Source organism: Ammodytes marinus (genome assembly GCF_949987685.1).
Source record: "Ammodytes marinus genome assembly, chromosome: 17".
In the NCBI taxonomy this organism is placed as follows: domain Eukaryota; kingdom Metazoa; phylum Chordata; class Actinopteri; order Uranoscopiformes; family Ammodytidae; genus Ammodytes; species Ammodytes marinus.
Genome location: NC_137221.1, coordinates 18,722,874 through 18,794,962, shown reverse-complemented (window position 1 = coordinate 18,794,962; position 72,089 = coordinate 18,722,874). Strand labels below are relative to the sequence as shown.

The window sequence follows — 72,089 nt, the reverse complement described above, 5'->3', positions numbered from 1 at the left end:
GTGGTGACACATCATATTTTCAACTAATCTGTCTGTGTTCGCCAGAATACACGCACATAGCGCGGGCCTAGTCATTTTCCCCTTTCTACTGTTTGTGAGCAAGCAGTCGGACAAGACAAAGAACTACTAAAATACTACTTTAAGAAAAGCAGCATAACAGTGGGATGGTCTTCCAGTGGATGAAAACTGGGGAAAACCATTAACATCATTTCTCAAGGCTTATAATGCATCCTGTTTGGTATGTAAATAGGCTTTTCATTTAAAAGAAAAATCGAACTTTGTAATAGAAAAACCAGCGTTCAGGATCCAGCTCCCTATTCAACACAGCTCTGGGAAAATAATGAGTCTGATGTGCTGCGTCAAGTTCTGCAAATGTAAACTCCATTTTTTCACGTTTTTGCCAATTTAGGCATTTCATGACTTTGTGATTTATGCATTCTCTGCTACTGCATCGGGTGCTGCTGGGCTGATTGCTAATGCGTTTCAGTCTGCACTCAGTCAGGCCTCGATACCAAGTGTTCATCAAATAGCTTGCTCAGTCAATTAGTTTGCAATGTCTCAGCACTGAAACAAAACAATGACACTCATAGTCCATCAGTCAGTGTTGTTGTTGTACGGCGAATGCTTTTCATAAGATGTAAAGAATTGGATATTCAAGCAATCTATGCAGATTTAATTTGTAGAAACCCGACACAAGGGCTTTGAATTGATTAATTTTAAATGCAGACCAAGTGGCTTATTGGTGAAAAATATTTTCTCTGTTTACTATGAGAATGAGGCTCAAACTAACATTACAATAATGGCCCTGCTGAGGTGTCTCCCATCCCAAAGAACCTAGGAATGCTCGTATGGCTGACCAGTGGGAGACCAAACAGATTATGGCGGGAGGACTCATCTCCAAACGAGTAAACAAATTAAAATGCTTTCTGAACACACAAAGCCTTAATAGTCTGGATTGATCTTTCATTTATCACCTAGCATAATGTGATCCACCACATTCAGCAGGTCAGCGTATTTAATTGCAGGCGCAGTCTTCCGAGTATCTTAATATGCATGCCGTTTCATTTTAATTTTTTTTTGGCGATGATTACCCATCAGTGTGTTCATATAATGGATTTTTATTTGAAGTGCTCCTGGAGGGTCACCAACTCCCACAGCCTTTATTAAATGCTCTGTCATATACCCATTGAAGAGAAGTGTAGTGCCGTAACTCACCCTTTAAGGAGCTATATTGCCCCTGAGCATTTGGGGCTCAAGCACCTTTCTTACACCCTGCCTGTTATTCACCGCTGAAGTGGCAGGAATATGGTTAGGGGCGCCGAAGCAAAAGATCATTGTGTGCTCTTGTGTTCCCGCTGTTCAAAACAAGGCCCCTCCAGTATTAGAAGGACTCTCCCTGGCTCTGTGTAAACAGTTTATTAGTACCTGATCCCTAACGCCATGATGGGAAAAGATGGGATACATTACAAAATACATCAGCTTAAAGGTGCACTACGTAACTTTTGGTGTCTCAGAGAAGCGAAAATGTTTTAAGGTATATTCTTATAACCGAATAAACACACTTTCCTCACAGTAAAATTGGATCCCTGGAACACTGTTTGAAGTTAGAAAGCTATCCGAAAGGTTATCTGTTGTTGTCCCAGTAGCAGGGCCCCTCCCCTAAAACTGCAAAGTGCACCTTTAATCTAGAACCCATGTATGCCACCTCTCTTTCTGTATTCCTTCTAATTGAATCTACTGAAATAATATTTTACATAATACGTTGGTGTTATTCAGTGTTTGCCAGGCAGACTGATGGAAGCCATCTCACCGTTTCCTTCTCTCCACGTATGACTCCATGGAAGAGGTCGGACCCATCAGAGGCACTCTCGAACTCCATAAAAAATGGCCGTAGGTGTGCTTGCTGTGAACATGGATTTTCCATGTCTTTGATATCCCAGAATGAGACTAAATTGAGTCATTACAGTTTAGTTTCAGCAATTAGTCTGGAACTTGTCAAGAAAGTTGTGTTGTGTACTGTATTTTGCCTGCCATAAAAAATAAACATGGTGTGTAATGTATGTTCTGTACTTTATGTAATACTATACTTTAATTTACACCCAGGTCTCACGCATAAGAAAATGTAGGAAAGAAAGCAATGGCAGAGTAGCAACTTCAGAGACTCACTGGTCTGTAGTCCATATGATAAAAGATCTGCAAAAATTATGCAAAAAAATGTGTTTCTTAAGCTGCTAAATGCTGGACAATGCTCCTTACGTTTACCAAAAGGTTACTTTGGCTGTCTGCTGTTTAGTGCTGAGCAGGTAGTGTAAAGGAGGTTATTATTATTATTTCATTTTCACTGAAAACCCACCATGAAAGTGTGGAAAATGAACCAAAACCAATTGAAACAACAGGCAGTTATATCAAAACAATGATCTAAAAGACAAAAAATAAATAGAAAATGCTGAAGGGAACTGTTGGGCTGTGTTGAGTGATAATGCTCTGTGGGCTCATTACTATGGGCAGCAATACAAAAACATTGATCACGGCAATGTTCCCTGCGAGTTATAATAATAACCGAAGGCAGGAGGAAGAACCAAACTTGACCGCCAAAAGCCAACCCTTCGCTGCATTCGATTACATGCCTCATATGCATCCTGGCAAGACCTTCATCCATTGTGCTTTGCTTTTTCGCTAACTTCTTCCACTCCCTTTTTCCCACTCCTCTGTCTCTCCGTCTCTGTTTCTCTCTCTTTCTGTGTGTCTCTCAAGGTTACAGTCACGGTGGTCTTTGCATTAATCTACTGAGGGACCACCAAGACTCTAAGGCCAAAAGTATTCCCCACTCGCTCAGACCCATTTACATCTGAAAAAACTGAACTGACAGTCCACAAAACTGTCTGACCAGCTTCACCTTTTTGTTGTCCTCTGTGACCTAACCTCAGGAAGCAATGGTCTGTGCCCCATGAAAAACAAGATTATACACTCAAACAATAAGATATTTGGATTATCTGCTGCCTCCACACATCTAATATAAATCAGTTTCCAGTGTTGTAGAATTGAATTTAAAGGGGCACTACTTGTACTGCCTCTCTTTATATATAGTGTTCAGCCTTTGAAAACAATTGTCTAATGTTTTAAACAGAGAGCTGGCATTACAAATTGAAGGTTAGATGTAAGAGAGTTGGCATTCAGGTGGCAGGCATGGTCTAATGAAGGACACTATCAGGTTGCATTATGGGAGGTTTAGGATCAAATGTTTTTTTTGAGCTGGATAAATACTCAGACTATCTGTACTAATAACCCCCAACATTTCATTTCCAACTCTTGTGGAAACCCAATCATCTAAATCTTAAGTTTTTTAGGTATCATAATTGCAGGTTTATAATATTGTACACATATTAGGAATGCTCTTTCCACCATAATAACTTAATAATACACAATTATCCTGAAAAGCTTGTTATGTACCCGGCCACGGCTAAACTGCAACACAGTCCCAGGCTTTGATTTTGCAGCAGAGGCATAAATCTGCCAATCAACAGAACTACATCATTAGAGAATATAATAATCAGATGTTAAACAGTGTCAGCCATGCAACTAACCTTGCTAACAAAAGACGAATGTGATTGCTGCTTTCAAAAGCTCCAGCTCATTTGCATACAGGTGATTAAATCAGGCTAATGTCACCGCATCCCAGAGGATTGCTGCTGAGATGGCGTTTTGGTTAAAGTTCTAATTCCATGCCGATATTATCAGTCTGTATCTGGAGCAAATTGGTGTATGGCCCAGAGAACTCTTGAACTTGCAGAAACACTGCTCAGGTTAATAAAGGATACGATCATTTAAATCCTTTTTGTTTTCATTACACTAACAAGGTTTCCCCTTCCTCGATATGAACTGTACAAACCTGAGGCAGCCAGAATGTTCAACCAATGCTAACAAAGGCTCCACACAATACAACTGCATATTCAAAGTGCATTAACGTATACATTTCATGCTGCATGGTTTATAATGCCCATTTGCATTAGGCAGTATACCTTCAGTTTCAGACTGTCACTAAACATGACAGGATTTCCAATGAGCACAGAGAGAACACTTGGCTGGTTCAGGTTTTTATTGAATATATCCTCCCTGTTATAAAAAATCCCCTGAATAACATTACCTCCTCCTGAGACCTGGGAGAAACAAAGGAGTGTGTTTATGGGCACAGGCTTTGTTCTGTCAAATGAGCAGCTCGCCTTTCCCTGAAACTGACATCTCCCTGCTAAGTTTTTGTTTATTTCCTGAACCGATTAGGTGTCACATCATACTCTCAGCCCTCCCAGAGGCGGTGTGGCAGGGCGTCTGTTGCTTGCAGACATATGCCAGTGAATGGAGAGTATTTCCAGGGGATCAAAGTTCCTTTCATCTGGCAACCTTTTCTTTCCCATCATTTCCTCTTGACTTTCCACCTGAGAGTAAACGTCTCATCTGTCAACTAACCAATGGGCTTTGTTTGTCTCATTTCCCTAAAGCAGAGAGCGGAAGACAGATGGTGCATGTGGAATGACCCATGTGTCAGGCATGAGTTCAGTGTCACAGAGAGTATAGGGAAAACTAATCTCAACTCCAAATGACCTCAAATTAACTTCTCTTTAAAACAAAGTGATAGGGTCTTCCCTCTCATGCAACTCCACAGACAAATGAAATCTTCCTTTTTTAAATTTATTCTGTGTATTATTGAGCGTTAGAGAGCTTAGTTCCCTTTGGACAGAGCCAGGTCTTTATGCTAAACTATGCTAATCAGTGTTCTGGCCGTATAGCGTCACATTTACTAACCCACACATGAGAGTGGCATCGTTTTTCCTCACCTAACTCTCTGCAAAAAATGTGCATAGTTCACCAAATTTCCAAACATTTCTTTAAATGTAATATATGTAAATGTATTTCAAGTGAATGGAGTCTTCGATCAATATGCAAACTGACTAGAAGTGAATACTAATAGACCGAATCCCTGAAGTCCTCTTGATATAATCCTTCTGGACCTTCTTGGGGAATTTAATTCGTACATTTTTCAGTTTCACCATCCTATTGCAGGCATTATAAAGCCAACGCTTGACTTTGCAAGTTGAGCCGTCTATAAGTCCCTCCATTGAGCAAGACCAAAGGTTATATCTCTACTCTTAAGTGCCACATTGAAGGCATTACTAAACGATCAAAGGGATCAAGACGCCACAGTATGTTGCAAAATGCTGTATGGAAGAAGATTGGACGACAGGTAATGTGCACTATCGGTGTACGGAGCAGTTTGGTCTGTCGTCAGCGGAGAGGATGTGCTAGAAATTGAAAATAAAAAGATAAGCCCCCGGGGGATCAAGGATCACAATCAGACAAAAAAAAAGGAATCCAAGATGACAAGCTCAGGCTAGAGACGGCCCTGAGGGCAGAGATCCAACCCTGATCCTGCTACTCCATCGCAAACTCAAACAAGACAGTTCAAAAAGCATCAGAAAAAAAAGAGCTTATTCGGATGGAAAAATTATCCGCACCTATTGGAACAAGTCATAGCTCTGTGGTGTACACTGGATGAATTGGAACTAATATCAACCACAATAAATCAGCCAAGGTAGGAGGCAATGAAAAAAAAAAACTGGTTGACAGAAATAGCTCCGTTTACAGCAGGCACAGCAAAAGTACATCACATCACAGTCATTGCAGAGGAGGTTTGCATGTCATATAAGTTTTGCATGATCCAATAAGGCTGGCAATGTATAAAGAAAGCAGACCACATACCTGCAGGCACAAAGACCCAAATGCACTACTGTAGATACAATATAGTCATTATATCACCTTCCTACGAACACGGCTGCATCATAGGAAAATATTTGGCACATATGGAAAGCCATTTCCAGGAAATTACCCAGCCTGCATTTCCCTAAACCAATGCACAGTTCACTTCACTTCATGCAAAACATTTACTATACTGGGAATATTACCGTTATTGACATTCTGGGCGTGCAGGTAAACAATCCACAATACCAGGGAAATACATAGGAAAACACAGGCTGTCAGGAAAATAATTGCACATGTCTATCAAACCACAGACACCTCAAAGAAAAGTTTATTCCCACCCTGGTGCCACTTCTAAACTGTTACCTATTTTCCATTTTCTCAGCTCTAGCGAAACAAACAAACTATATGCAAATGACTTGAGATAACAGAAAAGCAGCGGACAAAGGAGGAGAGGATGTAACAGAGCAATCCTTCTTCTTCAGGCCGTGAATGATACGGGATTACGGTCTCGTTCACACAGTCCGTCAGTGCGTAAGTGTGAAAGAGAAAGTGTATGTGTGTGTGTGTGTGTGAAGTCACGAGATAAGTGTATCTATAATTATGCGCAGTTCAATTTTCTGGTGGTTACAGCCCTCCTGAGGGGTTAAAAAAACACACAGTTGGTGCCAGTGTGTGTGTGTGTGTGTGTGTGTGTGTGTGTGTGTGTGTGTGTGTGTGCGTGCGTGCGTGCGTGCGTGCGTGCGTGCGTGCGTGCGTGCGTGCGTGCGTGCGTGCGTGTGTGTGTGTGTGTGTGTGTGTGAGTGAGGAGTGAGTGTGTGTGTGAGAGACAGAGAGAGAGAATTCTCTTCTCATCTTGTATAAAACCAATATAATTAAAAGTTCCTTCACAACAATTAAAAGTATCTACTCAACTACTGTAAAAATACGACTAAAGGTACAGGTTTAAAAATACTGACTGAATTACAGATTGTTTCCGTTGCCTGGAGACAGCTGAATGTGGACTCATTTGTGAAAAGCTTATTTTTAATGTATAGGCCTTTATATGTGAAAAAAAATACAAGCAATAATACTACCTAAAACTTTCAATCCAGTTTGGTCGAGTTTGACTCAAATTTTCAGTGCTGTTGTTGTGAATTCACTGTTAATGTTAGAAGATTATGATGGTGTGTTGTTATTTTTAGAAAGTACACCATCCCTTATCATTTATATGCTGAAGACACGCAGCTGTATTTCTTTGTTAAACCAAGTGAAGCACATTCTCTTTGGTCCTAAAACTGTCTCGCGCATGACAAATGCTAGACGCCAAACCGTAGAACTCCAGCTTTTACAAATGTTCAATTAAAACTTCTTAGTATAGTGGCCTTTTCCAATCTTGATCCGAAGTAAAAATAAAACCTGCTCTTACTTTGGGAGATCTGCAGAGCCTTTTACATACTGTAATCTCTTTACACTCCCTCTATGTGGGTCTCAAGTGCTGTTTATACTAAAAGACGAAACGGTCATCTGTGTTTTGTTTGTAGCAGGTCATTAAAAAATGCCATGAACTCAACCCTGGTAGCAAGAAGAGAGACCCTTAGCTTCCCCCTATACTGGCCTCCATTCAACCGGTTACAAGTAAAATCAAACTAATATATTCTACTATTCTACGTCCAGGCCCCTCAGATCCTCTGGATAAAACATAAACACATTTCTCTGTGTCTCAGCAATTTGTTCCAACTTGTTTTTTTTAAATGTGCTCTTTTCACTGGACTTCCCTTACTGCACAGATTTCGATCAAACAAAGATTTAAAGAACTTCAAAGCACGCAAAGCTCTTTGTAGTACAGCATAGTAAATGAACACTCCCAACAAATACTGTATATTTTTTAAAGCACAGGCCTCAACTCAGCATTGACCTGAAAGTCTGATTGCTGTTTTTATTCTTTGCTGAATAAAAGAGTTACCAATATGCCCATGACCGATTCCATCTGGCTCAAATTGATGCAGAGGAAAACAAGACTGTCCTCTTTATTGAACACAAAAGCGGGGAGAAAAATAGACACTCGGAAACGTATTAACAAGACAAGTGTTTGGACCTTATTATTATAGAGCGCTTTAGAAAAACAAGCAGATAATTATTCAATTATTTCTCATTGTATTTTGGCAATCGTATTAGTGATGTTTATTAGATTATTAAATCTATATCAACACGTTGTGTCGGCCGTGATGCACAGGAGCTCTACGGATTTGTAGAACGTCAATAGGGAAGTTAGAATGCCGATTACTCACTCTCCCCCATCGCTTTCACACAAAAACACACAGAAAGTAACACACAATCTGTCTTCATCTCGCAGCAGACCACCAGTTATTTTTAGCCGACAAAAAATAATCTGTTGAAGACCTGAGAGCAGATCTCTAAAAGAAAAAACGCATTCTTTTTCTGCATATTGTTCAGCGTTGACAGAGCAGCACCAACCTCAGCCAGCCAGACAGCCAGCCAGACACACACACACACGCGCGCACACGCACGCGCACACGCGCACACACACACACACACACACACACACACACACACACACACACACACACACACACACACACACACACACACACACACACATATATATCAGTGATTCTTGATCTATGTTTCGGCAAATTAAATTACATGTATGTAGCCAACATATACAGTCATATGAAAAAGTTTGGGAACCCCTCTCAGCCGGCATTATAATTGACTCTGCTTTCACAAAAAAAATATAAAAGTGGTATGTCTTTAATTTACCAGGAACAGCTAAGTACTGGGATGTTTTCCAAACAAAGATTTTTTGAAAAGCAGTATTTGGTTGTATGAAATAAAATAAAATGTGAAAAACTGGCTGTGCAAAAATATGGGAACCCTTGTGGTTTTGTTGATTTTAATGCCTGTAACAGCATGTAAAACTGATGATTTTAAACACAAAGTTGGTTGGATTATGTTGTTAAGCCTTGAACCTCATAGAATTGCCTGTTTAATCATGAGAAAATTTATTTTAGGTGCCTAAATGCAAGTTGCACTTCTCTTTGACTCTCTGCTGAAGTGAGACAGAATGGGATCATCAAAACAGCTCCCAAAAGATCTTAAAAACAAAGATTATTCATTGTCATGGTTTAGGGGAAGGCTACAAGAAGCTTTCCCAAAGGTTTCAATTGTCAATTTCTACTGTAAGGAACGTTGTCAGGGAATGGAAGGACCCAGGCACAGTTGCAGTTAAACCCAGGTCTAGCAGACCAAGAAAAGTACAAGAGCGCCATATGCGGCGGATTGTGAGAATGGTTGCACACAACCCAAAGATCACCTCCAAAGACCTGCAAGAACATCTGGCTGCAGATTGTGTATCTGTACATGGTTCTACAATTCAGTGCAATTTGCACCAAAACATCTGTATGGCCGGGTGATGAGAAGGAAGGCCTTTCTGCGCCCACGCCACAGATACAGTTGCATAGAGTATGCAAAAGCTCATTTAGACAAGCCAGCTTCATATTGGAAGAAAATGCTTTGGACTGATGAGACAAAAATTAAGTTATTTGGTCTTTATAAAAAGCAGATGTTTTGGTGCAAATTGCGCTGAATTGTTGAACGATGTACAGATGCACCATCTGCAGCCAGATGTTCTTGCAGGCCTTTGGAGGTGATCTGTGGGTTGTGTGCAACCATTCTCACAATCCTCCACCTATGCCGCTCCTGTTTTTTTCTTGGTCTGCCATGCCTGGGTTTAACTGCCACTATGCCTGTGTCCTTCCATTTCCTGACAACGTTCCCTACAGTCGAAATTGACAATTGAAACCTTTGGGAAAGCTTCTTGTAGCCTTCCCCTAAACCATGACAATGAACAATCTTTGTTTTTCAGATCTTTTGGGAGCTGTTTTGATGATCCCATTCTGTCTCACTTCAGCAGAGAGTCAAAGAGAAGTGCAACTTGCATTTAGGCACCTAAAATACATTTTCTCATGATTAAACAGACAATTATATTAGGTTCAAGGCTTAACAACATAATCCAACCAACTTTGTGTTTAAAATCATCAGTTTTACATGCTGTTACAGGCATTAAAATCAACAAAACCACAAGGGTACCCATATTTTTGCACAGCCAGTTTTTCACATTTTATTTTATTTCATACAACCAAATACTGCTTTTCAAAAAATCTTTGTTTGGAAAACATCCCAGTACTTAACTGTTCCTGGTAAATTAAAGACATACCACTTTTATATATTTTTTGTGAAAGCAGAGTAAATTATAATGCCGGCTGAGAGGGGTTCCCAAACTTTTTCATATGACTGTACTAAGCTACTGAGCTAAGCTTTGACACAACCTCCCAGCTTTTTTTTTTCCCCGTCATTGGCCTGTCACCACCGTCAGATGTCAACTCCGTCAGATATCCTGTCTGACGGTGTTGACATTTTTAAAGTTTCTTAAACATAACAAATGGAATTTATCTAGGAGGAGATGTTAGGTGCTAGTATGAACTACTTCAGGAAAATAAAATGATCAAAAAATTTCAAATAACTTCTTCAGAAACTGTAAGTCGGTGTTGACATATCATGGTTGTGACACAGGACTTTCAATATTCGGAATGTAAAATATTCTAAAACTACAACACTAATCAGAGCCTGTCTGACTCTAATGTACTCTGAAGAGGTAGAATTTGACAAGAGGTCCTTCAAAGTGACAGCTGCCCCTTATTTCGCCTGATTTTATTACATGAATGTGTTGTAGAAAAACTGTTTTATTGATATGAGAGATTATTTAGTGCTGCTTATGATGAAAAAAGCTATTTTTAATCATTAAAGTACATTTTTAATAGGTTTAATTGCATATGAAAGATTAAAATCTTTTCACAGATAACGAGTGTCATATATTTGACATAATGATGATATTATATTCTTAATCCCTAATAACATCTACAAACATCTTAAAAATAACAGCAGTTACATAGACGGGCTGATATACATATATATATATATATATATATATATATATATATATATATATATATATATATATATATATATATATATATATATATATATACAGTATATATATATTCTATATATATATATATACTGTATATATACAAACCACTTCTAAAGACTTTGCTGCCTTCAGCCAACTGTGCAACTTAATATAAAGACCTCCCATTACTGAGACCATTTAGGTTACAAATGTTCAACGTTCTATTTTTGCCAGAACGTCATTGTCTGGCAGGAGGGGGTGGACAAAAGTTCAAAAAGTCAAAAAGAAATGCTAGAAGCTTTCAGAAGAAAATAAAAAGTAAAGAAAATGACTTGATTGGAGGCAGTGGATAATGAAAGGGTTGAGTGAGTGCCACTGCGCTGAGCAGAATTGCCTTGAATGAAACCCAGGTTGATAATGTTGATCAAGAGACATGGGGCAGGTGGATTTTTATTGTCCCTGAACAATGGATCTAATTGTATCAGTGAGGAAACGACGCAACTCTCTTACGCAAGCACAACAGCCAAAAGTCTCAAAGAATTGTTGCCTCACATTCTATCCAGTGCAATATGTTCCCACTGCATTTGCAATCTCAATTCACAAGTGGCGGCTGTTTAACGGGAAGTGAAAAACGGGTTGTCATTCCTTCACACCCTGCGATTGCTCATGCCCTGGCACCTACACAGTGAAACCACATTAAGCTGGCTTTAGCAGAGCAGGGATTATGGACTGTGGTTCAGAGCAGTGCATGGCGATAGCAAAAAAACTCCTCCATTTTGTGTGCAAGCAGCCGACTCCTTGACTTTTCCCACACTCATCTCCCCCCAACACACAAGGATTATTTTCAGTGGCAGAAAAATTCGATAATGGAGCGATTACAAGTAATATGCCACACTGTCCTCCTGACACATTAATCCTAATGCTTAGGAAATGTAGCCATGTAAATTAAAGTATTTAGCAAATGCTTATTCACTATCTTGCCATATGTAAGATAAGAAGACCGCTATCTCACTTATGTTTGTATGTTTTAAGTGATGTCGTTAGCATAGTTTTTGCATTAAGACTAGAAGAAGGGGGACACAGCCAGCATGTCTGGCTATGCCTGAAGCCAACACAATCTGCCTATCGACACTTTTCTTCAATAAATATATTTTTTTTAAGTCAACATTGGCATTATAACAAAAAATATGCCAAGTAGTGCATTTTACAATAAACAAATTAATTAAACAATAAGACCCCCCCCAAAAAAAAAAGAAATGAATAAATAACAATAACCCTTTTTTACGCTTATAAGTTTTACTTTGTGTCTGTATTATTTTAAAATGTTCAATAAATTTTACCCAAAAAGAGGTTACAAGTAGCAACCACATATTTAAAGATGCTTGTGATTGATATAATGCCGATATAATGAAAAGTATAGCGGCATAGATCGTCATTGTCAGGAAATAAAGGTTGGCATATGAACAGTGTCATGCAAACTGAAACATCCTGAAAACATTCTGAAATAACCTCACTGTTCCAAAGATGAGATAATCACTCTTTATCTCAGTTTCTTTGCATTTTCAATGCGAGACCATTAAGATAATGTAGAAAGTGCAGGATCGGTCTAATAGCTTTCCCTCTTACTCTGGCTGCTTCTAATCAGACTGTGCATTCATTTGGTCGATGAGTTCAAAGTGGTTTATCACAACGCAACGTGCTGAGGGAACCTATTGCAGATGTGGGTTGGCTAGAAAGGAAATGTGTGCAGCTGGCCTACATGCTCCTGTATTAGTGCTTCACACACACACACACACACACACACACACACACACACACACACACACACACACACACACACACACACACACACACACACACACACACACACACACACACAGTCACATTTATCCACATAGGGGAAGAGAGTCTCCTATTTCCTCTCTGTCTGATACCATTACCATTATCTGTGCCATGCTCGTGGCAACCATTTAGAGCTCCATGCAGGAAGAGTCTGGCCAGCATCGCACACTGCAAATTGCCCCACTATTAACCAATCAGTGGGTTGAAGCAGCCAGCCAGGTATAAACTGATGCACCTGATGTTCAGCACCGTTACTATCACAGCCAGCCTCATAATAATCCATTAGCACTATCAACATTAAGTTTCAGCAGGAGACGTGCTCATACTAAGTGCCTCCTATGCCACACACGCTTAATGTACAGATATGTCACTGTAATAGAATTTGACAGACTTAGTATGTTGTCGTTCATTTAGTAAATAGCCCAGTAAAAAACTAAAGGGGGTTATAACTTTTACGTTTATAAACAACAATACATGTAATCATAGCTTTAATTTCAGTTTATAATGAAATTCAAATGTTAAAAAAAAATATATCAGTTTAAATTAGTAGCTCAACTATAATTAGTGATTACTTATCGGACTTAAAATTGTTTATTTTATAGATTTATAAATACTACATTTATCACTATCATATAATAAGTAAAGTGATTCCTGTCATTGTTTATCAAAAGTACTTCTGTCATTTAAACTGCAAATTTAACTGCAATGTCTTGATAACCAACATTAACTAATAATTAATAATCCAGTGAGATGCAATTTTTTTTTCACACAATGATTGTTTTTAAAAGAATAATGTTTCACTGTCATAAGAGATCTATTATGGTTCCCTTAACTAAAAGCAGACACTTATAAATCTTTATTAAACTCCAAAAGCAGGGATTTCACACAGACAAACAGAAGTACATGACTAGATCCTGATGATTAAGATCCATGCACACCCAAGCATGGAGTCAAAATGTAACAGTTATACAGTTGTTTAAAGGCGTTCTTTAAAAAAACATCTTAAACATACTTAAGGGATTATGGGTTTAGATTAAGGGATGCAATCAAAACGCTTTTGTAGATATCACAATAAGCACATTTTATTGCTGTCCTAAAACATAAAAAAAAAATTATGGTGTAATACAGCTGCAATGTTAATGTCATAAATGCAATATTTCAATATTTCTCGAAATAGTTTGGTAATTTGTTAAAAGATAGCTTTCATAAGTTTTCCAACACCCAGAAACACAAGTAACCTCTCAAGATCCTGGGACTCTGTTCAGAGCGAATAGAGACGGTGACAGATGGGCTGAGCCGAGGCCCGCACCGTCATCTGCACAGCAAGCTCCATTCCTCCTCTCCATCTGCACATCATAACTCCCCAACTTAAAGATAACCATGCTGCTTCTTAAATTCCACAGAGATGATTAAAATACAAAAAGACAATGCAAGCATATCTTTTTTTTCTCCACAGTATGCTCTCAGTTATTAATGTGAGGGAGGACTAATCTTCTCAGGAGGCCTACCCCCTCTCAACCTTTGCTCTTCTTTTCACCATGACTATGTCTTTAAAAAAGGGGGAGAACAAAGAAATGAAGGTAGCCGGCATCACCATCTCCAAACACATGCGGGTGCATAAGCCACAACATGTTTTTATCATTGTGGAAGCTTTTTGCATTTTTTCCGTTTACCTTTCTCCTCCAAGTCTTCTGAACATTTGAAAAGTGTACTGTATATTGATTCAAACCTAAATTGGATCAAATCAGCATCTGGGACCGTCCAGATTATGAATATCAAATTAGTCACAGATCAATAAATTGCTTTGTACTAAAGATCCCCAACAAACTAAATATGGAATTTGCATGCGATACCGATCCCATTAGGATTCGCCTTTTGTCCTACATCGCTAAACACTTGGATCACTGTGCAGAGGAAGCCCACTGCAGCTGAGGGCTATGGGAAAGCAATTAGAAAAATATTTTTGTCGCTGGACTTCAGCCGAAAGGCATTAACTACGATTCCCTTCTGGGCACAGTGTTCCTTGTATACGCTCTATTGGGTCAGTGGAGTGGGGCTGTGTCTGGGTGCTACAAGCTGTAAACACACAGAGACAGAGAGAGAGACAGGCTTAGTGAGTGAGAGAGAGAGAGAGAGAGAGAGAGACGGGTGTTGTTATCACATGAGCACACGGTATAGCTGACAGGATAATTAAAATAGTGGCGCAGTCCTTTTAATATTGTGACCAGAAGGTTAGAATGAAAAGTAAAAGAGAGAGGTGTAAGGAAAGGGTGTAATGAGAGAAAGCCAGGGAGAGAGAAAAATGAGCAAGCATCACAATAAACATTCAATTAACATTAGGAGCGATAAGGGACAGATCCAGAACAGAAACTAGAGGAAAAGACAAAGGAGATGAGAAGCAGAGCTGTAAATGAGAGAGCAGAGAGCTTCTCAAGGGCTATATGCTGCACATCTCTCACTCACTCTCTCTTTCTTTCTCTCTCTCACTCCCTCTCTCTCTCTCTCTTTGCACAAAGAGCCCCTGGAGCTCCATATGAACGCCCCTGAAGCCCTCTCAGACCCTCAGAAAAGAGCCAGCATAGACCACTATATGCCGCGCTACTGTAATAGCAAATGGCATATTCTCCATGCGAGGAGGGGCCTTTATGGTTAACAGCAAGAGCCTTATTTCAATATCTCACTCTGGTGACGTCAGATCTCTATAACTGCACTCAGCAACAAGCCAGTATAGTAGATCAATGTGTGTAATAATAACCAAGATCATAGGCATCATTGCTCAGGATAATACATTTAAAAAAATAAATTAAACAAAAGCAGCAGCGCTTGAAGTTTCACAGGCATAATGCAGAGAGTATGTTTGCACAAACACTACTCGTGTGATAACAAACGGCATTGGTAGATAAATGTTAACATCTTTCAGCGTCAAGGTCGCGTCCAACTTCAAGAATGCACCTCCAAATTTCCAGAGAAAATTGCCTCACTCAGAGACCAGCTTGACGGACAGAGAGTGAATGTGTCAGAGAACGAAAGAAAATCATTTGGCCTTGCCGGCTTTCCCAGAGTGCCACCAAATCAATCACAGAAAAACCTTAATTGGGGGCAATGGAGCCCTGTATTATAGCCCACTGTTTTGAGTCATAGAAGGACTTGAAGTGCCAGCCAAATAATGGGGATAAAAAAAGGGCCAAAACAGCAAAGGAAATCAATGAGTGGTCTGGTAGTCTAGGGATATTGTAATAAGTCAGAATTAACGATGTCCCGCAGCACACACAGAGCCGCCCTTGGGGTGGTGGGGAAACGTAAGCTACATTAATTACTGCAAAACACACGGAGCTTTTGCTTTCAGGCCTCAAAGGAGAAGGAGGCTTCAATATTGCACAGCGGGGGTCTACGTATGAGAGGGCTCAAAAAACGATTTCTGAATCATCTTTTTCTAGTGTGACAGGATGTTATTTGTCAAAACTTTTTTTCCAAGGTGTACCTCTTTGCTCACTCTCTACTAGTGTGTGTGTGTGTGTGTGTGTGTGTGTGTGTGTGTGTGTGTGTGTGTGTGTGTGTGTGTGTGTGCTTGTTGTATATTAGTCACTTTTTGAAACAACACCTCATCTGCTGGCCTGTCACTTTACCACAAAAAATAACTCTTTCTCCTATGCGATGCTGAAATTAGGGTGTTGCGGGAATTGTATGTGCGTTTAACTTCGATTATTTTCTATGAGCTAAATAAATAGACCGAGTTGAACAACAGCAGGCCTGGCTCTGTTCAAAGACAAGAAAATCAAATCAATAAAACGTTATACCTGGTTTATTTTATCCGTACAAAAGTGTGAAAAAAATGTCAATTTGTCTTTTTTTTTTATGTGCCAGGCTATTTCTTGGCTGGGAGCAGTAATTTCCTGGAGTCTCTACAGGGCTGAAAAGGGACATTTTGTTACTGTACGGACCAAACATTGGTGAGCGTCTATGTTCTCTCAGCCTTATGTTCCCTCCCGATTTATAATGAAAGATGTCAAAGATGTATAGATTAAAAAAAAAGATAATACAAAAAATAAATAAATAAACTTCCAAAACATTTTTTTCCACATATGGGAAAGATTAAGGGATTTAGAAAGATTATTCTTTCCCCACTCATTTTTAAATCATAGGCACAGGAGATAAAAAAAAATTAGGGCAGAATTAGAAACTGAGCTTCATTTGCAACAACACGTTATGTGCATTATGGAAGGGCCAACCTTTTGCTGGGGGAACGTGTAGGCCTAAGAGACCACATGCGTAATTTGGGGGGAACATAAGGTCTCATTTTGATTGGGTGAAAATGTCATAGAAATGCGGGAACATAGGTAAGATCCCTGTGTCCGTTCTTTATACTAAGCTAAAATGAGCCAAATATGCAGCTGCAGCTCAATATCTAGCATACAAACACAAAAGTGGCATTTACCTTATCATTTACCTTTTCGGCACAGAAGCAAATGAGTCTATTTTCACAAAAGGTTGAACTACTCCTTCGAGGACCTTTTCGTGGTTCATTTGACATGTTACATCTTCCATGTAGTGCAAAACACACATTTCATTAATAACAAGATCACTATCAATGCAATTGTCTTGACAGGTTGCCAGCAGGTAATGTAGATGGTGTGCATCAGCACTGTGCCAAATCCAAGGATGGGAGCCCAAAATGTTCCAGTGCGTCACTCTAAATGTCAGCGTTTATGAACAAAAAAGGGCAAGCATATCTGGTGGTATAATCTGGACACCTGGCTGGTAAACAGCAGGGAAGATCTGAGGGGAACACAGACAGAAGGGCAAGGAAGCAATGGCTGGATGCTGGATTACTTAGACACGCTTAATGAAACTGGGATCCACTTGAGTTTCATCATCTCCCTTCACACAGCAAAGTTCTTCTTATACCAATATGTCAACACGGTTTCACTCAATTTCCATCCTCTAAAGCGTTAACACAGATCCCAAAGAAAGACATCAAACTGCATCGGATGGACTGTGTAAAACAATAGGAAAACTGTTTTTTACAAATGTTCAATCAGCTAAGAGTCCTTCTCCAACTATATAAGATGACACTTCTGTGCTCCTTTTTACAAGCCTGGATCAAACAGGCTCGTGAGAAGAGATTTTTTTCTTCTTCAGTTCCCTTTCCATGTTTATACATCTATTTGATTTATATGTGCAGCACAAAGCTGTGCTATATTGAATCATTTGAAAACTCCGGGAAAAATGTCTCTTTAAAATGAAACATTTTTCAACAGGACATTTTTTTTAAAAGTGCAAAAAAGTACAGGTGCAGAAAGCTGTATGTGGTTTGCTGTCTTTAGTAAATCATCATCTTTAAAGCCAGGAATGCAATTGATGGCTGTATTTAGTTTTTAGTTGTCCATTGTGTAAAGATTGAATGATGGAATGTATTGATTTGATAACATGTTGTGTTGTTTGAACGAAAAATCTGATTTAGTGAACGCTCTAATTTAGGACCATGGAATACAAACCTGACTGACTTGAAACTGTGAAAAAATAAAAATGTATTTCAACTATTTTAAAGGAAAAATCTCAGTCACCCCTAATGGTAGTGACCCTGAATAGTGAAAAATGTGTTAGTTTGACTGTGTCTCCCCCAAGGGAGAGGTAGCTGTCAAGGGCAGACACTTTGAATACCCCCCCCCCCATCCCCCCTTCCCCCACCCCCAGGTAATGTTACCCAACCAAACACAGACAAGAGAGGGGAGAAAGTGAAGAGATTTAGACTAAAAGAAAAGGTGGGAGGATGATGGAGGGAATACAGTGATGGGTAAAAAAAACAAGTTGGCCTGAGAATGTAATTAACTGTGAAGGACGAATAGTGAAAGGACAGAGCGACAACAGGGGAGAAGAGAGGATGAGACGGACAAAGAGACAGAGAGAATGAAATTAAATCAAATAACAAGAGTGTGTCTGGCCTTTGATAAATGAGAGAGAGAGAGAGAGAGTGAGAGAGAGAGAGAGAGAGAGAAAATGCATAAAAGAACAAGTGGTTAAGTGGATATTGTGAGGGAGAAGAAAAAGCAAAGAGGAGAAGCTGCTGTGAATGAAAGAAGAAAAACAACATGCAGCGAGATAAAGAGAGAGAAATTTAGTCTGTCATGTCTGTCATCTCTTGCTCAGCTGACAGCCCAAAAGAAGCCATGTCTGGACATTAGCATGCTTATTGGATCCCGGGATGTGTTTGTTCCGTTTATTGTCAAAGTCATCCAGAATAGGATAAAAATGGATTTTGCCTTTCAAAAGAACTCTTGCGGATAATTTTTTTTTTTTTGGTTTTGTGATATGCAATATATTGAAGTGTCGCTTTGATCTCACCCCCAAAAGGAACCTGCAACGACAAGTGGGCTGCTGCCGAATTCGCACTCAATGGAGGCCTGGTGTTGGATTTTGTTAAAAGCAATGTCTGGTGCAAATGAGTTTGCTGTCAAGAGTTTCACATTTTAGCACAGTAATTGTTAATTGTTTTTTTTTCCGCAAAGGAGTCACTTGTCAAAGGCGGTCTTACAGTAAATGGAGAGATTTTGGGATACTTCAGAGGGTTAACAGCAGTGGAAAACCATTATGAAGAATAGAATTAGCATTTTAAAAAAGACCAATTTAACATCTAGAGGCTTTAATCAGCCCCTGCACACACAGACTAACCGCTATACTCTGATTATAAGCTTACCTTACCATCTAAAGCAGCTATCTTCTAACTTACGATAACCACCAGCAAATAGGTTATTATCCTTTCAATAAATTAACCTTCCAACATTTCAAAGCCAGAATTCTTTTTTCTTATTTACGACCTTTCGGTAAACTTGAATGATGAATACTGTGGAAATAATAAAAAGCAGATATGGGACTGCATGTTCCCTGGCGCTGCTGCTAACCAACCCTCATGATTTCAGGCGGGGGAACATTCGATCGATCACGGAAGTAAGGAAGCACGTTCTGCCATTATGGCAGCTGTAAGCGTCCTGAGTGGCCCTGCTGCAAATTGAATTCAGGTATTATAAGAGAAAAGGCTACAGTATGATCTCACAGGCCGGAGGAGAGAGATCATGACATTTTCCATTGTGATGTTAAACCACCTCTGGGCCCTTAGTTTTAAGCACACAAACACACACACACACACACACACACACACACACACACACACACACACACACACACACACACACACACACACACACAAACACAAACACACGCACACACACACACACACACACACACACACACAAACACACACACACACACACACACACACACACACACACTACTTATCCGTTCTATAAACCTCTGTTTACTGAGCAGTCAGCCATTCACTCTATTCTAGCACCACCTATTGATACAACAGTTCACTCCACGACTGCACTCTGTAGATGCAGCACTACTATTTACAGGGCCTGCAGTCACCGTCTCCATAAAATATACAAGGTTGCATCGGTATTATATTACCACGCTGACATAAAGACCTTTTTGTTTCATTTATATCACGTGCGTGCCTCTCTTTTTTTCCTGGAGTCTTCCTTGAGTTCAGTCACAAATCACAGGCAAATGTTCCAAGCTCCTCTTACTCTTAAAAGAAAAGAAAAAAAATGCTCATCCAGCCCGCACCTGCACTTGGTAAACAGCTTAACGGAGGCAGAGATAACTGCAGCAGATGACTGTGAAATTGAATTTGAGAAGTGCAGATCCCCTTGTCCTCATGGAGAATCGCTAACATGAGCCTTTTGCCCGAGTGAAGTTTGGTTATAACTTGTGCAGATGAAGATGGAGAGTTGTGCTTCACACATATTGCAACACTTAACTTTAATCACATCCTATAACCACGTCAGCTTGCTCAATAGCTTCAGCCACTAAGTCAACCTGAGGGTCTCTTTGCTTCTCCATAAAATACTTAGACACATTTTTAACACAGACCCAGCTGTGAGTTGTTGTAAGTTGCATGAAATGAAGTGCTAAAACCTGACCTCTGGCTCTGACAGCGCAGTTGTATTAACTATGTAATGGAAAAGGTTTAAACCCCATCCCAGCGTTGCTTCTCCCTGATTTTGACATATGGCCTTCTGGCATGGAAACCGCTTCAACCTTCATGTGCACTATTCAAGCTTCTCAGAACATTTAGCCTGGCTCCTTTTCTCAAGGTTTGCAAGACAGCCAACATAAGTAGTTGATGGGCAAGATTGGCCACATCTAGGGGTGGCATGGGGTCAGATGAGAGGGCGTCTCCACAAAGGAAGGCAACTCGGGACCAAGATCATGCTGATTCATACGACTAGCCCCATAAGCAGTAAATTGACCGTTGTCTTGGTCGTGAACGCATTGATTACGGTGCCCCTGACGTAGGTAAGGAGTGACATTGTGGGTCAGTGCATGTACCAATGAATAAAACATGCAGCATTAGCTTGATTGATATTGAGGAATAACAACGGGCAGCGGATAGGCTGCTGACCTTCCCTGAGTGATGGGACTCAATTACATGACTCTCTGTCTCCGTCCGTCCGTGTGTGTGTGTGTGTGTGTGTGTGTGTGTGTGTGTGTGTGTGTGTGTGTGTGTGTGCGTGTGTGTGCGTGTGTGCGTGCGTGCATGCGTGCGTGTTTGTGCATGTGCGTATGTGAAATGGGGAAGCAGTCAGAAGCTGTGCGTGCAAGTGCGATGGCATCCATCTGAATGTGTTTTCTTCCCATGCCAATGACAGTAGTGCTACAAATGCAAGTGCGCAATTGTTAAGGAATATTAAGCGTTAAAATCTCATCCTGTAAGACTTGGAGGTCATTGATATCTAACACAAGATGGACACATTTTTTGGGATCTGGAAGCAGAATTTCCCCACCCTTAAGGCCTGCCTTTACGCGTTCAAATATTCATGCATATCCTCTCTCTTTCTCTATCTCTGTCTCTCAGACCTCTCGCCCCAGTCCTTTCCAACAGCGGAGCACATTTCCCGCTTGCCTGCTTTCTCTGACCAGGCAGACAGACAGTCAGACAGACAGACAGCATGTGGGATGATGAATGACAAACTTATCTCGGAGACTCACAAAGCGGCCAGACTTGCCAGCCCAACCCAACCCAGGGCACTGTGCGTATCCAGCCTTCATGTCTGTCTGCACGTACACTATCTCTTCACTGGTGCTTTTCTCACACCTTGCTGTTTCTTGCCTCTCTCTCTTTCTTGTGAGTGTGCTGCTATACTATTCTTATATTTGCCTCTGTTGCATACACACACAGTATACGTGTATCAGTGTTCCATGTGAGCAGAGCAGTCATATCAGCTCACTGACTGAGGCCACTTCACTCGCCAGTGCCTGCTCTAGACACGGGCTGTTACTCTAAAAACATTGTTACGTAAACACAAAGGAATCCCCCAAAAGGAAGAAAAACGATTTAGCCGCAGACATCTTCGAGGCAAGGGGGCACTTCAGTTTTTTCTCTGATCCGTTCCTGCCCACAACTGGAGACTCCACACTGAGGGCAGGCAGGCAGCGCTCGCCGATTGATTTTGGTTTATTTTGTTATTCACGGCTTGTGGGCCCAGTGGTGGGTCCATGGAGGAATGCTTCAATTCTCCCTGCCATGACTTTGCTAATATAATCAATGTGAGGCTGAACGCACGCGTGAGAAAAGGCTTTCAAGCAGTGTCAAATATTCTCACGAAGCAAGGGAAGGGCGCAGAAGACAATACAACTCGCACATAAGTTTTTGCATTTCGAGAGCAAAGCAAAAAAGTCTCCATATTTAGTCTCCCACTCCTACACAGACACTGTTTTCATTAAGAGTGGCCCTATCATTAATACAGCCAGTGCAGAAAGGCTTCATGCGTTGACCTTTCATCCATGTATATGTGTGTGTGTACTTTAGTGCAGTGTGTGCTGCGTGGTTTGTTAACGGGGACATAACAGATGCCTATCAATTTTTGTTATGCTAATTTCTCGGAAGAGAAGCAGCGTAGATAAACAATTGTGTGTGTGTGTGTGTGTGTGTGTGTGTGTGTGTGTGTGTGTGTGTGTGTGTGTGTAGGTTGTGAGTGTGTGTGATGTAGAGGATTCATCCGTAAAACACTCATTCACATTTCTTTCGGCTGCCTCAGCTGCACAGTTTGTAATCCACTAGTGAAATTGTCTACAAAAGAAAATACAATCTGCAGAAGTTGTTCGTGGCAATCCTGAGCATTAACCTGTATTAACTTGGATCATTGTATTTCACAGACGTTCTTGAAGAACTCAAAAGCACTGAAAACGATTTTGCCATGTGTATACTGCATTCACCTATTACACTTTCCAGCCCACATGCGTTTTTCATCCATTTCAATAGAGCATCAGGGAACTGTACAGCAGAACATGAGCATGAGTCACACTCTGCATTTCAACCCTTGCTTAAGATAAACTTGAGGAGAGCTGGTGTTTAGCTTTCAGCACCCCTTCTTATACACGCTATACAATAAGAATCCTTATTATAAACAAAGGAAATAAAAATTCCAATTCGTATTGCGTCAACAGTCACGGTCATACATTGTCTTTATCATCCCATGCAAAGAGAAGCAGTTTCTCTTCCATCATCCGGTACTGTGCCATGAAAATGAGGCAACCCTGGATTTAGACAGAATGACAACCTGATGATATTATCCCATCCATAGCTTGCTGAGCTTTCACTCCCAATTCCAGATGTGTTATGGAGAAGTTCGGTGACTTACCTCACTTCAAGAGATTCTTGCAGAAACTGCAGCGCTGCCGCTGGAAGAAAAAAATGAGCCGAGGAGATCCAAAGAAGCCCGGCGCTGTCCTTCCTCGGAGACTGACTCCCTGCTTCTGCGCTCCTATTTAACGCCCAGTCAATAATTAAATAAATTAATAACAATAATAATAAAAAAAACTTTTTTATTCATTTTTTGCATCCACGGACATAAAACCCCACACTAAAAATCAATCAAACGCTGCTATACCGCCGCAGCTTCGCCCAGGTGTCTGTTTTTTTTATGAGCGGAGTTAATGGCCGGCGGTGCGCTCGGAAGAGGAGCGCTGCATGCGGGCAGGGCGCCGGGCTGGAGCCGTTATGAGCGGTGACAGTTGACTGCCCGGTAATCCAAGTGAGTCTAACAGCGTGCGGCAGTGGAGCTCCTCCTCGCCTTATCTCTGTATGTGTGACACACACACACACACACACACACACACGGCGAGGAGGGAAAGGCAGCCTCTCCACCACCACATTCAGTGTGTGTGCTTTCGGTTTGGGCACCGGCATTAAAATACACACCATAGTGTGGAGCTATAGTAACGTGACGTAGTAAGCAATAATTTCGAATGACTTTGGTGACCTTGTAGGCCTACAGGAGCATTTTTCTTATGTAGGCTATACTGTAATTTCATTAGGGCTCATTTATTGTAAAGATAGCTAAGTAACCGTTTTGCACACCTTTTCCTTGTTATCACTAATAGCCTACATACAGAATAAGTAATGGTCAAAGGATATCATGTAATACATTGTTTGGTTATCAAACCGACAATCTAATCACCCCAGGCTTATTTCATCCCTCCTTCACACTTTATGAGTCCAACAGTCACACGAGGTGATAAGCATTACTTTTTTTCTGTTTCTTATACTTCTCTGTCTGCAGATAACCTGAAAGACCTCCCTTGACATGTTTTAAGACATAGCCTATCACACTACTCGAATGTTATAATAATTTGTATTTGATGCTCACTCAATGGAACTACAAATGTTTGAATATATTTAATTTAAAATGTTTAACTGCTGGACACAAGATGACTCCAACTTCACTAAAGAGTCCATTTTGCATATTTGACCTCAATTGGATTCCAGTTGTGATGTCACATCATGTTTGTTTGTGAGCATCTTACACTCACAAAAGAGCACCTATTATGCTTTTTCAACTTTTATGACCTATAAACGTTGTTATAATGATTCATAGTCATGTTTAACCATACTCAAGTGTCAAATGATGACTTAAGGTGCAAACACACTACACGCGTTACGCGCGTGAAGTGTATTTTTCCATAGGGAACCATGGTTTACGCGCGTACATGGCGCGTAGATGGGTCACTCGCGCTAAAGCAACATTTTAGCCGCGTATGAGCCGCGTGTATACGCGCCTACGCAGCTACGCGCGGAGTTCAAAAAATTTAACTTTTTACGCTCCTATGCGTGACGATTAGCCGCGTTGGCCAATCAGCGTTGGGCTTGACCCGACGTCACATACATTGGCACGGTCGGAGAACAGTGTACTGTACACAGAGGCTGATGAGAGACACCGAGGAGGAAAATGTATTGCAGGCAGCCGAGCCGGTGCTGTATGACAGCAGCTCGGGAATAGAAGACGTGGGGAGAGTAAACCAGGAGAATGGACTTCCTGGTTAATTCAGTGCGGCTGTGCTTTAGCCGATAAAACAAGTTAGCGCCGTATAGCATTAGTTAACTCACCCGGTTGTGTGCGGGCGGCTAGCGCCTCATATTATGAACCCAAACATGACGGCTATGTCCGGGGGACTTTCACAACAAGCACAGCGAAGCACTGGTGTTGATCTACGCCAGCCACGGTCCCCTGTCACAGCCAGGTAGGGTAATGTTGGCTACTTGGCTTTATGTTGTGCCGCCGTGCACCGATGCTGCTGTAACTGTGTTTGTTATGTAGCTGCCGTGAATATGCAATGCTGTTTTAATGCTAGGCTATTTGTGCTGTTCAGTTTGTCTTTTGGCACAGTTGTTGGCCGTGTTGTTGTTGTTTTTGTGCGGACATGCACGCTGTTGTGTCGGGTCGGGTCTGATCGCAGCCATGGTTAATTTGGGGAAATACAATATCGGGAGGGAGACTACGCACGTTACGCGCGTAGAACCATTTTTGACACAAAATGATCAAGCAACATTTTAGTTGCGTTACGCACGTAAATCTTACGCGTGTAACGCGTGTAGTGTGTTCGCACCTTTACATGCATTTAGACGTATTCCCTGCTGACCGTCTGGGGTGGCTGTGCAGAGCGCTAAACACTAGGAACGCCGGTCGTGATTCACACATTTCCGGGATTTATCTACGTAGATCAATCCAGATGTTCCATGTATGGTAATGCTGCAACGTGCTCAGGCACGTTCCTGCCATGCCCCCACCTGCCTGCTCGAATCTGCCCATGCACCGCTGAAAGTCTTCCAGAAGGTAACCAATCACAACGGAGTGGGGTTGGCAGGAGAGGGTTGAGGGGGCGGAGAAGGACGAAGGCCAGTGTTCACAGAGAATGCTGAAATCGCCCAGATGAAGGAAGAGTTTCCCGAAAATCTACATTGATGAGAAATTAAGACCAGAAAAGTAGTATAATATGATATCTTTAAAGAGTTCCTGTTTGTTTTAGACATCTAGTAGCGTCATAGAGTTATTTTTCTTTGAAACCTTCTCTGTTCATATCGAGACACACAGGCATGCGCACAAGAAGGCTTGACTCAAGCTCAATACACATTGTACTCTAAAGTATTTCACTGATCAACAGGTGGCGGAAACACGCCAGGATATGCAGCAATGCATCAACAAAGACAGGGAAGAAGGCGAGTGCTAGCAAGTGAACTGGGAAGAAAACAATGCTTGGCTTTGAGAGAAAAAAAATGTTTATGTGCAAGTAGGTTTGTAAGATCACAAGGTTACACACACACACAATGCATTTTGATGAACAACTGAATGTAAATGTTGCATTTGGTGGTTTAAAAAAAAAACGCAGACCAACAAATTTGATGTGTCTTCTGGTGAAAAAAGTCTACATCAATCTGAACTGTGAAGCTCAAAACAATGGAAGTAAAGGAAGAATAAGAAAAGCCCATTTCTTTATGGAGGGGGACTTCAAACCAAAGAGCGACACTAGACAAGAACAAAGATATGATTCAGTTGACAACTTTTGCCAACCTTATGCTGGCTTTACAATCAATACAATAAATGAGACTGATAATATAAGTAAATTGTCACACAAAGGTATTTGATAAATATTGCGACAGTAATTGATTGGGGATTGATTGAACTGAGATCTGGACTAACTTGAGCTCCAACACGTATAATTCTTTCTCTCACTACTACTACTACCCCTTCCTTTTCCATATCAACATCATTGTGTGTTTATCTTTTATTTTTATGTTGTGTTTTATTTTATTTAGCAAATGTTTATGATAATTCACATTAGCATGGGAATTAAAGGCCTATTATGCTCTTTCTTAATTGGACAAAACTGCAGAGAAAAAGTTTTATTTTCACTCGACAACTGATGAGTCGTTGGTAGATGTTTGTCCAATATCCAATTATATTGTCCTTACAGGTTCTGGGAATATTGTTATTGATTTGTTGTTTTTAAAAGAAGGAGTTTATTGTTAAAGTTGAATGATGACGCAAAGGACAAAATAATCGAAATCGGTGAGAGCATAAAGCAGTCGCTGTGAAGATGATTTCCTTGTTATAAGCCGGTAATTTGCTGTCTGGTATATGGACAGACTTGTCATCTAGACTAGATAGCTGGTGGCGTATCAAGCAGAAAGCGACAGTAGAACCAGCACCCTTGGGAGCACTTTAAAAACAGGAAGCGTTCCTTATCAATTGTCTTCTTGTTCCACTGTTTTCACTTTCAACTTAATTACAACACAGTCAGCTGTTTCTGCACTTACAAACACAAACACACACACACACACACACACACACACATAGAAAGAGTCCGTGGTAGACATGTAGCTGCATATTTATAATATATTATAACCGTGAATGAGGCTGTCATCTCTAAAGCCATGGAGATCTGCAAAGCAGCAGTAAAAGACAGGGGGCACATCCATGGGTGGACAGACACAATCCACCTGATAATGCAGATCGTGTGCCATCAATAATCACCGTCATCTTACAAAGCAGCAAACAACATTGGCCTCGTCAGCTACGCTTGACATGAACGTCTGCACACATACATTAATTGGATTAACCCCTAAATCATACTTTGTAAACAAAGAATGTGACTTTCCAGCACAGGGAAGGAGAATCAATTCTCTTTTTTTGGTCAGTGACATATTTGGCTTTTGAAGGACTTCCCTTTTTTACCTGATCCACACCTGGACAAAAGTGGTTCGGAACATGTGACACCATAGTAACATCATCTATCCCTCCTGGTGCCACTGATAGCATTTTGCTGCACATGGTATTGTGGTTAGAAGACACTTCCGCGAATCGGTGAGTCTTTTTTCGCAGAATGCCTTCATTATGGTCAGTGGTGGATGAATGAAGAAAAAATGGCGCTGGAGGGATGCCTGTTTCTTGGAACACGCTGTGGTGTAAATCTAGAGAATAATGATGCCAGAAAAATAAGGCCACGTGAGTCACAGTTAGGATGTAATAGGATGTCACTGTATCACATTCAGGCATGAAGAAATGTAATTAGAATTTTATCTGGGATACAGAAAGCCAATAGGAAAAACAGATGAGGTTGGTGCACTTCTGCTAATTATGCAGTTACTACGTCCTACTGTTATGGTTACGATGCTGGACCCAAGAGCAGACGGAGACGAAGTAGGATTTATATAAAAAAGGTTTATTATGTATATGGTGTGGGGAAGCAGATAGTGGGTGAGGGAGCCAGGGGGAGACCAAAGCCGGGAAGCTGGAGAGAGTGGTCCGGATACTGCAGGCAGAGGAAAAACAAAAGTTAGGTTGTGGTCAACAGCTACAGGCAACAAGAAACCAGAGACGAGTAAACGAGAGCGAGGGAACATTAAACTGGAGCCAGGTACGTTATAGTTACCACGGTAGCGCATAGGACGATCCGGCGCCGACAGCAAGGAATCCACGGGTTATGAAGGGGAGTTGATTGGAGGTGAAGACCAGGTGAGCGTGATTGCAGATGAGGACCAGGTGTGAAGTGAGACAGACAGGGGGAGTGGCAGATACAGACGAGGAAAACACAGCGGGCTGCTGTGACCACAACAGTACCCTCCCCTCAATGGACGCCTCCAGGCGGCCTAAGCTTCTCTGGATGAGCCAGATGGAAATCCCGGATGAGGGAGGGGTCGAGAATGAGACCCCGCGAAACCCAGCTCCTTTCCTCAGGACCGTAACCCTCCCAATCCACGAGGTACTGATGCCCTCTGCCCCGACGCCGAATGTCCAGCAACCGCCGGACGGTGTATGCTGGGTGGTTGTCAATCACCCGGGGAGGAGGGGGGGCAACGGCCGGGGGGGAGAGAGGGCTGGTGGAGACTGGCTTTAGACGAGAGACATGGAAGGTTGGGTGGACGTGCATGGCTGGGGGCAGCTTGAGTGTGACCGCAGAGGGGTTGATGACGGAGACAATAGGGAAGGGCCCCACAAAACGAGGGGTTAACTTCTTAGAGCCAGTCTGTAAGGGAAGGTCCTTGGAGGACAACCACACCTGCTGACCCACCCGATAGGCAGGAGCGGGAGCCCGGTGGCGATCAGCCGTGCGCCGGTTCTGCTCAGCGGAGCGCAGCAGAGCGGTGCGCGCGCCCCTCCACACCCTGCGGCAGCGGCGGAGATGGTGCTGTACTGAGGGAACGGAGATGTCGTCCTCCTGAGCCGGAAACAAGGGCGGTTGGTACCCCAGGGAACATTCAAACGGGGACATGCCGGTGGCTGCACAGGACATGGAGTTGTGGGCATACTCGATCCAAGAGAGATGGTCGCTCCAGGCAGAGGGGTTGCGGGCAGCCACACAACGCAGCGCGGTTCCAAGATCCTGATTCGCTCTCTCCGCCTGCCCATTAGTCTGCGGCTGGTACCCTGATGACAGGCTGACAGAGGCCCCCAGCGCACGGCAGAAGGCTTTCCACACCTGGGAGATGAATTGGGGGCCGCGGTCGGAGACGAGGTCCGTGGGAATCCCGTGGAGGCGGAACACATGCTGCACGAGCAGCTGGGCAGTCTCGGTGGCAGAGGGGAGCTTTGGGAGGGCAATGAAATGAACAGCCTTAGAGAACCTATCCACAACTGTGAGGATGACTGTATGGCCATTAGAGGGGGGAAGACCAGTGACGAAATCCAGGCCAATGTGAGACCAGGGCCGACCAGGAACAGGAAGCGGGCGAAGCAGGCCGGCAGGGGGTTGATGGGAGGACTTGGCCCGAGCACAAACCGTGCAGGCCAGCACGAAAGCCCGGGTGTCAGCGTCCATCGCTGGCCACCAAAAGTACCTCTTAAGGAGTGACAGGGTGCGACCCACGCCAGGGTGACAGGCAAAACGCGATGTGTGACCCCACACCAGAACCTGGGAGCGCACCGAACTGGGGACAAAGAGGCGGTTAGGAGGGCCGTTGCCCGGGTCTGGTTCAGTGATTTGGGCCTCCCGGATGAGGGACTCTATCTCCCAGGTAACCGCAGCCACCTTGAGACAGGAAGGAGAGAGGATGGTGTCAGGGGGACCCGGTGTGTCCACAGTGCCAAACTGGCGGGAGAGGGCGTCTGGTTTGACGTTACGGGAACCGGGCCGGTAGGTGAGGGAGAAATTGAAACGCCCAAAAAACAGGGACCACCGGGCCTGGCGGGAATTCAATCGCTTGGCTGTCTGGATGTAAGACAAATTCTTGTGGTCAGTCCATACCACGAACGGCTGTTCTGACCCCTCAAGCCAGTGCCGCCATTCCTCCAACGCCAGTTTCACAGCCAGCAGCTCTCTGTTACCCACATCATAATTCCGCTCAGCAGGAACCAGCCGGCGAGAGAAAAAAGCGCAGGGGTGAATTTTCTCATCAGAGGCCGAGCGCTGGGACAGGACCGCCCCCACCCCAGTGTCAGATGCATCAACCTCCACAATGAACTGCCTGGAGGGATCCGGTTGGATGAGAATGGGGGCAGACGAAAAAAGCTCCTTAAGCCTAGAGAAGGCAGCCTCCGCTTCAGGCGTCCAGGCAAAAGGGCGGGCAGGGGAGGTGAGATGAGTGAGAGGGGCTGCCACCCTGCTGTAGTCACGGATGAACCTCCGGTAAAAATTGGCAAACCCCAGAAACTGCTGCAGTTTCTTGCGGGAATCGGGGATGGGCCAGTCAGTCACTGCAATGACCTTCTCGGGGCAGGTCCTCACTTGCCCGCTCTCAATGATGAACCCCAGGAAGGATACAGAGGTGACACTGAACTCACACTTCTCGGCCTTCACATATAGCTTGTTCTCCAACAGCCGTTGAAGAACTTGCCGGACATGCTGGACGTGTTCCTTCTGATTGCGGGAAAAAATCAGGATGTCGTCTAAATAGACAAAAACTGAGCGGTTGAGAAAGTCCCGGAGGACGTCGTTAACCAGGTTCTGGAACACAGCAGGGGCATTAGTTAGGCCGAAAGGCATGACGAGATACTCAAAATGGCCGAGGGGGGTGTTAAAGGCCGTCTTCCACTCATCGCCTTCACGGATGCGCACCAGATGATAGGCATTACGTAGGTCCAATTTGGAGAAGACTGTGGCGCCCTGCAGTGGCTCGAATGCGGAACTGATGAGGGGCAACGCATACTTGTTCTTCACAGTAATGTTATTGAGACCCCTGAAATCAATGCATGGGCGAAGTGACTTGTCCTTTTTGGCCACAAAAAATAAACCTGCACCAACAGGAGAAGAGGAGGGTCTCATGAGGCCAGCCGAAAGAGAATCCTTAATGTACTTCTCCATGGCCTCCCTCTCAGGACGGGACAAGTTATAAAGGCGACTACTGGGCAAAGGGGCGCCGGGGAGGAGATCAATGGCACAGTCATAGGGGCGATGAGGAGGCAGGGTGAGCGCACGACACTTACTAAATACCTCTCCCAGGTCATGATAAATTTGGGGAACCAAGGAGAGGTCGGGAGGTTCCTTGGGCAAGAGAACATCTCCCACTGCCGGAGACAGGGCAGACTGTAAGCAGGTGGAATGACAAAACGTGCTCCAACTCACCACCTTGCCAGAAGACCAGTCAAATTGGGGATTGTGAAGCTTGAGCCAGGGGTACCCCAGCACCAGGGGAGTGAGGGGAGACAGGATGACATGAAACTGAAGTATCTCGTGGTGATTGCCAGAAACAATTAATTCAAGGGGCTTAGTACGGTGGGTAATAAGGGCCAGGTGACGGCCGTCTAAGGCGTTAGCATTTAAGGGAGAGGGTAATTGTTCCAATTTAATGCCAACCTGAGACGCGAAGCCCGCATCAATGAAGTTCTCATCCGCTCCAGAATCCACCAGGGCTGACACAGGAAAGGAATGCCCGAGGGACAGGAGAGTGGCATCCAGCAGTGAGCGAGAACAGTGAGAATCGGGGACGGAGGGGGCGTGGCTCAGCAGGGCCCCGAGCCTCACTGCCGAGCCCTGTCTTTTGGCAGTGACGGACAGGTGGAGATGAGATGCCCGGGCAGCGCACAGTACAGACACACTCCGGTCTTAATCCGATGAAGCCGCTCTGCCTGGGTGAGACGTGTGCGACCCAGCTGCATGGGCTCCTCTTCAGTGACAGCACGCGTCACGGGGGCAGAGAGGGCAGTCTTAGGGAAGAGTGGGGAACAGGAAGCAGCGAAAACCGGAGGCACGGAGCTGCCCGCCTTCTCCCTACGCCGCTCGCGTAGGCGATTATCCAGCCGGATAGAGAGGGAAATTATTTCATCGAGAGTGTCAGCTTCCTCCCTAGTAGCCAGCTCATCCTTGATTGTCTCACTGAGACCGGAAAGAAAAAGCCCACGTAGTGACTTGTCGTTCCAGCCTGACCTGGCTGCATAGGTCCTGAACTCAACGGAGAACTCAGCTACACTGCGGGAGCCCTGACGTAAAGAAATAAGCCGCTTGGCGGCGTCCCCTCCCTCTACTGGATGGTCAAACACTTTCCTCATCTCTGCTACAAAAAGGTCAAAATTGTCATTAGCTGGGGAATCACTGTCCCATAATGCTGAAGCCCACGCTAGTGCATTACCCTTAAGTGACCCCATAATGTAAGCGATCTTAGCCTTTTCTGTGGGATAGGTGAGAGGCTGCTGACTGAAAACTAGGAAACACTGAATCAAAAAGTCTCTGCACGTACCCATGTCCCCAGCATAGCGCTCTGGCGCAGGAATAAATGGCTCACGAGCTCGTGGCAGGTGTAACGGGGAAGTGAGAGCAGGCGGGGGTGCCGCTGGTAGTGGAGGCGCTGTGGTGGGGGGTACCAGTAAGTCCAACTGGTCACCCATCTGTGTGACTCGGGTAGCGAGATTCTTAAAAGCCTCCATAGCGTCCCGGAGAGCTTGGCTGTGCTCCGCCACCTGAGTGCCTTGGGCGGCGAGAGCTCCACGAATCTTTCCGATGTCCGCTGGGTCCATCTTGGCCGGATCGTTCTGTTATGGTTACGATGCTGGACCCAAGAGCAGACGGAGACGAAGTAGGATTTATATAAAAAAGGTTTATTATGTATATGGTGTGGGGAAGCAGATAGTGGGTGAGGGAGCCAGGGGGAGACCAAAGCCGGGAAGCTGGAGAGAGTGGTCCGGATACTGCAGGCAGAGGAAAAACAAAAGTTAGGTTGTGGTCAACAGCTACAGGCAACAAGAAACCAGAGACGAGTAAACGAGAGCGAGGGAACATTAAACTGGAGCCAGGTACGTTATAGTTACCACGGTAGCGCATAGGACGATCCGGCGCCGACAGCAAGGAATCCACGGGTTATGAAGGGGAGTTGATTGGAGGTGAAGACCAGGTGAGCGTGATTGCAGATGAGGACCAGGTGTGAAGTGAGACAGACAGGGGGAGTGGCAGATACAGACGAGGAAAACACAGCGGGCTGCTGTGACCACAACACCTACGATATATATATTTACAACAGTGATTAGTGTTTATCCAATTAGTGTTTTCATCAGTTTTATACAAACACTCTCTGAGAGTCTGAGGTCTCTGCAGGAATTAACTCCATCAATGCTTGAGTGGGAGGCAGATCTTTTTGGAGTTGAATATTTGACTGGTGTGTTTTGACTGATATTTCCGTTGATAGATATCTGAGTCAGGAAAGATATCCCATAAAATCCCCCACGTTTGCTTTCTTCTTCAGTTTCTATGGAGCAGCTCCACAGTTTGTCTCTAAATGACATAATGACTATAGCCGTTCAGCTTCGGGAAATGTTGTGCTGCACCGTTATTGAATGAAACAACACTTGTGAATTTTATTCAGGAAACATTTTTGAATTGCATGCTATAATCATTTTTTTTCTATTAACAATGTATCAAATTTTCTGAAAGTGGTCACTGTTATAATGAAGTCACCAGATTATTTAAACCCAACCCAGATGTATATAACCAAACTCGAGCCATACTCACTATACACTATCTACCAATCACCAAACTATGTACAGACAAGTAAGCGAATAGCTGGCAAACATAGTGAGAAATGTAAAGCGACACAGATCTAAGACGAGTGTTGGAGCAGATGGTTAGGAAAACAACTCAAAGTGAATGGTATTTTTTTCTGTGTAACTGCTAGAGGTATTCATGAGCAACTGTTAGCTAACAAGATTGCCATTTCAACTCTTAAAATGTGCCAGTGCTTTTCTACAGCTTCTTTTCGTGTCCACAAAGTCAGTTAATACATCTTCAAGAGGGCTAGGTTGTTAACTGACATACACTCAAGTTATTGGCTAAATCAGGCTGATGGAAACCTTATAATAACTTCAGTTGAACTTCAGAGTGCATTTTTTCACATGGACAGGACTTTGGATTGTATCCCTTTAATGTTGTAGGTCTAGAAATTGATCATTATTCGGACTGTGTGTACATAAAGAATGGTAACAAAAAACTCTTACAACTTACATAGGTGAGTATTGTATTGAAACATTTTAGCAGCCTCAGTATCACAAAAGACAGATTGTTCCTCACCTCCATTTTGCCAACAACCTGCTTACTCAGGGAAATTTCGTCTCTCCTTGTTCAACCCTCTCGGGGGGAGCATGTAGCGGGTCAGCTTTCCCTAAATGTAATATGTATTAAAAAGCCATTATTACGCATCAAATTCAATTGTGTCAATGTGTTCAGCTGCTGAGTCTGCATCAAACTGCTACAGGAGCTGCATATGAAGTTCTTCGACCTCTGGGAAAGCTGGTAATTGAAGTTTACAGGGCAAGGAAGAAGATGAAGAAGAGGAAGATGCTCCCGCTCAATTTACCTATCTTAATTCTTTATCTTTATTTCTCAGCTGGGCCTGAAGAAAAAGAAAAAGAAAAGTCTTTATCCGGTTTAAGGAAAAATAGGCATCTAAATGTGTTCGTTCTGCTCAGATCATTTTTAATCTCCCCAGCGTTGATGAAAAAAGAAAAAAAAATATTCAGGCACATTTGCAGGAGGGTGAAAGCAGTAGCTTTATTTACAGCTATGAGTCATCTGCTGCAAAAGAGCTGGTATTCTCACAAAACAAAAGCACAGTAAGAGTAAAGACCTGTGCGCAGTGGGTAGGATTAAGTAAAATAGCTGGTCAAAAAATTATTTCTCACTCTTTGACAATATGTTAGAACCCTTCTAGTAGCGTATAAAAAAACTGTAGAAATTAATATTCACCTAAAAAAAAATCAATTACTGCACTGCTGTCGTAGCCACGGTAGTGTGAAATGAGAATGAGAAGAAAGGTAGTGTAATGGCTGATAGTAAACCTCTACTACATGGGCACAGGCATTTTCGAAAAATGAATGTATTTCTGTTGGCCTTTCTCTTGGAATCAATTGGTAATCTGCGAAGGTTTCCAAAACAATGTCAGGAGCACAAGTATAAGGTTTGTCTGGCTTGGGCAATTATATAACAGTTACATGTGTTTGGCAAGCCCGACGGACAGTGAAGAGTAGCCTAGATTCTCATCACCACACACATCAATCTTAGGTGTGCTATAAGGGGGAAGGCGGACAGGGGTGCGGATGCTTCACTTTACCCAACAGCAGGGGTGGACTGACCATCTGGCATACCGGGCAAATGCCCGAATGGCCGGCGGCCTTTTGGGCCGACCCGGGCCGACGAGGTTCAATTTAAAAAAAATAAAAATAAAATAAAAAATCTGGGCCCGGCCCGTCCCATCCATGGCCGGCCCGGCCCGGCCCATGTCACACAGCCGTGGGCCGAGGTCCCTTCCCTCTTGGCCGTGCAGACTGTCAACTTAACCTAAAAGACCAATGAAATATTGGCCCATTCATCATGATTGGTTCTGTACCGGGCCTGGCCCAATCACACACACAGCGGAGGGCCGAGGCCCCGCCCCTTGGGCCTCGGCTGTCAATCACTCAATCAAGTCACGTCACTAACAGACAGAAAAACAACTCGAGAAAAACGGAGAAGAAACGGAAAGGAGACAGTTGCTGGACTAGTGGTAAGAAGTTGAAAATAAAGTTATGTTGAGAATAATTGTGTAGCTTGCTAAATTTTAAAACAGCAGTAGTTTGCCAACAGCTAGCTGCTTGCGTTAACATCATGGATAGAGCCATCTATAGAGCCATGTCAAAGTGGCTATTTTAGCTAACAACCTACTAAACATTTGCTAGCTCTCTTGTGGTTTATTTGGGGATTTAAATAGCTCTGTTGTTGGTGTATTGAAAGAGTATCATTACTTTGCTAGCTGATCAACATTAAAGTGAGGAAGCTGTCAGTTTTTGCTTCTTGCTGTACTTATTCAGTATAGTGGATTTAATAATGTTTTACTTAAATATACTTTTCTGTAGGCTACTGATTGTTGACATGGTTAAACATAGCCTACTTGAATTTCATTTATTTTATATATGATTTAAATGCAATTTAAAAATGCAGACTGTAATTTGACCTGAACATAAAAAATATATTAATATATCACAAAGTTAACAGTAAATGCAGAAAAGTATATTCACTCAAATATGCAACATAAAGTTGTCACACTTTCTCCTTTCACAACACTGAGTGTTTGAGGCATTAGGCTTCTCTTTTTTACAAATATTCAGAAAATTAGACCACCACAGAATTGTAGCATACTTACTTTTTACAAGCTGGTAAGTTTATTTTACTAGACCTGCTTTCTAGACCATCATGTACTTTAGAATAATATACATTAGACCATTACTTTTGTACACTTTTTTTCACATTGGTTTACTTAGTAAAACAACAATTTGTATATTGTAATGCATCTTTCCACCTCTTTAACTGATACATCCTCAAAACCTCAATCAATTGTGTGTCTCTCCTCATTTATGAAACAGGTTGAGACACCATCCACAGAGGAGGAGTCTGGAGAGAGGGAGCAAGGAGCAGGAGGAGGTTGATTACTTTGTCCATCCTGAGCCTACCATGTTAGAGGCATTTTTGAGCACCACCCACAACAGAATACTATAGCTACTAACACTTTGTAAATATTATTGTATTATATGTCTGTACACTTGTTCAAAATAAACCAACATTTTAATTTAATTCAATGGAACAGTCATCTTTAAGGGACCGTGATAAATGTGTGCTGGTGGGTGGTCGATCAATTGTGGTGGGCCGGTCTGGGTCCAAAATGCCAGGGCCAATTTTTGGTCCCAGTCCAGCCCTGCCCAACAGATGGTGATGGATGTCGGGGAAACTCTGATGCCATGTCGGGACAGGGACGTCTGTTGACATTTGGTTTGGTTTACGGTTTAAATGGACCAAACTCTAATACCTCAGAAATGATGTATCTTACAGTAAAATAAATAAAACACACTTCAAAAGTGCAGTGGGCTATGTTATTCATTGGAGCAGAGTTTATGCTAGATTAAACCACTAAAGCAGTATTTTCTTCAGAACTTTTTCTAAATTCATTTTTGCTTTTCTTGAATAATTTGCCCTAAATTAAAGGTGCACAATCATGTAATGTTGGGTCAGTGTTGACCCTGCAGTGTTTTTTCCAAACATATTGTAGTCTTACTTTTGGTTCCAGATGCCTCAAAATGATTTAGTTTTGATGTATAATTTTTCAATTCTAAGAATGACATGAAGGGTAAATGTGTTTTGTGAACTAACTTGTCAGAAACCACAAAGGGCTCACTTCCTGCTATAGTAGTAAGGGAGTTTTCGTGAGCAATATCAAAATAAAATCTAAAGACAAGAGGCTGTTTGGTTTGTTGATAATATCACAAATGGCATAATGGATTTCCTGTTTGTGCCTATGGCTACACTCACTGACACATTGGACCGGATTGATATGTCTGAAACACAATAAACAACACTATATCAGCCTAGGATACAGTTCTGTTTTATTCAAAGGAACTGTGTATTTTACAGTAAATATCAATGCGTGACCTTTTACCAACGTCGGTTTTCTTAGACGAGAAACACAAGATGAACTGGATCTCCACCAGGTGGTTTTTTTATACTCCAGTGCTGCCAAAGCTGTTAGAGCAACCTTCCTATGAAGGCAGCACTCATTTAAGCAAACAACACCCACAGACAGAAAACAGATTGTAGTAGAACAAACGCTACTGAGACAACACCTGGGCTGCGAGTGGGTTGCTCCAATATAATTGCACTTGCTTGGAAAATCTGCAGTGTCTGCAGTTAATTAGTTTCAGTAAGGCAGTCAGAAAACTGGATCATTTATTTCAAGGTTTAGCACAAGATACAAAGCTTGTTTTCTTTTATTACAAAAGAGTAGAGTATATTTTCACCCCAAACTTGAAGTGTTAAAGTTGCTATTTTTTTTTTGTTTTGTTAGATATATGATTCTGCCACCAGGGGGCGTCTAAGATACTTCCCCTAAAGCTACATCTACATAATGCTGAGGCGTCTTACAAGCAGTGTTCATTTTGTTTCATGTTAAATGATAAATTAGCAGCAGGTATTTAGTAAATAAGATGTATAATAATTATATTAATTTGATAACACAAATAGTACAAAAAAAACGAAATAAAAAATCTTGGTCAGAGAGTAGCATCCCACATGGAATATCCTCTCAGTTTAAAGGAGAGATGCGTGTTTCCATGTAAACGGCCATTAATCACCAACGAGAATGAGGGACAAAATTACCCTGCCTAATGTACTGCAGCTAATGCAATAAGCAGAGCCGGATCAATTCATCTCAAGCCCTCTGAACTACACCACATCTTTTTTGCAGCGAGTATTATTATCATACCCCCCTCCTCCCTTCCCATACAAAGCTTTGTTATAATTAAAAGTTAACCACTGGGTCCATCTCAAACATTTATCATGCCTTCTGGTAATTATACATGAAGCCATGAGAATGTGTTGCTAAAAAGGTGTAATTGACAAAGATTTGTTACTACCGTATAAAGGCATATCTTCGTATGATCCGCAACAGTGAATTTATTTTATCTCGTAAAATAGGCTATACTGCATCATGCTTAGTTAATAGACATCAATAAGTGTATTTTCTATAGTTTGCAGCTTTATGATAGTCATGACCTTCCAATAACCGGACGAGCCTCTTTCTGCTTTTCTTCATTCTACCCCTGTTTAAATAAACCCTCACTTGGTTTTTTTTATTGATTGAAAAGTCCAGGTAGAGAAGAGAAGTTTGCCTCCGAGAGGAAGTGGGGAAAAAGCTTTATTTCAATCCCCCCCTAAAACCACCGGCAGTGATTTGAAGATTATGAGGCCCTTGAAAAGCTGAATGGGTACCAACTGTCAGGATGACATCCTCTCTCACACTGCTATCTATCGAGGCACATGATTTAGCTTTGCTTCTTAATAGCGAAGGGCCTGGGCCAGATCTGTATTACCGTTTATTGCTATTTATAGCCAAGCCGGATGGGTGAGCTGCACTTTCCTTTGATATCGTCCATAAATATTTATTGTCTCAAAAATCACACGGAGCTTCAGCTATTCTATTAAAAGAGATGGAGCTAAGAGAGATATTCTGAAAATACACTTAAATGAATTGCCCGTCTCCTTTGATGGGGGTTACAGAGCTACTTGATTTCTCCTGTGGTTCATAAAGTATATTACCTGAGAAAACAAGGTAGTATTGACCCCGCCAAAAAAAAGGTAAAATCCTATCCAATTTTTTGGGTGGGGGAAAAAAGAACATGTGCATAGTACATTAGCCCACCATGTTTTTGTGCATGTACTTAAAAATGTGTGTTCTTCCAATATAATTAAATTATTATTGCAGAAAAAAACATTGAAGGGCCACATCTTACAAACCTGCAGCATTTTTTCCTCTAATGAACCCGCCACACTGTGATTGTTTCCTTCCTAAATTGGAGGCTACACTGAATCTACCATGAAAAGATGGAGAGCCTTGCAGAGTATTACCAGATAAGAAAGGAAGACAGCAGCATTAGTGAGGAATTGAAGAGGCCTCCAGATAAAGTGAAAGGGCCTGAGAGAAAGTGAAGAAACCAGCCAAGCCTGTTTTTTTTTCTTACAGTATTTTTTTTTTCTCTTTTGGCTGCACTGTTGTAATACTTCGTTACACGTAATAAAGACACTCTTAAAGGTAAGATGGATACAGCGCAGTGGTTGTAGAAGTTCAAAATCGACACATTTCAGGTTGGCTGATTAATTCAAATAACACTCAATACAGTCAGAAGCAGCATACAAATACGTTGTACAAAAAAATAGCAATACTTTATTACAATTCTTTATATTTTATCAAAAGGTTGACTCGTCAAACAGTTATGCAAGTACAAAAGTTCAATATCACAGTGTATTTCTTATACAAAACATACATTACATACATACAGTATCAAAATGTACACAATCAGGGAGAATCGTGCAGTAGTAACAGACTTTATCAACAGCAAATCACACTGGAACTTGCTCATAAACAGTAGTGGTAAGGTGTATATGTGCCACTAGATCAGTAACAACAAAGAACTGCTGCTCAGTCATTAGGCATTAAACAGAGTCAGTTTATCCCATGTTGGTTATCCATTGAGGGCTTGTCGAAGTGAGAACATGTGTCGGACATCTACGCCTGCACGAATGTGTTGTGATTTTTTCGGTACCGTCTCATGCGACGAACTTTTCTTTGGCTTGAGTGTTTTTTCTCTCCTGGAACAAAAGAAAAAAGGGATTTAACAGCTGATCAGTACAATGAACTACAGTGTGTGGTAATGTTTTCTTCAGATGCCAGGCAAGTTTTTTTTTTAAGCCTGATAATGAAATCCACAGAGTAGTCATCGCGTTCCTCCCATTTCCTCCCCAACTCGACTTCTTGACTCTCCAAAATGAAAACAAATAGGATTCCCTATCTGCCAATCCAAATACTGTCATTATCGCATTAGGTATTCTGCCAATCCTACTCATAGGGGAACAAGGAGAACTCACACACCTTTAACACACACGTCCATACAGCTCTGCCTCGAGACGAAGTTGTTGCTGCTTCCTCCGCAGCCCGAGTAGACAAACTGCTCGCACATCTTGGTGGCTTTGTTGAAGTAATACCGAGGAATGGAGGCTGAACATCTGCCTTTGTCAAGAGGGTCCAGGCAGAGCACAGGAACATCTGTAAAATAAGACAACACTTAGCACAATAAGACTAGGAGACTTGAAGAGGAGAACAATTGGAGGATGTTTTTTAAATAAAAAAAAAAAAAAAAGTAAAGTAATTGCTTTATGACTGAAACATCTTTATCCATTGTGCATTCAATAAAAGGAAAGACAAACCATTGTTTTCACACATGCTGAAGGTTCATTCTTGTTCATATACTAGTAAATTGCAACCAAAACACACATTTGTTTCTTATTTCTTAACAATAAAATTCAAACTTTTGGAAGTCTTGTATTTTAGGGCTTTGCAAAACAACTGCCACACTGTTCCACAAGTACAGAGATGCCAATCAGCATCTCGTCAGGATTTAGTGGCAGCAGCATCTCATAAGTGCATACTCACTTTTTTGTGGACTGCAGTACTCCAGGCAAGAGGTGAGGTCTTGGAAGCGATTGGAATTTCCCATGCAGCCACCGTAGTAAAAAGGCTCACACTGCATTGTGGTCATGTTGAAGAAGTAGCGGTGAAATAAGGCCCGGCAGGGCCCCTCCTCTTTGGGAAACCTGCAGATTTGGGGAATCTCTGGGGAGAAAAGAATAACAAGATTTGAGGTTGGGGCATTGGATCAATCATAAAGGGTGCCTGTGCAGCTATTTGCATGATAAGTATAGATTCAAATACTGTATTAATGTTTTTTTTTTTTTTTTTTTTTTTACATTTTCAAACACATATTATGCACAGATTAAAACCACAACCAGATGGCCTACACAGGTGATCATCACCATCATTTAAGATGTGAGCTCTTCACTTTGACAACTTACTCGGGATTCTGAAACACGATTTCTGGCACTCCTGGTAACTCTTGAAGTTATTGGCATTCCCTTGGCACCCTCCATAGAAGAAAATCTCGCACTTTTGGGTGATCGTGTTGTAGTGGTAGCGCTCAATTTCCGCTCTGCAAGGTCCCTCGTCCATTTGAAGGAGACACACGCCTGGAAACAAAGCAAACAAGGATACTGTTACTGCAAGGCGAGAGCGCAACAGAAAAAAAATGCTGCTTAAACTGTATTAACATATATATACTGTAACATTGATGCGCGTTTGTCGAAACCCTCCGCAAAACTGGCGACCTATTATTCCATATTACGCACCGAGATCATATGAGTTCAAACTTTAAGACCTTAAAGAGTTCAGTCAAATCAAAGAAAAATCCAATGCTGTCGACGTTACCTTTTGGTGCCAAGGACAAGACGCCGTAAAACGAGGCAAAAAGTGTCAGCAGCGCTATTATGCAAAACTCCATTGTTCAACTTCAGCTCCAAAGTCTTTTCCGCTTTGCCGACCATCCCAGCCACATCCAGTTTTATAGTTGAGTGAAGTTTTTCCCAGGGGAAATTTAGGGGCGGAGATGTAATGACTCAATGTCACACATCAGCGCTGCTACAGTAAATTAAGAGTGGTGATGAATTCCTTGATGACATGGGGAGGGTCATTTTGACGTCGCAATATTTGCGCAAGGACTGCCGGTGTAGTGACTAAGGGCCCGTTCAATCCAACAAAAATAACATGAGAGAAAGTTTAATTCACTGGAAAGGGTAATGGTGATGCTGTTGAGAAATATGATGATGCACATACAGTATCCACTAACCCCATAGTATCCCTGGCATTTTCCTATTGCAAAAGTATTGTGTCCACTCTTGGTTACAGACCCAGTTGTGAAACATTAACAGATCTTAATGTCTGATCCATCCTGTCTAGTTTCCATCAACTGGATCTGACCCCCCCTCTCCTCCTCCTCCTCCTCCTCCAGACACACACACACACACACACACACAATTTCACTCAAGGTCTCAAACGGTCGCCAACATTTCCAGCTTTGTGCTCGATTGTTTGGCTGAATTATCTCAGTCGCCTCCAACATTCTTTCTTTCAAAGACACATCAATGTCTCTTAACGCTCAAGGTCCCTGTCCAATAGACTTGATAGCTGCAGTATGTGAAAACTGAAGTAGTGGTTAGTGCACAATACACAACATAGCTTTCTGGTTTCACATAGTTGCAGTAACAATTCTACCCCACTTGCTTGTCAGTCACACATCTATTACTGAGGAGGATGTCATTGGGATAGTGCCGTGGGGTCATGTTCAGAACAATGATGCGTCTCCTACATGACAGGTGGAGGCTAAACACAGATTAGCAGTCTTATCCAAGTGACATAATATATGAGGCAATGTCCCGTAACTCATTTCTGAAAGGGAGAAAAAGTAAAGTCTAGATATAGCACACATCAGACAATTTTAATGTGCAATGTACAGTTACTGTAATCCAGCAAGTTTGTACATATCATTCAAAAACTGTCAATGACACCTGTGTGATTTGATAGTATACTTAAAAGTGGCGTCATTACACGGTGGAGTCTTGTATTAATCAGATTAGCGGATTAGGATTGTTTATGCAGATTACTTTATAACCCGGATTGGGGGAGAGGAGAGGGATTCTTCAGCAGGATTCCGGGGGTGAAGCACTGCTCCCTGTAGGCATTCGTAAGTGCATTTCTATTGTTTTAGTCTATTTCTTTAGGTTTTTTGAAGTGTGAGTAAGAATCCTTCAAGACCTTTTATCGGTCATACCGATCGGTCATAAGGTACATTTATTTATTTATTTTTGACAGAGAATGCCGGTCATAAACATAGACGACTTGACCGACAAGGACAAGGCTGTGATGCAAGTGAACCAACTTAAAATTGAAGTGAAGCTTGAGAGGTGGTTGGTAAGTGTTTTTTTGTTATGTTTTTGCCTTAAGGTCATAACTATTTTAGTGCCTGTATAGTCTTGAAGGATACCAGTGAGTGCAATTATGTTTGCAGACCTTGCATGACTAGCTAATTTGCATCCTGTTTGAATGCAATATATACAAAGTGAAACTCATTTCACCGGGAAGGGCATTTGAAACTGTAATTAATTGCCGGAAAATACTGTCTCAACACCTTTTGCCTGAACCCCCTTTAGACATCTAAATGCTGCGAGGAAATCAAGGAGTACATTCTGGCTGGAGAGGAGCAGGACACCCTGTTCAAAGGCATTGCAGAGGACAAGAACCCCTTCAAGGAGAAAGGTGGATGTGTCATCATCTAGACTCCACCTGAGGAGCTTTTCATATCTTAGATTAGAATCAAAGGACATTCTCCCTCCCTCTTGAATACGGATTTGCAGACCAAGATGACTAGAAGTTCATTATAAAGAAAAGAATGTATAAAAGTTCCACAAGTTCCCATGTAAATGATTGTCCAACTTGTGGCCAGATTTGCAGCCTTATTATTCGATTATTTAAATTGTTGCAATTCAGATGAGTTGAATGTGGCAAGGGTTATATAATGCTTCTTTCTCATGGGGTGTAAATAGTCTGCGCAAATTGGGCCCATGTGTTGTTGTCACACAGACGAAACTGTCATTAAAATGTGTTTGTTTATAAGTCAGCCTGTCTCCATCCTTCTCTGTGTGGTCTTTATTGTTTTCAGCCATTTCCTTATGAGCCTCAATAAGCAAGAACATTTTGTATGAATACATCGCATGGAAAATAATGGAATACAGATACCCGGAATAAAGAAAAAAGTTTTTTTGCTTACCATTCGAGGGGAAGCATGTATTTTTGTGAAACTCAGAACTTCCATCAAAGAGTCTATTTCCCTTGGCAGATTGCTTCCTGTAACAGTGGTTCATTCAGTGATTTGATTTCTTTTCACAGAGTTCTGAAGAGTAAAACCTATTCCACATTTGAAAAGAAAATTTCAAATATTATAAAAATGACACAAAACATATTATTTCATGCAGATAATTTTTTTATTCTTCTTTCCTATTCTGTGACCCCTCAGATATTTGTTTGGGCTACTTGACCTCTAGGTTGAGAACCAATGATGCTGATGCTGTAAGAAGTGGTTGCCACTTTTTGAAAACCACTGGGTTACCTTTTTCTATTTGTTTGATGCTGGTATTTCCCCAAAGGACAGAACCCGAATGGAAGTCAAACATTTACAAGATTTATAATTTTCCACTTTAGTTAATGTTTTATACCGGGAGAAACCCCCTATACAGCCTACATGCTTATCAGTAGGTAACTGTTCAAGACAGTCGTCGTTTAATGCGCATGCGCACTCAACGTCGAAAAGTGTCAACAGAGATGGCGCTGCGCGAAGGAGCTCTCCGTGCAAACCTGCTAGTCAACAGTCGAAATCTCTACAAATTCACTTCATATGTTGGTGTACGGTCGTTGTCTCAAAATGCGTCAACCAAGCCTGTATCTGCCACTGCCCCAGAGACCACGGGCGACCATTTACTCTACACACAAGAGCACTTTGCATTAAAGGAGTCCCTCAAAAAGGTATGCAGGACTGCTAGCATGGCCGCGAGCTCTGACGTTACCATGAAAACAACACTACTTTCTGCTTTGTTTGGCTGGGGACTGGATATTTCAATACACGTGTGTGTCAATAGAAAGCAGCGGTATTCTGTCAAATGTGGCTAACTACTGTAGGAAGCAACGGGGGGACAGTAAAAGGAAAGTAGGTGAGGGGTCACAATGCTAGCTAGTTATATAGTTGACCTCAAATGGACTGTATTGGTGCAGTCGCTGCTCTGTATTAGCTTGTAGCTTCACCTGCAAGAAACAAACTGCGAAAGCTCACATGATTATCTCAACATAGTTTAGAGGTTTATGCTACTTCTGTTGGAAAGGGAGTGTAATAGCAGTGTAATGTAACTCTCTGGCCTCACCACAGCCTGCATTTCTTCCTGCTATTCTATCTTACTAAATGTGCATTCAGTGATTCTGGAAAGCACTTGTCAAATTCCCCTTTTTGTCAAAATTAATGAATAGCTCCTCACGATACAGTTAGTGTGTGCGCTGAACATAGGTCTGATGTTAATACACTGCCTAGGCTCTGTAAATGGGCTTGTTGCTATCTACGGTGACCCCCTTTGTTTAAATACTGCTTTACATAGCCTAGGCTGTTTATTCACACAGTCACGAGGGAGATATTCACTGATTTTGAGAAAAAATATTTTGACAACAAGCGTTCTCCAGAATCGATGACTCCTCCTTGTTAAATGGAAACAATAATACCGAGGCTGTTCTATAGTTAAGGCTACAATAGTCAAACAAAGCATGTGCCTGGTTTGTCTTCATGGGCCATCCTTCACTCAAACATCCCACTCGATGATTGTAAAGCTCAGCTCCTGCCAACGTGTGCAGCATCTCTGCTCTTGCATTGGGATGATCTAAAACTGTGAATGCATTATTCATTTTTTAACACTGTTTTTACATGACGGACATCTTTGTGTGATTGACAGTTCTGGATGCACACCATGTGTTTTTCCTCTTCAGGGAAATGATATCCAGAAGCTGTGGTCAAGCTTTCGTACAAGAGTTTAAAATTCTGCACACGGTTGACGTAAAATCCTGACATAATGGAAGAAATAAAGAAGGGACTCCCCCGACATGAATATAACAAATCAATACTGAGTTTTTAGATCAAGTATTGTGTTCCAGTTTGAAGTGTAATCGATTTTGCTTGGTTGACTATTACAGGCTGCAGGATGGGTCTTGGAGACTGATGTTAGTCTGACAGAATGAGTTGGATTCATAGAGGAGTAGTGTTGAATGTGTGATGACCCTGTAGTAACAACACTCTTATATTTATAGTCATAGTTTACTCTGTAAACTGGTATGTTGCTAGGCTACGGTGGGCTCCTCTGTTTACATATCCTTTGTTTACACACCAGTTTACAGAGCCTAGGCTGTGTAGATTTTATTTCGGCGCACACACTCCACTGACAGGTAGCTGGCTGCACATTATTATGGTAGTAAAAGAAAATCAAAGCGAGCGTTAGAAGCCTGACTCATTTTGGATGTATGTTACAACTAGACAGGCATTGTATACAGAGGCAGTAAAAATAACAAGTGCCTAATTTAAGGCAGGCAGCGTAGATGCTGTTGCGGTAAATGGAGGGAGGCTTGTTGTGTGACTAGCCCTTCAAAAGGAAGCCTTGGAGGTTGAAAATAAACGAGCACTGGGAATAATGGGAAGGATGAAAATGTGAAAGGGAAATGAGGAACAATATGTTGGCAGTGCAGGAAAGGGAACTTGAGGCGGCACGGTTTATTAAAAGAATACACTGTAGGTTTGTGGCTGTTTATAGATGGTATACAAACGAGGTTATAGGAAATCCTTTAGTGAGTGTTCACGGTCAGACACTGATGAGTGCCAATGTTTCCACTGCAAATCTTATTTGATTGTTTGTGTGTGGGGGGGGGGGGGGGTGTGGGAGGGGGGGGTAGGACCCTGTTAGACTGTTGTCAATGCATGTGCTCATTTGTAAATAATACAAATTTACTTCCTGTGCTAAGAAATTAGTCAGGCTTCCAGGAGTCTCGGACACACATCGGAACCTTCCCTAGGCTGTGTGTTTGTCTGTGTGTCTGTGTGTGTTTGTCTGTGTGTCTGTGTCTGTGTGTGTATGTGTGTGTTTGCTGCTGTCGTTAATGAGGACTAGGAGCCAAAAGAGATTTCCCTTCTAGGAAGAGGCTCCTCATGAGCAGCCTCCCACACACAACAAAGCCATTGTAGACAGTCTCGGAACACCACTGCTGGAAAGTGGCCATTATATGCTACCAGTAACAAATGCCGTTTTTATGTTTAAATCCTGCGAAACCCATTCATGCTTTGAATCGACTAAATAAGGAATCTTAATTATATACCTTTTGTCTTTGTTCACCCTCACAGTGCCCACAGAAGGTTTGTGCACACTTCAGTTCATTTTCATGAATAGTCTCTGTCACCAAACGATGACATTACATCTGAAGTAGGGTTGGGGCAAATGATCAATATCACAACAAATCAAGATAAAGTGATTCTTCTGACGCATGGCTGTTTACTGCTTTCTGGTAGTTCAACCTTTTGCTAGTTTTTGGCCGTGGTCATGGTACTACGACTGTGAGTGCAACTGTTAGGGATCCCAGTTTTTATGTAGTGTTCAGGGTATCCAGACTTCACATTTTGTTAGAGCTGACAATGCAATGCTCTTGACCCCGTCTCACTCTTGGACAGTTTGTTGATGTGAAATTGCTCCGGTATGCAACTAAAAGTCCAGCGTAACCTTTGTGAGGAGAACTAGAATCACTCCCCGATGACCACTGTTTCCCTGTTCCAGCAGCCAGTCGTCACTCCCTTTCCCTCCTCAGGATTTGAACTTTAAACACTGATGAGTTTATTGCAGGTTGTCGGGCGCCAGTACTTTTATTTCTGCTTGCGCTTGATGTAATTTAGGTTAGCCTAAATCTTATGAATCTTCATAGATTCAGTCCCAGGCATTTGCCCCATATTGAAATTAGTGTCTAGTTTCTGCTTTGAACGGTGAAAAAACATGATGTTCATGTTGTCTGTCTGCCGTGTTTTCAGATGTTACTCAGACAGTTTTTCTTGGCTGGTTGCAGTGTAAGCTGGTGTGGGTTTGTGTGTTTTGGAGGGGGAGAATGAGAGTGCACCACTTTTTGCAAATCTGGAAAAAAAGGTGAATTCTTCTTAATCTTTAGTACTTTATTTGTTGTTTTTTCTTTCAGTGGTTCAACAAAGGCCAAGTCCATAGCTCAATGCTGCTTTTGCTTTCACCATCAAGCAGACATTTACCCAATGCTACATAAAGAGAATAATCAAACAGGGTTTTGTTTTTTACAATCCGCATTATTATTGCCAATGGATCATTTAACTCTCCCCCATTGGCTGAGGCTTGGATTTGATGTTCCCTACTAAATACCTCTTTTGTTTGAATCGTTATTTTTTTATTGACTTCTCCCACCATTCAGAGCAAATTTTACTGAATAGATTAACACATTTATGGAGCAGCTTGTCACGGTGCCTGTTACAAACATGGCCCATTAAAAATTGTTATGTACTAAAGTGAATAACACCAAAAGCAAACCGGTTATACGAATTTATTATATCTTGGGTGCAGAGCCATTTATTGTAAGGTATTTTAATTTGAAAGGCATCCAAGAAACAAACAGGGAAAGTTTATTTTATGAATTTATTGTGTTGACTTAATTGATTTGCTTTCAATGGAGAGGTTGAGAGGTATTTGTTAGAAAATATTACCACATGGAACTGTAACCAACACTATAGATCTACAGTGAAGCAGCCTGAGAACCTGCAAAAAAAAAAAAAAAAAAAAAAACACTGTAAAGGCGACGCATACTCACAATAGATTGGTCATTCATAAGTGCTTCTCCAGCTGTGGACAACTTCCAGGTGCTCCCACATGACTCACGGCACCAAGGTTAGCTCATTCCAAAAGTCTATTCTATATGCAGGTTGCAACCCACTCTTCATTCCCGGCGAAATATTTTGGTCATGATGACTCACAGCGTGCCTGGCGCTACAAGTGATAACGTAGACACTGATACTGACTTGACTTTGATCTCGTCCTCGAAGGATATTATGTAAAAATTCAGTATCGAGATAACAGCAATTTTATTTGTTCTTCCCTTATGTATTCATTATTTCTCATACAAATGGGCACATAGCTGGTACATTTGGGGATGTATAATATAAGCATGTAATTAAAAATATGATACTTTATCTGGCAATTTGCGTCACCCACATATCTCCCATATAGAAAAATGTATTCCTTAACCACTCGATCCACTCTTAAAAAGCATCATATGTAGTCATCCTTAATTTTTAGGCAGTTGTGTATCATAGTCGTTGTGGCTGAATAGATGGAGTGGCTGCTTACCCAGCAGGAATGTCTTTATTATGGGGTTTCAGCACCAAGCTTTATATTTGCATGCTGTTCTAAATGTTACTTCAGACCCTGCAGAGAACAAAATGTTGGCGGAAAAACTGAGTCATTAAAATATCGGCATTGGAATGGTTGAATGCAAATATGTGGAATGTGGAATATCAGCACAATATTGGCTACCAATGGCTTCAGTGTTAAAGTATTATCATCCTTTAAAAACCCATATCCCCAAACCCTCAGTGTTATTCTGAATGTGGTTAAATGTACCACTTAAAGACACTGTCCCTGAATCAAGTTGCTGTCTTGGTTCTATGTTCTAAAATTACATAAATTGGTTTGAGGCCAAACCCCTGTCATTGCTTTATGAGCCCGCCCTGCAGCTATAGTGTACGTCACTAGCCAAGCCTTGGTTATCAGTAGGGGACTCATAACTATAACACGTACATGTAGTAAAAAGCATGCCTTGCATTCTGTTACTGAATTCGTCATTGTCATCGTTGTAGATTCACCATGTGTTACATTTTTTTTCCCAGCCTGCTTTCTATTCATTGATACATAATACCTTATCTGGCCCGTCTGCTAGAGATAGATTACATAGACTTAAGTAGGGATGTGCACCGCACAGCAGGAATCCATGTTTATATTTATGTATATCCCTTTGGGTGATAGTTATGAGACAGGAGAATAGCAGGGCTGTCATTTGTCGTTGAGGTTCACAATGAAAAAAATAATAATCGCTACATTTTCACAGGGAAACATGCAAACACTTGCAAAGTTGGAGCTTTAAATTCACCGGAAACAATGCAGAGATGTGTTTACATGCAAAATAATAAAAGTGGACACATAAACACATGATGTTTTTTCTCCTGTGTTGTGTGTGTTGCTTATAGATCATCGACCAGGAGATCAACCCTCATGTGGATAAGTGGGAAGCAGAAGGGATATTTCCCGCCCATAAAATCTTCAAGATCTTAGGAAACGCCGGCTTTCTAGGAGTCAACAAACCAGTTGGTAAGAGTTTTCTGATTATCTGTTCTGCAGATCATTTATTATTTAAAAAACAGAACATTGATTTTCATAAACACATTTTTGGGCAATGGAGTAACACTTTGATTAGTGCCTCACAACATTAATATCCAAGATACAGTTCAGCAATCCTACATTGCTGTGCATGAAATTGCACTTTATGAATGAATGGAGAAAGTTTGTGTTTATTTCTCCATCAGCATCTTTGTAAGATCTTTAAATGACTAGCAGTGCATGATGGGATATGTTTCAGCCCCTGTGAAATTTAAAAGGCTTTGCCTAAATGGGAGTGTTGTTTTCTTTCGAATGAGAGCTAATTCCTCTGATCTGAATGATGAGATTTTAATTAATCTAGTGGGTTTTTGTGTGTTATCCGGAGCAGTGCAGAGTTTTGTCTGGTTGTGTCTCACTAACAACATTCATTTTAGCAACTCAACACTACCGTATAATATATAATATAAGTAATACTTTTGACCTTTTGACCTGCTTTTTTACATCAACCTGAATGGCTTAAATTGACCAGTTAAAAGCAGAAAACACTGCTACAATACTTAAACATGATTTGCAGAATATATTCATCCATTGCATAACAATGGCTCTGGAAGTGTTTTTCAAATATTTGAATTCCTGTGAATTTGATTTAATCCAAACAATATGACGACTGATTAAACACTTGTGCCTCAGTCAACATGATGAATGTTGGGGCATGCTGTTTCATGTTCCCCAATCCCCATTGCACATGCTCCCACCAAAAATGGATAACACATCTGTGACTGGAAAAGGCCTTTGCACGACATCAGTACCGCTTTTAAGAAGACCATTTTTAATATATACACATGAATAACTTATCACTCAGAATCGCAATTAAAGTGGTGGTCAGAATATGCCTGAGTGGAGGGGTCCGTGAATCGAAACGTGTCCCCGCAGCAGACCAGAAAATGAGGAACCCTCCTTCCCAGTTTGACCGTCTCCGCTCCGAGGAGCACTTGGCATGTCTTTTTCACGACTGAATTCACTTTCCATTCATTTTCTTAGGTGTTAGACAGCCATACACAACGGTTGGTCTGCTTTAGAAATATGTTCCCACTGTGATCATGGGTGTTGGTGTCACAGCATCAACCGGCAACAGCTGTCCGCTACAGTGCATCCCATTTCCAGATGTGTAGCCAGCTGTGTCACTGCCGGCCGGCCGGGGTGGAGGAAGGGATGGGTGCAGTACAGGGTCCATGGAATAGCTGTGGTGGATGGGATGTGTGATTCAGTCTGGACATGTGTAGAGATTGGTGGGAAAGTGTTGGACAATCAGACTTCTCAAGTTCTTACATATTATTACAGATATTCTGTATTTATTAAAGCTGGTGGAGTCAGCGATTGTTTGTTGTCAAAATAACTTTTTTCAAGATCAGTGAATATCTCCTCACGATCCACTACCTGTCTAAAATAAATCTGGTGTTAATACACAACCTAGGCTCTGTAAACTGGTATTTTAACAAAGGGTATGCAAAGAAAGGGGGCCCACCGTAGCTAAACACGCCCGTTTACAGAGCCTAGGCTGTGTATTAACACTGGATTTTGTTTTAAGAGTCAGCGCTCATACACACAGTACAGACAGGTAGCGGATCGTGACAAAAAATTATTTTGACAACGAGCGCTCTCCAGCGCCTCTGATTCCAACTTAAATAGATGAATTTCTCTGAATCAAATCAGTTTGATTTATATAGCACAATATCACAAATAGACATTTGCCTCAGTGGGCTTCACACTCCGTACACAATATGACACCCTCTGCCCTTCACCACTTCTCACCTTTGTCGTCATCTTGCTGTGATTACACCCCTCTTGTGAAAAACAGCTACAGTTGCTGTACTGAAATTGTTATGCTGAAATGAACAAACGTTATAAGAATATTGTTGAACGTTGAGCTGCGTTTAAAATATTCCACAACAGGTCTGTAGGTCATAAGAGAGGGAGGGCGAGATAATTAAAATGTGCTGAGTACACAAGCCTTAAGCACACGTTGACTGGATTAGAAAGGAGCAACAGCAGAGAAACACTGTATCATCAAGTGGTAGATTACCTGCTTATGTACCGCACAACAAACATGCTTAAGACACACATTTGTTTAAAACCAATCTAAAAATGACAATAAAGGTTTTAAGTACACTTTGTAATTTGGAAACGGGACAGTATAAAGTCAGTGATTCTAGTCTTTAAACTTAAAATGTAAAATCATCTTCTACAAATGAGACTAATCTTATATTGTATTCAAATAGAATGACGTCTGTACTGTTGAATCAGGGTCCTTCTGAAACATCTTGCTGCATTTTGCTTAGTATTTGCTGTGATATTATAAGGTTGTGTATGTCAGAAAAATGTTTGTTTTAAGTTACGACCACTACTACTACTACTACTAGACATGTCCCTTTGCTGCAGAGCTGACTAATGAAGCAGACTCTCAAAGAATTCTGCGCTAGGTTCATTGATCTAGAGGCTCAGATAAAATGGGAATGGGGAAAAGGGATTTAGGAGTCAGTCCAGTGGAGGAATGATTCATCAGGTGGAATGAGAGAGAGAGAGGGGGGGGCGGTGGGGGGGGGTAACCAATGATCGGAAAAATAACTCACCGCCGGGGTCTACCGTGTTCTTGAATTAAGTTACACTCATTTCCTCAAAATTCCCAATAGGGTAAACTGCAAGTGTTACCTATTTCACTTAGTGGAGGGAAAACATTTAAAAGTGCATTACAAGTCATTATCATGTGGCGTAAGGGGTTAAGACACAGACCCTGACCTGCAGCATCCCCGTTTGGAATCTGGCAAAGGACCCTGGCATGTCATTCTCCATCTTTTCCTCATCATTCTTCTTCTATTGCTGTCTAATAAGGCATGACAAAGGACGTCGATTATATTGAAGAGAACAAATCAAATGTATATGAGAATGGGCCCAACATATGAAATAAAAAATGTAATACAGGGCAGGCCTATCTTTCATTCCTGTTTCTAGGCATTGTGCTGTGGACTTAAAAGATTTATAACAGGGTTTTTGAACCTTTCAATGTCAGTATGTCCAGACCTGGCATCAACAAGAATACTCCTGTGGGCAACTTGTGGAGCCATACAGCATGTTCCTTTATTAAATCCAGTGACAAGAAAACTCAACACAATTTTTTTCCCCCATGTAGGCCTACACGGAAAGACATTATTACCTTTTAAAAACACGAGGACAGGAAGTTTTCCTAGGGCAGCCACAGTCAGGGAGAAGGCAGGGACGACCCTTGGCTTCCTGCCTGCTTTCCTCTCCGCTCTGAGTGAGAGGCATCCGCACTTCACACCATGGCAATGGCCTCCAGTCTCCTGCCTGACAGATGGCAGCCTGCACAGTTGTTCCCTTTTAACTTTTAAGTCTAATGTTTAGGCGACTTACCCTTTGGACATACTTGAGTGTGTAGGCTGTTTCCGTTCTCACACGTTCTACTTTAGTATGATACATTCAAAAACATTACTTACACAAGTGACTTTTCAGATTGTATAGTTCAATTGCACCGTTGTGGTGATGCATGCAATCGGTGGAGAGTAATAGTGCAGGTTATCATGGATCCATTGTAGTTCTTGCAGTATTGTCATTCATCTTAACTTACTGCACTGGTTAGTTAGTTAGTTGCCCCACTTTCTCAACTTTAAAAGTCCCTCAATCTTTATCCTTCAATGTGTGCTTCATCTGGAGCTCCACCCGATGAGGACCTAAACTGAGGAACATCTGGCGTTCAGAAGAAACATATGTGCATATAGGAGTCACTGACATTAGTGACAGAATTCTGTTGGTTTTTCTTCTGCTTGCTTGTTCAACCAGGCAGCCTGCTGTTCTGCTTAAAGTGGGTTAAACCTCGGCACTTCCCTTGGTCCACATAATCCGCCGCAGGGTTTCCAGAAACTTATCGCTGCACCTGTTTCCTCTTAGTTTTGGCTCCCCTACTCCCTTGTTTGCTTGTCCCACCATGCCCCTCCCTCCCCCCATTTTTTTTTTTTTTTACTCTGTCCCCGTTTATTTTGCTGTCTTTCTTTTAATTCCCTGTCTTTCTCTCTGACGGGTGCCAGACTGGGCTTTCCATTATTGGATAACTAGTCTGGCAGCTGATATTAATCCATTTAGCCGGGAGCTGCAGCAGGCTTCCATGTGATAAATTCACTGATGATCATTCATTGTCAGTCACGCGCTAGCATCCATCATCCAGTGGGTGGCATACAGTGTTTAGCCATGGGTGAACGTTGCAGTCTTGTTTTGACTTTGGCTGACCGGCAGCTTTGTTCTAAAATAATTACTGTCAGGCTAAATTAGCTAGATTTGCATGAGTTGATGGTGTCCAGTTTTTTTTAGTACTGTAGTAAGACGTGTGTGTGTGTGTTTTAACAAAACAACTTAAAATAAGGTATAAAAGTGAGTACATTGGCCTTTAGAATTAGGTACAGTATATTGGTATAAAAAGCAGGCTATCCAATTCACAGTAGATGCTGCCTGCAACTGATAATCAAAGGCAAAGAGATAGCCCTTTAGGAGGATGACTGACAGAACATGGTGTTAAACATGCTTCATAATGCGGTGTTCAACTCTATTAGGGACCCTTAGGTTCTTAGTATCCACTGGCAGAATGGGAAAAAGTAGACATCCATTTTTTACTTGTTCAGTAAGTGGGTTGTTCAAGAGATGAAAATCAAGTTTGATATACTAAGCCGAGCAGATGAGATGACACTGAGGTGACAGTGACCCTTATCTCTCCAGCATACTGCTGATCTCAAAGGCAGCACTGCTTTTTACACGTAATTACTAATAGTGCAATTATTGAAAACATCCTGTAATTAATTTTCAGTACATGCTGCGATGCCAAAGGACCAGTTCAGAATATTATACCTAGGTGTACACCTGTGTGCTTTGTGTGTATGTGTGTTTGCAGAAACATGTTAGGCACTGATTCTTTTACAGAGATAACAGGAAAGATGGAAGGTAAAGTGGGTCAAAGAAGGCTAGTTGAAGGCGACTAATGTAGCGATGGGGTGTTTATATCTAAAGGGACATTGTAGTAAAATCTACATCAATTATCACTTGTGCATAAATAAGAAAAAAATGATCCTTTGCAAAATAATTCCACACAATGTACAGTAAACTGTCAGTCTCAAACTGTCAGCAGTAGTTTAAAGGAGTGTGTGTATGTTTTGTCCTGTGCAGAGTATGGAGGCTTGGGCCTTGACTTCAGCTACAGCGTGGCAGTGTCCGAGGAGCTGGGCACCATCCGCTGCGGTGGCGTCCCCATGGCCATCGGTGTACAGACTGATATGGCTACTCCTGCGCTGGCCAGGTACAATCCCCCAAAAAACATGTTGTTACCTCATTAATCTCTTATTACATAACCCGAATCCAGCATTTTCACTATTCCCTTGAACTCCCATAGCTTTTGGTTGGTGACATGTAATTATGTAAATGTGCATATATTGCCTGTACCTCCACTGCTGCCTTTTCTTATCAGTAAGACAACACTTAATCAGTGAGTCAGACAACAATGTATTTTTGTTTTCTTTTTTCCTTTTTACATCACTGCTAGAGGCAGAGCATGTGTACATTTACAAACACGCATCCTACCGGGATGTGTTTCATTTTGAGGGGATAAAGGTTTGTTTGTATTGTTACCCCTGGTAACGACTGCAGCCCTGTTTAGCCTGCGGGTAAATATGTTGTGTTTGAAGTATGAGTCATGTACACACACACACACACACACACACACACACACTGGAAGAAGCACCTTTTATCTCAGACAGATTCTTCAGTCTTTGTCTGAGCTCTGCAGCAATGTCTGTCAGCCTGCTTGTGTTTTATTTAGTGAGTTTTATTCGTCTTTTATAAACAATGAATATGGGAACAGCTGTACTGGTAACCAGGTACTGATCACACTTTATGTAGTGCAACAGTTCAACATCTATAAAATACTACTACAAATGCTATAAACAAATCCACATCCATGAACACAAGGACTCCTCTCTTGTGGCTGTCAACAATTGATAACAAAGACTGATGCTGGAGGCAGAGCATTAATGGATGGATTGATTTGTTCTAACCGGTTGTTAAGCACCGCCTGCCTTAGTATTGATGCGACTCTGCGAGCACAGAGGCTTGTAAACTATTGAACTAAAACAATTATCTGTGTAAAAGGTTTTTTTTTTTACCATGTCAGCCAACTTTGACCAATGAAAGATACAGATATAACATACATCGGTCAGACCATAGTGTTTGATTAGTTATCCTTTGGACTTTACTTTTAACATCAAGAGTGTAGGTGTCAAGTTAAAATAAAATCTATTGTAAAAAATCTTCCATTGCCCAGGCCTTCTCTAACCGTTGCATCATATATCTCAGTGGTTATGCTAGAAAATGCAGCAACTTATCCAAGTTTCACTCCCTAGAGGGTATGTGTATTAATATACTTGGTGATTGTTTGTGTGTGTGTGTCCCCCATGTAAGACCTTGGCTTATTGTGTGATATTTTTTTTGCTTTGAAACAGCTGCTGGTGACACAAGACAGAATTCATTGAAATAGACAGTTGGAATCCCAGGAGCTTAATTAGGGGATCTACACTAGCCTGCAACCAGTTCTAAGTACTAAGACAGAAGCAAAAATATAAATAAGGGTATATACCATGGGAGCTTCAGAAAAAGACCCCCTCCTTTGTCCCCTCAAACATGGCAGTGTTGTATTAAAGCACACGATCTACAGCGGTGTCTTACCACAGTTAAAGGAACAGTACAGTGAAAGAGTTTCACACAACTTTTTGATACAGGCAGTATTGGAGATGTATTTAGGGAGATGTTAATGCCCATTATAAGTTCCTGATATATATTCATGTCATTGTATGTGTGTTTTGTCTGCAGGTTTGGTTCAGCTGAGCTCAAGAAAGAGTTCCTCCTTCCGTCCATCAAAGGAGACAAAGTGGCCTGCCTCGGAGTTAGCGAAGTGGGAGCCGGCTCTGATGTCTCAAGTGGGTTCCTACTTCTCCATAATCATACTGTATTATTCCTTTTTAGCTCCTGCGGGGACCATTTTCAATTCAACACTGCTGCAGACATTATGAAGGAACCAGAAATATACTGTACTTTTACAATCAATTTTGCACTTTTATTCTCTCAAAGGGAGAAGGATGGCCCACTTGATTTGGACACACCGTACACAGGCTTAAGTTAACTGTCCTCAGCTTTTTACTTTTTGGCTCCTTTAGATTGCAGTTTAGGAGCAGTGGTGTAACTCCCCACTCTAAAGTCCCTTAATTAAGGGGGCAACATTATATGTCCTTGATTATTCATCCATTGAGAACTTTTTTAATATAACCTGTCCATACGCTTATCTTTACCAATGTTCTCTCTCTCCACGTCCACTTCCACACTCCAGGCATCAGGACCATGGCAGTGAAGAAAGGGGATGAATACGTGATCAACGGAGGAAAGATGTGGACCACCAACGGTACCCAGGCCGACTGGATGTGTCTCCTGGCCAACACCAGTGACGGGCCCCCACACAGGAACAAATCTCTCCTCTGTTTGCCCATGAACCTGCCAGGTAAGGAGTCAGCAGGTTATTTGTGGGATTGTTTTCCTATAATATTAGCTGAAAGCCTTTTTCTCGGACAAAAACATCCGGAAACAGTCCTCAAATTAAAGACTCTGTTTTTGTGATCTACTGCGGTGTTTTTACATCCTCCTATTAAAGATTGTGTTTTTGTTATTTACTGCAGTTTTTGTATTTACTATTTCCCATAAGACAGTGCTCCGCAGACTTATTTCAACAATGAACCCGCTTTGAAAAGATTTCTCAGCAAAGTTCTCCTTGACTGGCCCCAAAAAAAGTTTAAAGAAACAAAAGTCTATTGAAAATAATTACAATACAGTGAAGTGCCATCAGTGTCTGATCTATTAAACACCTTTGTGACTGAAAGACACTTGCAATAATAAACAATAAACTTAAATGCAAAGACACTATTAAGGCGTTGTAGTTTAGTAACTTCCAATGTCATCGGTGTCTTATTTATTAAACAACATTTTAACTGAAAAAGAAAAACACTTGTAATACTAATCCATAGTTATAGTTGAACTTTTGAAAAAAAGTGCAAAATATTTGTATGTATTTATAATTAGTTTAGTAATTATGCATAACTGGTATTTTTTATTTATTAAGCTTTAAAAAATTATTCTCACATACCTCCTGCAGTACCCCCATTTGAAAATGACCGCCCTAAAACACTCTTTCTGTATCTGTTTTATCAATAACGTGTTAGTATTAGTGTGCCTTTGCCAAGATGCATTATGACGTTCGTTTTCTTTTTTGCTGTAGGTGTACACATTGCCCGAAAGATTGATAAGATGGGTATGTGGTCATCAGACACAGCTGAAATCTTCTTTGATGACGTGCATGTGCCCTGCACCAACATCATTGGCCAGGAGGGCATGGGCTTCACCTATCAGATGCTTCAGTTCCAGGAAGAGAGGCTCTGGGCCGCGGCCAATGGTGAGTGAGCATTTCTTACAGCTCCGCAGTATATCCAGTCATCAGACTTGAACTTTCCTAGTTTTCTCTTTATCCCTTCACTGTCACCTCTGTAGTTCCCCACAAATCTTACTGTAAATTGTGCAGTCTCTGGTATTATGATACCAATTCTGTTTCAGTTTCAAAAAATAAGGGAGTTCAGGTCAAGTAGTTCAAGCCGTTAATCTTCTCTGTAAAGTAGTTGTTTGCTTTTTTTTGGAGTAGCCAGAGTGAGTCAATATTTTCTTGGGAAGAGCTTGTGAGAACCTATTTAGGAGAAGTTAAACGGTGCATGCCATCCTAACCAGAATAGTTGCAGTGCAGGTGGATTTTAATTTAATACCATTATTCCCATACTTCTATTTTTATTTTTAAATATGCCCATATACTGTATATTTTTATTTTATTTTATTTTAGGAGTTTAGTATCCATTATATGTTGTCTTATTATTTTCTTTTATTGTTTTTTGTCATTTACAACGTTATTAAATGTTACAATTATCTAGATGGAGGCTTCAAATATTGTAAACCCACTGGGATGTTTTGTCTTGCCCTGCACTGTATCCTGCACTGTAGTTGTTTGATATCTTTGTCATTCTAAGCAACTATTGCAGCGAGGTCACGTACATCTCTCTGTGTCTCCATCTTAACGCCTTCAGTTATTACCACCATGGACATAGTCATCCAGGAGACCATCAACTACACGCGACAGAGGAAGATCTTCCAGAAGCCCGTCCTCTACCACCAGGCCGTTCAGTTCAGGCTGGCTGAGCTGCAGACCGAGGTGGAGCTGCTCCGAGCCCTCCTCCACACTGCTACAGGTGAGCTCACTGGATAGAGCTATAGGATTTGATTTGACAAATGAAAAGATGTACATTAGCTTTGTAGTTTTAGCTGCACCAGAATGACAGCATGTTCCTTTTTTTTAATGAGTGTTTCCGTTTGATCCGGAGCACGGAGACACACAAAGAATGAGTATAGTGGTAATAAGACAGCTATTAGGATGCGCGTCATAATGTGCTAATGTCTGTAGGGATAAGTTCAAAGTGAACAGCTACCGTATGTGGCCGCATGGCTGTAGACAGGAGAACATTTGCTCTAATTTCAGCATCAAAACGGCTTGCTACAGGATTTTTAAAGCAACACAGAAGAATTTCATTGAAGATTTGATTGAAACTGATGGCCCTATTTTCACTCCATATTTTGGCTGGAATGAAATCCTGTCATACTTATAGGGTGTTTGATCTTTAAGCCAAAGGCATTAAAGCGCTACACTAATTTAGCCTTTTATGTCATTCCATTAAAATTGTATTAAATGTTACTTATTATGCAAAATGCACTTTTCCATGGTTTTTAACATTAATATGACGAGAGACTCCCAAATTATGAGAAAAAAACAACCCTCTCTTTTTCTCCACGTGTCCCTACCCCCATCTGTGATTAGCGCACCCCAGGATAACCCCTGAAATACCCTTCAAACCGGCAGTGAGATTCAGGGCCAATTAGAGCAGACTGGGATTTTTGGAAGGCAGGGCTTAAAGAGAGAGGCTCTTAAACAGATTTTTCAGACTGAGGCTGAAAATTGAAGATTTAGTCATGGCATTGTGAGTAATATAAAGGTTTTTTTTGGACACTAGACCATGAAAGCCTTAAAATTCTGAATGTGAAAATGAGCATCATATGTGACCTTTTCATTTCTCCCTTCTTTCATTTCTCCCTTCTCAAATAATAATAATAATTACAAACTTTAGATGCAAAATGTTCCTTTAAAAAAACAAGGTATGAGGGTACATTTGGGGTCACTTTAACATGTCGGGTTCTACAATTAAGGGCCGATCCACCGTTTTTGTACTGATATAACTTTCAAACACAAAAAGTCACAGCCACCTGAAAAACTGGCATATACCCAGGTCTTTTAAAATAGAACCCGGCAGAGTTCTTGACATGCATTAGTGGATGCGTCTGTCGGTCGGACGTCAGAGGTCTTGTGATTTTCGTGTTGTGTTTAGAACCACTGCGGTGGCTATCTACTTTGGATGCCTTAATCTAGCTGCTATCAGTTCAAGTCCGATTCGCTTGCCCAGAAACAGATCAAAGCTTTTTGCATCTGTTTGGCACAGGTAGATAAACACGCACACACACTCACACTCACATTCATTTGCACACACACGCACACACACGCACACACACACGCACACACACACACACACACACACACACACACACACACACACACACACACACACACACACACACACACACACACACACACAATGAAACAGGAAAAATCATGCAGCTCACATATGTTCCTCCGGAGGGTACCAACAATAAAGGCATTGATTGATTCCACTGGGGTTCTGTATGGGAAAACAATGAATCATTGCCAGCCGAATATGACTCTAAAACTGAACCGTGTTTGTTTACTGACTTTGTTTTCCTCACTAAATTCTTTAAAATTCCTTTGTATCCACCTGGACATTTTTCACTCTGCCATGCTTGTGTCACTACTTCTGTTCTTCCTTTTTTCTGCAGCATTGTACATTAAAGGCAATGATGTCACCAAGCTGGCATCCATGGCCAAATTAAAGGCAGGCCGCCTGACCAGGGAAGTGAGCGACAGCTGTCTCCAGTACTGGGGAGGAATGGGCTTCACCAGTGACGTGCTGGTCAGCAGATTTTACAGGTGAGACTGTTCAGAGAAATGGCAACACAACTAAAGTGTCATGTGTGTTAAGTGACCTGGTTTTAAAACAGCTTTTTTCCCGTTTTCCCCCTCACTGTATGAACCATATAGCAGTGATTTAAGGTTAAACTTAAAAACCCTGATTTTCAATTATTTTCACACTTTGTTCATCATTGTTTGTTCAATAATTAATAACTAACCGCAACCATGACACAGCAGCATCAATGCATACGTGTTTTAGTTCACTATTGTTATATATGGCTGTCAACTTGTGAGGTGAAAGCATTTCTATGGCAACAGCAATGTCACCAGTTAGCGGAAGCTTGATAAAGTTCTTGGTCTGGACTTTTATTATCATTCCTTCATCACAGATAGATTCAGATTGATTGGTTTCTATAGAAACACAGCTTATGATGAACCTAAAATGAATACTAACTCTTGAAAACACGATCAGGCTCACTCTCCTGTTGTGCAGTGTTGGGCTAGGAGTATGACTTGCTTGTGCACCGTTCAGTATTTATCAAGCGTTATATATAGAGCCTCTCTCTGAGCCTTTATTTTGCACTTTGCTGACATCTACTGATGGGGCAAATAATGCACCAGAACAAGGGGTTCACTTGGTGCAGCGTTGCTTTTCAATAAGTGTGATCATTATTCAGGTGAAGCAGATGTTGAAGGAAATACAGATTATTGTTAAAGAGAAATCACCATTTTTTATTATCTTGTTTTTTTTCCACAGGGATTCCAGGTTACTGTCGATTGGTGGAGGGGCTGATGAGGTCATGCTGGGAATCATCTGCAAGTACATGGACACACTTCCCAAGAAGTGATGTCATCCACACCTGACGGATTGATGGCATGACACTGCTGATACAAGTGCAAATCATTCACTATAAATGACGTAACAAAACACCTAAGTGCAGTTATATGTTAAAACCCTTGACATATGAGGTAGTTGGACTGTTGTGCATTTTGCCTTTGATCGTTTTAACTGTAAATTATTTAGAAAATCTAATATGATCAAATATACATAATGATAACGCTTCTATTTTATCATCAAAATTGTATTCAAAGACTTGTCCTTTTTTTTGGATGGACTAAAGCAAATTATGTAGATAAAAATGTCTGTTGTGTAAAATAAATATCAAGCAAAGATTCTGAAAGTTTGTGTCACTGTCATTTGTCTAAAACCAAGTTAAATACCAGTTCAACTTGAATGTTTTCAGTCAATCAAAATGTCTGTGTAAATGTTATAGTTAGCACACACTTACACTGGTCAACTCAGCATAAAATTTGTTTATTTACATTAAAAACATTTTTTTACAACAAAGCTGAAACAATAATGGAAAACATATGGTATAGATACCATTGTACCCATTCATTCAGCAAATCCAGGAAATTATTTTTGTAAAAGGGAGCATTTTATAACTTAATCACTTGTAACACAATGTGGGCTGCATCAACAGACTTACCATTTAAACACTGTCATACAATTAAGACAAAGTGTCTTCTAAAGTTGTTATGTTCATTATGTCTCACATTGGGCTGATACAGAACATTCCTACTGGCTGGGTCTACTTCACATGATTATTATTTTAAATTCACATTGATGTAAATCCCCACCTGCCCCGTTTGACTTTTTCATACTCGATCACATGGCATCAGTGAGTGTCGTTCCATGACACATCTTTGGGCTCATTTTATGAAATCCTCAGACACGTGGGCACCTGTTAAAGTGACTTCAGACAGAACTTCAGACAATTCTCTGCAATTCCTTATCATGACTGTTATAATGGTGGTTGACTTTTGAGATGTGTCAACGTGGCACAGACAAGGGGAAGGAAGATGTGGAGTTAAAGGGCACCGCACACGTCCTATCACCTCAGCTTGATGAACCAGTACAGCACAAAGAAGACAAAACAGCAGAAGAGCAGCATGTAGCACAACAGTTTGGTCTGACTTCCTCTGGACAGCTTTTTGACTCTGCCGATGGTGGCACCAAGCAGGCCGCCCGTGGAGTCAAAGTCCGAGTCCTAGTGTGGGATAGAGGGATACAGAGTCTAAAGTCCAGACAGTAACACAAACAAACATACAGTTACACTCAGATCCTAGAAATCGGGCTACCAAATACCTTTACAAATATAGTGTTTATGTACAACTCTGAGGCACTTGAATACACTTCTACCCCCACTACATTTTCAGAAGGAAATATGGCATGCTTTTACCCTGCACTACATCTGTTGACAGTTGTAGAACTGATCTTACATATTAAAATATCACTCAGCCTTTAAAAGTATCCCCCTCTCCACCAGATGTAACATTTAAATGCTTCTTACAAATCCACATAGTTACGTCTGAAATAATAATAACATCAAAATCATAATCAGCCATTTTAGTGTTTAAGTAGGCCTACATTTTGGCGATGAAACTACTGTATCTTAGTAGGTACATTGTGATATGACTACTTTTAGAATGATCTGAATGCCTCTTCCACCTTATGTAGTTAAAGTTAGTCAGCCAAAGAAAGTGAAACTCACCATATCACCCAACATATTATTCTGATATTTGACTTCCGTCCCAATGTCGATGGACAGCTGTTAAATATAAAGTAACAGAATATAAATGTCAATTTAAGTACAACACAATGAAGCAATTAGTTTACATTATGTAATAATACCTATGAAAGAAATATTTTACAGTTTAAACAACCATACCCATATCCAGAGTTGATAAAGAGACAACACAGACTATCCCAGCTTATTTAAAAACAAAAAAAACATTTAAAGTTCACATTTTATCAATAGAACTAAGAAGAAACTGTACTTACGCTTTTCAAGGCGCTGACTTTAGCCCTCAGTCCCTCCTGCAGGTGTTCATTTTCCTCTTCATACACACTGTATCCACTCGCTGCATAACTCCCAGTGCCTCCCTCGCCTTTATCAAACGATAAATTAAACACAGTCAGTCAGGAAATATATGTTGATTTCTAGTCCCGCAGTGTATCTTTTAAGCATGTGGAGTTCACAACAACGAGCATTAATCCATGTTTGGTAGCAACATTAGCTAAACGTTAGCGAGCTAACTAGCATACAAGCTAGCTAGAGTCAAGTTTGAGCTTAAATAATATATATGCGCAGTTTGCGCACGTCTGTATCTTACCCAAACCCGCGCGCCTCATCCTGAGCAACTGAAGGTAACACTACCCGGTGCTGTGTGGAATGTGTAAGAAGAAAACAGTAACAAAACAGACCATATGATCGAAGTCACAGTTAACACTAATCCGGTAACTGTAGCCAGTTTGTACACAACGGCAAACGCCACGACATCCTACGGTGGCCGAAAAGGATAACCGTTGCTTCTGTCATTTCCTCCGTGACGTCATTGTTCGGACGCTGTGTGTTCCACACTTCATTATATCAAGAGAAATTACATTAAATAACTTTAACAATAGTTATACTATTACTCTCTGTGCAAGGCTTGCATGTGTGTCCATGCAGTTTATGGTTGAGTGTGTATTTTATTATTTTATTTGGGAAATCCTTCTCTTTTTTTTATAAGCCATGCAACACAACCTTAATAACACCACGGAACCTGGCATATGAGACAACACAGCCACTTACAAAGACTGCAAATCCATTAGCACCTGTCATGTGTGTGCATTCTGAATTCTGGATTGACGACATAAAGAGGGGGGTTTAATTTGTAATCAATATGTGTTTGGTGATGTTATAATGCTACATGTGAGTCAGGTGGTTGACAACAGAAAAAGTGATCATGCAGCTATATAGCACTAGCATTTGTGCATTATTGGTTATACAGAAGCCTAACTGGCCTAGTCTCTCAAATGTTATGACATCAAAACACTGCTGTATGTAGGCATTTGTATTTTACATGAGTTACTGCGCTGAATAATAATGATAATTTCCCATGCAGAAACTGGTGTTTGACAGTCAAGGTAGTCTCAAATAGCAACACAGAAATATATTTTGAGATATATTGGCTGCAATTGGTAACACTTTACAATAAGGTACACAAAAAAGAGTAGTTACTGTTCCAAAAAAGAGTAGTTACTGTTTTAGGTATAAATGCCTGTTTTTTTAATCCAGATTAATTGTGACTTTATTTAACCATGGGGAACGCATCACAACACAATTTTAGGAAAAGTCAAAGAGTGGGGGGCTTCAATATTTTATAAAAGTATAGTTCTAATGTTAAAACAGTAACTACTCTTTTTAAAACAGTAACTACTCTTTTTAAAACAACTACTCTTTTTTGTGTACCTTATTGTAAAGTGTTACCCTGCAATTGTCCAGCACTTCAGGACCCTGAGGGTTGGGTTAAAGATTGTGGCTGACCCTTCTCACCCTGGACACAAACTTTGTGAGACATTCCCCTCTGACAGGAGGCTGCGGTCAAGACCAACCCTCCCCCCTTTTTTACATACAGTATATTCTCTGGTTTATGTTAATTATATGTTTATTATGTGCATGGTCGGACTGACCACAGCAAATTCCTTCTATGTACTTGGCAATAACAATCTTTACTTTCTTTTCTTTTCTATTCTATTTTATTCTATTCTATGCTCCTCTTTACACAAAATACATGCCACATTTTTCAAACTCCCTATGGTCCAATGCATGATTTATGTATTATAAGAAATATAATTATCAAACAAAGTGCTACAATTAAGAAGAAGACCACTGATGTTTCCTTTCATCTTATAGCCATCTCTGAAACACACTAGGTCCCTCAGTGACATACATCAATGGGTTAATCTCCCTTAGGTGGGAGAAGCATATGATTAGGAGGAGAAAATTGCCATGATGATTCCTTTTACAGATTGTTACTTTGACAAATTGTTACCTTTGAAAAATTTGAAATGCAACCCTGACCCCCTAACCAGTAAAATGGCGACAAATATCCTTTACAGACACATCCATCGGTGCTGCATTGGATAGAAAAGAGTTTCTCACTGTTTCCAAAAACCTAGCGGTGCTGTTTAGCTGTGATTGGCTTTTCTTATCGACTCATACATCACCCTTCACTTAGCCTTAGTGCCAATATTTCAGATGACAGCTGATATGATATAAGGGATTAAAATGGCTTTCATGATGTTAATTTATTCCAATTCAATATCTTATAAATAGATACAACATTAAGCTTCCCTTGGAGCATAATGCATTTCAATGCCCTCAGCCCTCATCTTTTTATTTATCACCCAAAGGCACTGCTGTACGCATGACCTTGACACCAGTATCAAAGAAACAGAGGATATTGATTGAACTTTAAGTGCATCTCAGCCTTAGTGGATCTGAGAGGATGGGGTTTAGCAGATGGCTCTTTAGAGTGGAGAAAGCGCCTGGACGTTTGGAGACTGGTCTTAATCCTCATTGAAACTCTACTCTGCGAATCCAGAAAGTCCCTGGTGCAATTATTGACACACACACACACACATGCTTTGGCTTGAATGTGCACACATGCATGTATGCCTTTCCTGTGTGCAGCATGCCATGTGCTTCAGCCAACTCGTTTCCATCCCTGAAGGTATATATTTATATATACATATATATATATACTGTATATTTCATTATATCAGGAATTATTAAAGGAAAGGTATTTTAAAGGAGTGCAAATGACAAGATTGACGTCACTCACTCTCATATCTCTTCAGTAAATATGAAGCTTCTGCCAGGCACTGGTTGGCTTAGGTTAGTGTAAAGACTGGAAACAGCTATCCTGACTCTGTCCCAAGTGAAAATCCACCTACCAGCACCTTAAAGGTTTACATTGTATCCTGTATGTTTTTATTTTTTTATTTTTTTTATATTCCATGCATTTACCGGTGTGTCAACATGACAAGACACTATTCTTCGCTGCCTTTGTGCCTGGCTGTTTTATTTTTTTCTGGGATTAGCTGCTAAGGAATCCAGTTTATAGATGCTAGTCTTAGTCAGAGAAAGCCGAAAGTAGCTGTTTACCCCTGTTACCAGTCTTTATGCTAAGCTAAACCATCCGGCTGGTGGTACCGGTGTTATGTTTAGGCCTACTGCTGTATCTATCGTCTCATAAAATTCAAAATGTGGATTGCTTTAACTAATGTTATCAATAATCATTTATTTATCTGATCAAAGTAAAAAGACATGGAATAAAAATACGTTGAATTAACTATGCAATGGTTACTACTCTGTACATAAAGTTAGAAAAATAATGCTCAAAAGAGATACTCCCCTATCAGTAAAGTATATGGAGTCAGGAACATAATTAGCTGAAAATGAGATTTCTCCACCTAAATCTCCGCACTGCATCTCTCACTGGCTGGATACTGTTGATGCTTAACTATAGCTGGCTTTCGCTTATTAGCATAATTCCTCCAGAGAACTGAGAATGAATGAGTCAGATAATGAAGGAGAAGAGAGGAAAAACATGCCGTAGGAGAGATCAAAAGGACGCTATTGTGCTCCCTACTATCAGTCTCAGGAGAAAAGGATTTTCATTCCCACACTTAAGCGTTGCTTTGAACCCCAGTTAAAAGAACTCTGCCAGCCCTTTAGCCATGCGCGATATTCTCTGGCTTGTAAATTGTTATTGTATGAGGATTTTGGATCTTGAATATAGTTGGCGGTGTAGTTCAGAATGGATCCCTAAATCTTTTCATTCATCAGTAAATGGGTTTTAATGAGAGCCAGAGGAGTGTGTGAGTGTGAGAGAGACCAAATAGAAAAAGTGAGTGGCTAAAATGAGAGCGCAAATAGCCACCTGTGGAGCTCCCAAGAGCTATATTAAATAAATGAATAAGACGATAAGAAACATTTAACGAACATTCGTTTTATAAATATCTTATCATGTAGTTAATTACTCAAAATGATTACTGGATCATATTTTACTCTATTCATAAATGCTTGTTTGTTTCACATGTTTAACTTATTTATTCAATATTATTATTTCACACTTTGAGTCTCCAAACTAAATTATCACACATATCAAATATTTAAAAAAGTACAGAGAGAGAACACCACATGGCTCTAAGCTGAGAGAAGCTTTCCTAACTCTTGATCAATATGGGGATGAGTGCAGGATTTACTGAGTTTCCTGTGATCTGAAAGGCTGGTGGAGAGAGAGAGAGAGACTGGGAAATGATGGAGAAATCTGTTGAAAAAAAGACATTATGCTAAATCTTCCCTGGCACTGTAAATGCCAGACTTCTTAAACTTTACCAATAAAAACAAAAGCTTAAAGAAGAAGCTGTCTCAAAAACACATGGTAAGATCTATCACCGCATCAGATAGCCTCTGTTGACTCCTTTAAAACCAGTCTTCTGTAGGTATATTTTCAAGTGAGCCGATGCAGATATGTGTGTGTATTTATGTTTATATATACTGTAAATGCTCATCCCCATTTCATCATTTCCTATTACTGTGAGGTTCCTTCAAAAAATGTATGTATTGTTGCGTTGAATTATTAATTTAAATCACAATGTATCATGTATGTTATTGCTTTTGCAAATAAAGAACAAGTGAAATTGAAAATAGACATTAAGAGAGCGAGAGAAAGGTTTGAGGGAGGGGAGCAGCATCTCACACTCATCTATTTGAAAGCATAATGCCCCCCCCCCCCCCCCCCGTTTTACCTTCATGGCTATTCCATGTTGCCGCAGTCTGTCAGGGGAGGCCCGATCACTGCCAATAAACAACACTATTACTCAAACTAATATAGGTTGTCACCCTATTGGATCCATGTTATAATTCATTCATTTGTGTGTCAGTGTGTTTGTGGGTGAGTGTGTGCATGTATAGCCAGTGTGTGTGTGTGTGTGTGTGTGTGTGTGTGTGTGTGTGTGTGCGGGCGTGCGTGTGTGTGTGTGTGTGCCTGTGTCTGCAACCTGAAAAACCCCATTTGAACCCCAATTGAAATGCAGCGTAATTCCTAATTTAAAAAAAAAGAAAGAATAACCTGAATGCCTGAGCTTCTTGTCTTTCTCCCTCTGGTTCAAATTGAGCATTGATTTGTGGGTTGACACTAACACAGAGGCCCCTGGCAAAAGGAGATGCAACACCATTTACAACTAAATTAAAACATTGATTCACTTTGGCGTTTTTCAATCCGCTGGGAGCTGGGATGGAGTGGCTTTGTTTTTTCGTTCCGATTATGTTGTGCACGAGACTGTTTGGTCCTCTGTAGCAGATTACTTTTGATCAAAGAATGGCACTCAAAGTGCTTGTGATAGCAAATTACATTACTGCTTTCTTATCTCACCCTTGATGCAATGCCACCTGACTACCTGGCTTGGCCTTTTATCCTTATATCTGTCTCTCTCTGTCTCTCTCTCTCTCTCCTTTTCAGACACGCACACACACACACACACACACACACACACACAGACACACACACACACATAAACAGACACACACACACGCAAACACACCTCATATCCAACCCCTTCATCTCTAGCTACACTTAATCCACAGCAGATATGATTTCAGTGGACTGAAAGAACACCAAATGGGAGGAAAAACCGTGAAGATTTGTGAACGGTAAGTTTACTCTGCCGCCTTCCATTGCTGTTTGCTGTGGTTCACTGTGTAAAGAAGCAGTGATGCCACTTACAGTAAGGGAACATTCATTCTACTTGTGGCATGCATTAGCTTAGCATTATCTTTAATATGGATCTAGAGATTGGTCAATTTATTGATTTGCTGATGGACAGAAAATGAAATCTGCTATTCTTTTTGATTAATGATTTCATCAGATCAACTCATCATTTCTCAAGCGGAAATGTAGAAACAACACTACCAGCTCCAAATTTGAGCATATACTGCATTTCCTTTTTTATCGGACTTGTCGTCAAAGCAAGAACTTTAAAGATTAAGTAAGTAGGCATATGTAATAAATAAAAAAAAGGCTTGGAAAGTTATTATCAACAAGCTACATGAACCAGCATTCATTCTACTGCACATCTTTTCTTCTGAGTCATCCAGCAACGTTGGTGTATGATCACCGACTGAACTCGCCTTAGCTTAGCACTAGATGCATTATGATCCAATCAGGCTTTTTGCCTCAAGGCATGATGCAACCGAATGTAAGTGAGTCTAAACCTTGAAATGGTCTCGCATTATCACAGTCATGCTTCAAATACCTTTTAACTTTGCTTTGTTTTGATAATTCAGTCCCAAGGCGGTTGACCCAGTTCAGAGGGGAAAAGTCGCTTCAAGAGTAGCTACACAGAAAATCCACGGCAATTTTAAAAGCATATTTTGATCTTATTACAGTATAAACACGTGTGATGAGTTAATAATGTTGTAAACGTATGCTCTTGTCAGCAAAACGAGTAAACAAAAGTGAAGCTGGCAGAAATATGTAGTGGGATAAAAAGTCAAGTGTTCTCCTCAGCCATGTAAACAATCTAACAAGTATAAGTAAGATACAAATATAAATAATAAGTACTTAGTTACATTCCAAAACTAGTCCTGTTTTTTTTATGTGCATTGGTCTGGTGTGAAGCAGTGGGGATGCCCTTATAAACTATTTCTAGTCTGTTTCACAATTTCTTTATTTAGGCTAAAAGGATGTTTGCATATCGCAACCTGTGTTGGGAAACACTTCCAGATATCAGGAAACATTTACAGACATAACATATTTCAGTTCCAGGACTTATTTTGGTACCATTGTCTCAAAGAGAAAGAGGAAGCCACACTGAAAATGCAGATTTTCTGGTTATTGTCCTAAATCTCCTCAACACATGACATGGCCGATATATTTAAATATGGAGAGAGACATATGTTTTGAAGAATTTGCTGTGTCCTAAGTTGTGCTCTGCCTGTGTGCTAACACCTTTTATATCGACCGTTGTGTCCATTTCTTTTTATCGATCCTTTATATTGAAGCACAGCATGTACCCCTTAACTCTGCTGCACAGCAACAGTGTGTTCTACATCAATAACAGCAATCGCTCTGTCTGCAAGGTCAGGCATGGTGTTTAAAGACGCCCACACACAACTGCATGTCCGACTGTCTATGAGCTTTATGGCTGGGTTTGATTTGTTATCAAAAAGAACAGGGTCGGGTAAAAACATCTTTACTTACTTTGTCAAAATCCAA

At 41.2% G+C, this 72,089-nt stretch overlaps 4 protein-coding genes across 5 annotated transcripts; 2 read left to right on the top strand and 2 right to left on the bottom strand.

Annotated features, from left to right (window-relative positions):
• Positions 1–40,045: 40,045 nt before the first annotated feature.
• tfpi2 (tissue factor pathway inhibitor 2) lies at positions 40,046–42,296 on the bottom strand. Of its 2 annotated transcripts, none has more exons than XM_080046005.1 (5): positions 42,165–42,296; positions 41,756–41,926; positions 41,337–41,516; positions 40,772–40,949; positions 40,046–40,492 (listed from the first exon to the last, which is right to left on the bottom strand). In XM_080046005.1, exons 1-5 carry the CDS (start codon positions 42,235–42,237, stop codon positions 40,369–40,371), a joined length of 726 nt encoding a protein of 241 aa, XP_079902131.1. In that variant the 5' UTR covers positions 42,238–42,296; the 3' UTR covers positions 40,046–40,368. The 2 variants fall into 2 exon arrangements, with proteins under 2 accessions (XP_079902131.1, XP_079902132.1); XM_080046006.1 differs by having other exon boundaries at positions 40,046–40,495; positions 40,776–40,949.
• A 1,311-nt stretch (positions 42,297–43,607) lies between these two features.
• gngt1 (guanine nucleotide binding protein (G protein), gamma transducing activity polypeptide 1) lies at positions 43,608–44,068 on the top strand (the record flags this gene model as incomplete). The annotated part of the gene is made up of 2 exons (XM_080045877.1): positions 43,608–43,703; positions 43,943–44,068. 2 exons carry the CDS (start codon positions 43,608–43,610, stop codon positions 44,066–44,068), a joined length of 222 nt encoding a protein of 73 aa, XP_079902003.1.
• Positions 44,069–45,100: 1,032 nt separating this feature from the next.
• Positions 45,101–63,141, top strand: LOC307264224 (putative acyl-CoA dehydrogenase 6). Its single transcript, XM_080045535.1, has 9 exons — positions 45,101–45,311; positions 50,617–50,737; positions 55,973–56,102; positions 57,668–57,774; positions 58,182–58,349; positions 59,121–59,294; positions 59,971–60,132; positions 61,844–61,994; positions 62,734–63,141. The coding sequence occupies exons 1-9, from the start codon at positions 45,111–45,113 to the stop codon at positions 62,822–62,824; spliced, it is 1,305 nt and encodes a 434-aa protein (XP_079901661.1). The 5' UTR covers positions 45,101–45,110; the 3' UTR covers positions 62,825–63,141.
• A 150-nt stretch (positions 63,142–63,291) lies between these two features.
• Positions 63,292–65,303, bottom strand: bet1 (Bet1 golgi vesicular membrane trafficking protein). Its single transcript, XM_080045206.1, has 4 exons — positions 65,154–65,303; positions 64,822–64,928; positions 64,532–64,588; positions 63,292–64,027 (listed from the first exon to the last, which is right to left on the bottom strand). The coding sequence occupies exons 1-4, from the start codon at positions 65,170–65,172 to the stop codon at positions 63,872–63,874; spliced, it is 339 nt and encodes a 112-aa protein (XP_079901332.1). The 5' UTR covers positions 65,173–65,303; the 3' UTR covers positions 63,292–63,871.
• Positions 65,304–72,089: the final 6,786 nt, after the last annotated feature.

Excerpts from the sequence above, each read along its gene's own strand:
- bet1 (XM_080045206.1), bottom strand. Across the intron at positions 64,589-64,821 it reads AAGTCAGCGCCTTGAAAAGC|CTGTCCATCGACATTGGGAC; the intron begins GTAAGTACAGTT and ends TATATTTAACAG. Across the intron at positions 64,028-64,531 it reads ATAATATGTTGGGTGATATG|GACTCGGACTTTGACTCCAC; the intron begins GTGAGTTTCACT and ends ATCCCACACTAG.
- tfpi2 (XM_080046005.1), bottom strand. The coding sequence starts at position 42,237 with ATGGAGTTTTGCATAATAGCGCTGCTGACACTTTTTGCCTCGTTTTAC. Across the intron at positions 41,927-42,164 it reads CTTGTCCTTGGCACCAAAAG|GCGTGTGTCTCCTTCAAATG; the intron begins GTAACGTCGACA and ends CTTTGTTTCCAG. Across the intron at positions 40,493-40,771 it reads GACGTGTGTGTTAAAGGTGT|AGAAAAAACACTCAAGCCAA; the intron begins GTGAGTTCTCCT and ends TTGTTCCAGGAG.
- LOC307264224 (XM_080045535.1), top strand. The coding sequence starts at position 45,111 with ATGGCGCTGCGCGAAGGAGCTCTCCGTGCAAACCTGCTAGTCAACAGT. Across the intron at positions 60,133-61,843 it reads CCTCCTCCACACTGCTACAG|CATTGTACATTAAAGGCAAT; the intron begins GTGAGCTCACTG and ends TTTTTTCTGCAG. Across the intron at positions 61,995-62,733 it reads CTGGTCAGCAGATTTTACAG|GGATTCCAGGTTACTGTCGA; the intron begins GTGAGACTGTTC and ends TTTTTTCCACAG.